At 44.2% G+C, this 71,919-nt stretch overlaps 4 protein-coding genes and 1 pseudogene across 4 annotated transcripts; 2 read left to right on the forward strand and 3 right to left on the reverse strand.

Moving 5' to 3' along the window:
* Positions 1–10,718: 10,718 nt before the first annotated feature.
* On the reverse strand, positions 10,719–11,598 carry LOC123087244 (putative pentatricopeptide repeat-containing protein At5g13230, mitochondrial). Its single transcript, XM_044509208.1, has 2 exons — positions 10,833–11,598; positions 10,719–10,755 (listed from the first exon to the last, which is right to left on the reverse strand). The coding sequence occupies exon 1, from the start codon at positions 11,546–11,548 to the stop codon at positions 10,868–10,870; it is 681 nt and encodes a 226-aa protein (XP_044365143.1). The 5' UTR covers positions 11,549–11,598; the 3' UTR covers positions 10,719–10,755; positions 10,833–10,867.
* Positions 11,599–16,098: 4,500 nt separating this feature from the next.
* On the forward strand, positions 16,099–19,869 carry LOC123083953 (uncharacterized). The gene is made up of 5 exons (XM_044505802.1): positions 16,099–16,184; positions 16,279–17,963; positions 18,063–18,277; positions 18,366–19,316; positions 19,417–19,869. Exons 1-5 carry the CDS (start codon positions 16,099–16,101, stop codon positions 19,867–19,869), a joined length of 3,390 nt encoding a protein of 1,129 aa, XP_044361737.1.
* A 1,552-nt stretch (positions 19,870–21,421) lies between these two features.
* Positions 21,422–22,993, reverse strand: LOC123083954 (uncharacterized). Its single transcript, XM_044505803.1, has 2 exons — positions 22,745–22,993; positions 21,422–22,039 (listed from the first exon to the last, which is right to left on the reverse strand). The coding sequence occupies exons 1-2, from the start codon at positions 22,838–22,840 to the stop codon at positions 21,422–21,424; spliced, it is 714 nt and encodes a 237-aa protein (XP_044361738.1). The 5' UTR covers positions 22,841–22,993.
* A 9,873-nt stretch (positions 22,994–32,866) lies between these two features.
* Positions 32,867–36,671, reverse strand: LOC123087245 (calcium-dependent protein kinase 9). Its single transcript, XM_044509209.1, has 4 exons — positions 35,600–36,671; positions 33,965–34,261; positions 33,367–33,881; positions 32,867–33,275 (listed from the first exon to the last, which is right to left on the reverse strand). Exons 1-4 carry the CDS (start codon positions 36,348–36,350, stop codon positions 33,129–33,131), a joined length of 1,710 nt encoding a protein of 569 aa, XP_044365144.1. The 5' UTR covers positions 36,351–36,671; the 3' UTR covers positions 32,867–33,128.
* A 24,275-nt stretch (positions 36,672–60,946) lies between these two features.
* LOC123083955 (chitinase 6-like) lies at positions 60,947–61,507 on the forward strand (annotated as a pseudogene).
* The last annotated feature ends 10,412 nt before the right edge of the window (positions 61,508–71,919 follow it).

Below are 71,919 nucleotides of genomic sequence, written 5' to 3' on the forward strand. Positions count from 1 at the left end.
ATATGGGCAATAAATGAGTCACCCTATAGACAAGCCGCTTTACCTTTACAACTTTTACCTCGAGTGCATATTTTTCTAAATCTTCATTTTTAATAGTACATTTTTAACAATTGTCAATATCCTAAACTTTTCATTATAATTTTTACTTTTGAATTGAACATTTTACGTTAAAACTCAGGCTTAGGTAACTAAGCAGAATCAATATCATGCATGTAATGCACACATATTATGTCATAATATTCGTTCAATGGTGTGTATGCTTATCTTTTGTTTTCAATTAATTAATAAGAAAAAAATACTACATATATTTTTCTTAAAATAAAGAACCCCAATCTCTACATTGATTGATATGCATTACAGTATTTTAACAAATAAAATAAAATCAATGCCGAACAAACCAGCTTAGAAAAATTAACATGCTATCACCAAATCCTTAATTGAAAGAATCAAGAGGACTTTTGAAATTTCGAGATAAAGATGGATCAAGAAAAGTATTTAATTTTTTACTCGAATGGTATATTGTGATGAATGAACATTTAATTAAATTATTGCTAAAGCAATCTTGCATTTTCCTTGTGCTTATTAAAAAGTCCTGCAATTTTTTTTTCATATTATACATATTCATGATCTGTAAAACTTTGTTCAAAAATATTATACATATTCATGATCTGTAAAATTTTGTTCAAAAAAATTATGACTTGCAACATGCACAAAATAAAATCCCAACCCAACAACAAAAAATAGCCCATTTTCATGTACATATTTGTTTTTTTTTGTCTAGCGACGTATGAAAGTATATTTTTATGAAAATTTCCATGAATGTGTTATATATGTATTTGTGTATGTACAATATTTTTTTGGTGATGTAGAACTATGTTTTTAAATCCTCTATGGCCCATTTTTTCGCATCTCTAACAGCTTATCTCAAATCAGACACATTAAACATCCGCTAACGACCTAACCTGGACATGTCCGTGAACATGAATACTATGAGAGCTGGTCGTCCAACTTGGTGCATCAAATAAAAGCAGAAGACGTTTTCAGGAATATAGGAAATTTTCTTTATATAGCAAAAGTTAACCTAGTCTAAATCTTCGCCGGTCGTGGGCACGTCAGGCGTCCCACACCCTGCTCTTCCTCGGACGTGGGCACATCTGGGTCCAACTTCCTACTCTTCGCTGGAGTCCACCGCCTGACTACGCAGACGGCCGAGGTGAGACTGATGATCAGCATGGAGTCGGCCTCATGGTCGTCGCCCTGACGTGAACGACGCGGAGCTCTCGACGTTGGCAGTATTCCCGTCTGCGGTCATTGCGCCATCTCCACCGTGATCTCCGCAAACAGGTGGCCGCGTTCCTCCGCATTGACATGGAGCCGCCATTGCTCATGGCGGATGGCCGGGCGTTGCGCATGGAGTCGTAAGACGCTCGCTGCTCATTTACCATGCCCGGATTCTTCGTGACCATGGTTGCGACAGACTCCTTGTTCACCTACTCACCCATGATCTGGCCCTCTGCGGGGCGGTGCTACTCGAGGAGCTGCATGTTGTACCATTGCCACCCCTCCAGCATCCAGGACAAAGAGACCAGTGGCGCCACCTACTCATGTTGCCGCTCCTTCAACATGACAGTGTTAAATTGCTCCTGCGAATGCGCCCGCCATGGTGAAGCCTGTGATCGGTGCGGGCTCGTTGTCGGACGCTTCCTCCATTGTCCGGTCATTGTCCTTCGAGCTCTCCTCCGGCAAGCTCGGAGGCAAGCCCGCCTCTATGCGTTCTGCGCGTCAGGCCTGCCAGTTGTTGACGATGTATGTGATCTCGTGTCGGCGCCCGATGAGAGGCGCTTCCACCTTGTTGTGCCGCCCCACAACCATTTAAATGGTGGTTGCGGTGGAAGGAGGACGAATGAAAGTGAAGGTGCACCGACAATCATGAACGGAGGGTAGGGGAAGCGGAGGTGGTGCGGTTTTGCCGTGTGCGGCTATACTTACTTGGCTGCAACGTCTGTTCAATGCCGGGCAGACGGACGGACGGACGACCGACCAACTTCAGTATAGTAGGAATCCACCCCGTGACTCCGTCTAGTCTTGTCCCTCTGAGTTGGCATTAACGTAGGGTATCGCTCTTAGCCGAGATTAACATGTATTGTGACATGAGTCCGAACGACCGCAAATCTCCCCTGATTTGATGCCAGCTTGCGGGATTTCGGACGCGCGGACACGTCCGTGAACATTCGACGGTGTGTGCCAAAAAAATAAAATCCAGACACCACGGTCAGGACGTGTGGAGACGATTTGCGGTACAACATTTGAGAATTGAGATGCCATGACATCAAGGATTGTGACCGAAATGTGATCTTTGGGGGCCCCTAGCAATTCAACCCAGACCATGAGAGATAGTAGTACATTATTGGACGGCAACGAGGGGGGCCACGTGAAGGTCAGGCAAGATTCAGGAATCCGACCCCAGTCTATGGCCATGTGGGCCCTGAGATTCTGTCCCACAGGCGGGCCCCACCGCCCAGAAGCAGCGGCACCGTCGCCTCCGACGTTCGCATCGCTCCACGCTCGTCCCTCCTTGCAAACTGTTCACCACCAGTAATCCACTACGGTTCACTCGTGCTTAAAGCTCGGAAAACACCATCATGTGCCTGCCTCCAGTCCATCCGGCAACACCGAGAAGCCGCTTGCGCGAGACAAACCCCGACGCCTGACTTATCCATCCATCCGATAGTGTGTTGTGTGTCGTAGTACATCTGCGCATGGCGACACCGATTGTGATGTGATGTGATGCTGCTGGCAGCGTGCGGCGAGGTGGGCTCCTGCGTTTGGCTCCTCCGGCGTGTCCGCGTCTGCAGCTCGGTCGGCAGAAAAGAACATGGAACGCATTAAAACAATTGGTCTGTCTAGAACACATCTAGATGTGATACAGTTATGTCACATCTAAACTGATTTTCATTTTGTTTGTGATCTATTTTTTTTGTCCTAGTTTTTTTTGTTTTTTATTGCTTCATTATATATTTGTGGGAGGTTAGATGTGACATTCTTAAAAAACATCTAGATGTGAATTAGACAAATTGTAAAACAATTGGCGACAAGGAACACATTGTTAACGAGACCACAGAAAAGACCCAAGCCATGACAACATATGGTATTGTTGAGAATCAGCGCACACTTATGATCTAAAACTGTAGCGAAAACAAAGTAATAATTCAAATATTGTTGCGTAGCACGGAAGGAAATATGCAGCGGCATATCCGGTGACACTACTTTAGTTACGGAAGCTGGAATCAACGGCAGGGGTGCCACCTCCTCGCCAGAGGAAGGGGGTGGCATCAACATTGAGATCACCGGTCGATGGATTCGGCGGCTAAATTTCGTGTTTTGACCCTTTTCTGAAACCTATTCAAGATTTGACCCTAGTTTGAAAAAAATTCAAGATCTGACCATTTTACTACCGTCAGGGACCATGGCGGTATAGGGTATAACAGCCTACCGCCAAGGTCCCTGGCGGTAGGGTCGCATGCCCTACCGCCAAAAACCTCCTAAGTATTGAACATAGTGAGTGCATCAGCGGCAGGGGGCTGCCTCCCCGACAGAGGAAGGGGGTGGCATCGACATTGAGATCACCGATCGATGGATTCGGCAGCAGCACGATGCACATGTTTCCCGGGGGGAGGAAGCCGGAAATCCGAAGTCTCGTCACATTCATCTAGTCGATGACACATTTTTTAGATCTCATCTAAGAAAACTTGATAATGACTTGCTAAAGCTAATCCTAGCTTTTGGCTTCACACGGTGTTGTTCGACTATTTCTAGCGTGGCTTCATAAGAGACTACTGGTATTATAATAAGTTTACAACTAAATTCCTAACTAAGCTTGTTTGTTTGGACACGACATACCGAAAAAGACTGACTTACTCGTCCTTAGCCAACCATCTGCTTTCTTTGAGTCCAAGGCCAGCCATCTGCTTACATTAAGCTAGGGATGTAATGCTTTAATTGACTGGATTAGTCTTATCAATCTTATCGATTACACACCATCCCCATCCGACCAAACCATAACCTAGCAAAGCAGCGATGCATCTGGATCACAGGAAAGAAAAAAAAATGAAAATAATTCCTTGCCAAAAATTTGAGGAACAGGTTCTAGAAATAAAACCAGAGAAAAAAATATGGTAATATATTCATTCTGTATCACCAAAGTTAGCGAGAATGGTTAACCTGTAAACATTTTTCCTTGCTTTCGAAAGCCTATATTATGAATTAAATATATTTCATGCGGCCATCCAGGACCAATTTTGATACAAAAGGAGCAACACACCCACAACAGTCACGCCATGACAAAGAGTAAACCCTTAAGCAAGGCGCATTGCCTTATTCCCCGCAAAAAAAGGTGTTTTGCTTTTACAAGTTTTACACTGGGTACATATTTTTTCTCCAGGCCTTCATTTTTAATAATTCATCTTGAATAAATACCAACACCCTAAACTTTTGTTACCATGGCACCAGTAAAAAAAATGAAATTAACCCCTCCGTCCGGAAATACTTGTCATAGAAATGTACACAAATGGATGTATCCAAAACTAAAATGCATCTAGATACATCCATTCCTCGGACAAGTATTTTCGGACGGAGGGAGTATTATTTATACACAAGCACCAGTCAGCTAGTATATCTCTATTTGTGATGAGGAGTCAACATTAAAAAAACATATTTAATCGTTCTCCCCGTAAAAGAAAAAAACATATCCCATCATACGTAAAGTATCATGACAAATCGAAGGTTCAAGATAGTTAAAGTTTAAGGGTTTTTTTTAAAACATATTCCATCAGACATAAAGTTTTGGAAAACAAAATTAAGGCTCAACGACACTGGGCGACTTTAACTCGGGTGAAAGTGTCATTCTTGCACTTTATACTAGCTTTGGATTGCACATTTATTATTTTGCAAAAAAACAACGGTTGATCCTGAAGAGCCAGTTAACATCAAGGCTGTCCCCCGCAAAAGTAAAAGAACATCAAGACTGTCACGGGCGTTGGGGCGCAAAGGGCAATCCGGAGCCGCCCGTCGTGATCTCCGGGGTCCCACAGCATAGCAGTTCATACGTGAGGCTGAGGGAGACGAGATGTTAGACTTCCTTTCGTTTAGAGGAATTTCATAGGAATTCTAGAGGATAGGATTCTTATAGGATTTTTTTCTTTAGAGCCCTTTGGTTCATAGAAATGGATTCCTATTCCTACGTAGGATTGGTTTTTATCCTCCACATTTCATAAGAAAATAAAAAAAAAACTTAGACTCAATGAAAAAATTCCTTTGGTGTCAACCAAATGACATCTTGTTTCCTATTCCTACTCATAGGATTCGAGATACATGTCATCTCATTTCTTACAAGATTCCTATTTCTATGATAATCCTATCCTATGAATCAAAAAAGGCCTTATTGGCCGGCAATGAAAGCGAGATTCAGGAATCCGACCCTGGTCTATGCCCGCCCATGTGGACCCCAGATTCTGGCCCACCGGCGGGGGCCACCACCCAGAAGCAGCGGCACCGTTCCATCCAGCTCCATCCCTCCGGCGTCCCGTCCTCTTTGCAAACCGATTTTTTATAACCACTAATAATCCACTATGGTTCACTCGTGATTAAAGATGAGAAAGCATCATCAGCCGTGATTTAACAAAATTGTCCCATCAATCTCTAACCTGCTTATAATAAGTAAATTAAACTAAAAGATGGATTTTTTTGTCTGCGCAAGACAAAACCGAAGCTGTGCTCCTGTTTCTTAAGAGGACCGGTTATCCGATAGTGTGTTGTGTCCTACGCTGGTGACACTCGTGTGACGTGGTGCTGGCAGCGTGCGCTGAGGTGGGCCCCGCCGTGTCTCCGTCTGCGTGCGTGAAGCTCGGTCGGCAGGAAGGGATACGGGATGTATCGATCTTTTTTTTTTTGGCAACAAGGAATGCACGTATATTATTAACGAAAAAAAATGTATACTGTACAGTATTATTTATTTACACGGGAATGGCCAAAGCTACGACCACGACACGCCCACATACGGCACGCATGGGCCAAGCACGGCGCTAACAGATTGGGTCGCGTCGCGTCGGCGCAAGCGAAGAAGGGATGATGACGGATGAGATGCACGCCGCGTGCCCCCTTGGTCACCACCGTCGCGCGCAAGAGGAGCAGCCGTGCCATGCGTCGCAACCCCGTGGCTGCTGAGTTTACCCACTTATTAATTTCCTTCTTAGCACTGACGCGGATGCTCCTACAAATGCACATACACCACATGCATAATATACATATCTTATCTGTACGAGCACCTTCGAAAGATTAGATGACACGTCATATTAGGAAGATTGACGAAATCGGCATAGACGTCTTCGCAGTCGATGGGAGAGTCTCCTCCCACTGAATGGACATCATCTAAAGGCTGGAATAAATTTAGAAAAATACAAGCACCAATGCCTAATATATGTGGGGTCGGGTAGGCCAATGTGGGTCAGGTCCGACGTGGCGACACGCCCGAACCTCTCTATATCCGCCACATATTTATGTTCGATATCAGAGGTGCTAGTCAGTCTAGGCGTTTGAGGCGCCTATCTAAATATGGTTTTTTTTTTGAGAATCATGGCTACACGAAACTAAGTCATGGTGTAGGTATACTCATTCCTCACTACATTCCTTAAGTCAGCCGGAACGTTTGAAATGATCAGGAAATCTCCCGTCGCTCTTGCCTTCGATGCCAGTTCATGTGCTAGCTTATTCTTCTCTCTTGTGACAGCATTGACTTCCGTTCGCGAAAAAACCTGGAGGAGCCCTTTGATATCAGAAATACTGGCACAACAAGCTGCTCTACACTTCTCCTTTCCATTCAGGTCCCGAGTTAGGACTGCGCAGTCCGTCTCTAAGATCAGGTTCCCGTTGAAATACTTCGCAAATTCCCTTAACCCCAACTCTGCCGCCGTGGCTTCTGCCTCTTCTCCAGAACTGTAGTAAGGTAACTTCCTTCCCAGCGATAGGAAAACGTGGCCCTTATGGTCTCTTGCAACTGCCCCGCCCAATGCTTCACCCAAGTCCGCAAGGAAAGCCGCGTCCGTGTTTAACTTGACGCCACCTGGTGTGGTGCCTCTCCATACCCTGGTTTCAGAAGTGGTCGGCATACAGGGTTTGGTTGGGAATAGACCCCTTCTGCATTTGTCTCCTTCGCTTCAGGGATTTTCTGCTGCCATCTGTATCTCATCATGTATCCGCAATAAGGCTTGCGCCGCACCTGACACCGCGTCTTTCCCGTCACCGTGAATCGCATTGCTTCTAAGGCTCCAAGCTTGCCACAGAATTAGCATTAGCTTGGTCCCAGTTTCTTCTCCCTGAGATAGTAGCAACAGCTGTAACCAGTCCTCTCCTGTGTATGTGAGGACAGATTCCTTTGGCAGCTGCCAGTAGGATCTCATTTCTTGCCGTAGGGATGAACTTCTGGTACATGCGATAACGGCGTGGTGCTCATCCTCATTCCCTCTCCCGCAGATCTCACACACACTATCCTCCGCCACCGTTCTCCTGAACGCATTATGTTTTGTCGCGAGCGAGTTTGTGGCAACTCTCCATCCGAAAATCTTGACCTTCTCGGGTATCTTCGCCTTCCAGATTGCGTCCCATATGCTACGATCCCCCGGAGCCCGTGATGAACTAGTTGCCCTGTCTGCGCCATTTGTTTTTAGGGAGTGAGCAAGCTTGTAGGCGCTCGTGACCGTAAATATACCTGTTTTCTCATAATGCCAGGCAACGCAATCCTCAACCTCAGTCCGTGGAATTTTCAGCTTGCATATCTCCTCTGCACCAAACGGTTGGAAGATTTGCCTCACTAGTGCAACGTTCCATTCCTTAACTTGTGCGTCAATCAGCTGGTTCACCCATCTTAGTCTGGATCTCCTTATGAACGATGCCACCTTCAGCCCCTCCTCTCTTGGAATCCACTGGTCTCTAGTGATCTGGATGCTTCTACTATTGCCAACTCGCCAAATGAGGCCCTTCTTTAGAAGTTCCAGCCCAAACTCAATACCTCTCCATGCCGGGGATGCATCCGAAGAGAAGACAGTGTTAAGGAGATTCCCGTTAGGGTAGTATTTCGACTTTAGTACCCTAGCACAAAGAGTATCAGGCTTAAGAAGCAATCTCCAGCCTTGCCTTGCAAGAAGAGCCTGATTAAACAGGCTAAATATGGTTTTTCTGAATCGTTTTTTTTGACCGGTCAATGACGAGGGCGTCCATCCAGACATATGAGGGGGTCCGAGTGCTCTAATTAAGCTAGCTATCTAGTGTGCCTTGTGTAGGGCACGGATCCGCATTATCGATGCACCCTGATTCCGTGGCCCGTGGAGATCATGGTGGCCGACGATCGGACAGCTCACACTTGCCGACAAGCTCAGTGGAATGGGCACGCCCATCTTTCGCCTCTCGTTCTGATCCACCGCCTCCTCGTGGATGACGGGTCGACACGGGAGAAGGAAGATGAACATAAAGAGCCCCAAGAAGAGGAAGCGTCATGTCGGTCAGCCCGGCCGAGCACACGATGGATCACACATGGCTGGCACGTGCTCTCTCTGCAACTGCGTATCGTATCGTACCGTCGTGCCAACCGATGGACCGGGTCTCATAATTCCACAACATTTTCCATTTCTTTCGGAAACGTTTGTGCAATGGAGCCTAGCTTGAAATAGTTGTGGTTATCATCGCTGTCACCTGCCCGAGGCTGCCAAATAAGTCGAGCTAAACGGCGGAATCTCTGCCTGTTACTTCACGATTTGGCGAAAGCAACCGGCGCTGGATTCCACAAGTATCAGCATCAGTGACTCTGCTGGATGATCATAACTGGGTCTGGATAAACATAATCATAATGGCTCCATATAATTAAAGTCGAAATGCCACGCACACGAACGCGATGGAATTGTTTGCTTCCATGCAGTGTGTCTGGCACGTACTGTGGGCGCGATTTTCTGAACATCTTTCACGAGGCTGTTACTCAGGAGTCTTCAACTGCTCAGTCCACTGGCAGAAACGCTCTCCTGATGCCACCGGCAACCATGGATTCAGACCTCGAGAACTGCATGGTCACAACTCATAAGCACGTACACCAAAACTGCCGCACGTATCCAAGGCCACAAGTCCACCGCACCGTCAAGGATCGAATGCGCCGCACCCCTGCTCCCGTCTCTGCAATTCGAATTTCAAACCATGGATGCCGATGATCGCCTTCTGTTGGTGCATGCATGCATGTTGGGCGCCGCGGAGGAGGAGGATGTAGAAAGACCGACGCCGGCGCTCCAGATGTCCGCCTCAGGGCCGTAGCTACCACGAGGCATCTCCGGCGCCGTGAGCTACGGGCTGCCCAGTCACCTGCAAATTTTGCCAGTTAACCGTTGATTAACATCGTATAATATCATTAGCTTGCAAAATTATTATTGCCTTCAAAATAATGAGGTCAACCTGGGATTGGGGATAACACCCCGTGATTAATGCAATGCACACATCAAGGTCAGGCGAATGAAGAAATAGTTCGTCATCTTCCCAGCAAAATGCACCAATTCTCCATATAGCTCAATAAGGTTGCCAGAATCTATGATCTGTAGGACAGGTATTGCCTGATACCTTAGAGAGAATGCAAACCAGATCCTCATACAAGTAATCACAAATGCTATGAGCCAGACTCATAAAATCATTGCAGAAAGCGTTCTGTATGACACCATGTTCTAGCCTGATAGCACAATACAGATATGCTAATGCACCCAAACGTACGAAAGCATGGTTCGAAACCTGAAGTTTCAATTTTAAGAGTATGCTTAACGCCAAATTATGTGAGCTCTAACAATTATTACAGGAAAATAATTCCCCTGCGCATAAGCTCCATTAAGAAGTGTGAATCAACCAGAGTGATATGAACCTACATCCCTGAACTTTAACTTCGGACAGTACATTCCCAATCTTAGCTAGGTGATAATATTTTTATCTAAAAGTAAGTATCTCTGAAACATCAAATATGCAGCTTTGATGTATGTTTCATCGATCCTAAATTTAGTGAGCTTCAATATTCACACCTGGTTAACTTTTCAAAACTTCAGCACTAACCAGGAAAACAAATTGAAGGTGTCATTCTACTGCCCGTTGAGATGTACAATGGTGTTCAGTTCGCTGATCCATTTCAGGATACCCAAGAAAATCATCGATAAAGGCAGTATCCGCACTTTGCCAACTAAATCCCTGTTCTCAGGAGAAAGATGAAATGTTCGAAGTCTATTGCTATCATAGCCAAAACAACCCTCTCTCTTTAATCTTCATTGACAATGACAAGGCAATTTCATTATCAGAGGGTTTCACAAGAAACCACGCAAAACATGATGTTTCCTGTATCCTTGAATGTAACATTCTGGAGAGGGCTGTCAGGTTTAATCAGGGATGAGGCAGGCCATTCGGCTCGTGCAGGTGCTCTGCAGTTGCGTGTTCTAATCCCAGTTGATTGGGATGCGCACTAATCTTTCTCCCTCCCTCTCTTTTTCTACCTTCTCAATACATCGAGACGGAAGCCTTTTGCGTTTTCTCTAAAGGAAAACAGCCTGGCGAAGGTGCATATACACATCACAATGAGATATGTTCATGAAAAAACCGTTGGAGCTATTGCATGTTTACCTTTGCTAAGTCCAATCAAGCAAGCATTTTTTTTGTTTTGTTTTGCAAATTACCGTGCTGATTGATGCCAACCTGGCACATTAAAGTAGAACTGATGAGCACAAATGTCACTGAGAGATCAATTCAGAATTTGAGTTCACAAAGTGTACCTGGTACATGATTCGGCCGAACGAAGAGTGCTCTTTTATGTCCAGCGAACGGCGTCCTTACCCACGATGCCATCAAACAGGCGCCTTGCGTCGCCGACAGCCCCGCACATGGAGTAGGCGTCGACCAGCGCGGATCCGACAAAGGCGTTCCGGTCGTGGCCCAGCCTGCACGCGTAGGCGTGCACGGCCCAGGAGAGCCCCAGAGCGTCGTCCATGGCGACGACCAGCTTGAGCACGGAGGTGAGCATGAACTGGTTCACCTCGTGCCCCTCCCGCCGCAGCCTCCGGAACAGCGCCGCCGCGGCCTCGGACTCCCCGCGCAGCGCGTGGGCCTGGAGAAGCGTGACGAAGGACACCGTGTTCCGCTCCGGCAAGGCGTCGAACACCCTGCGCGCGCCGGCCAAGGGCCCGAGCTTGGCGTACAGGTTGATGAGGACGTTGGCGCAGAAGATGTCGAGGTCGAGGACGCCGCTACGCACGACGTGGCCGTGCACGGCGCGGCCTCCGCGGGCGTCGCCGCGCGCCAAGCAGCCCTGCAGCAGCCTGGCGCACGCGTGCGCGTCGACCCCGGGCACGGGCCTGGGTTCGGGGAGGACGAGCGAGGTGAGCTCGTCGTCGAGCCACTGCAGCGCCGCGCTGGCCGCGAGGGCGCGGCGGGGCGGGGGCGTGTGGTGAGGGACGGCCGGGAGGAGGCGGCTGCTCGCTCGCCGGATCATCGGCCGTGGCCGTCGAAAGCTGCGAATTTGCCGCTTGCCCCCGAATACGTATGTACGTACAGTAGTAAAATAAAAGTATACCCAGTTTTGTCGCTGTTATTACAGGCCAAATGCCACTCCACCCCTGAACCACTGAACCAGTGCCCCCGAGCTCTGTTCCTTCCTCCCCTGTTTATTTTCCATTCGATCGAGCGCAGCCAATGGCGAACTAGGGTTTCGGCCCCTCCGCCAACCAACGGCTCCGGCGAGCGACGGACGGGCTTAGCCAGGTTAGCCTCTCAACCACCTCCTTCTCGATTCGTGGGCAAAGGGAGCAGGGTTTCTCTTACTACTATTGTACTGTAAATGGGGAGAAATCAGTGGGGAAATGGCTTCCTTTTCTTGATTTCTGTGGTCGCTGTCCACCAGGCCGGAGCGGCGGCGGTTGCAAGAGCAGAGGAGCTGTGCCATGTGGTGGCGGCATTACCCCCGCAACCACGTCGGCGATGACAAGACGCAGTTTGTCGCCGTGGCTACGGGTGGTTTCAGGCACAGCATGGTCAGTTAACTTACTAACCCCTTCCTCGCATCAATCCACTTCCTCGCGAGAGCTCTCTCCTTATGCACAACTTGAAATGCCACTAAAATTATTTGTTACTTGTGAAATCATCCCCTTCCTGAGTAAAGGGGTGTGCTTTTTATTTGTTAGTATTACAGCATTTCATTCTTAACTGTGCTGTGCAATACTTGGCCCTTCCTACAACATTCGGTTGCCATTGGAAGAAAAGAGGGAAATGCGGTAGATTAGATCGTCATTGCTCGTGACTGCATTTGCTTCCCAGGCAACATTTTTTTTAATCCCAGCCTTGCTGGGCTAGGCTTGACATTTGGAAATGCGGAGCTAATCTAGCTTTCAGTATATTTTCCTTGAAAGAGCTGTTTCAGAACATTTTTTACCTTCGGAAAATTTGTTTCAGAACATATAAACGGGGTAGTAGGAGAACAGTGTTGGTGGAAAGCTCTTACGGAGATAATTAGTATATTATTACACTGCTGGTCTACTATCATTAGTGCTATTTCTAATTTGATACTAATTTGGTACTTTACTACACTGCTCGTCTACTACCATCATTATGCTATTTCTAAATTATAATAAGGTAATTCATGTCACTTAAGCGCATATTTTGCCCATAATGCGTGTTCCAAATATATGAGTTTTTGTTTTGTTTGTTTGCCATGCCCTTTTGTATTTCCTGAAAATAGCACGAAACTTAAGTTGTCACAGACAGTGAGCCTTGTAACTCAGTTTATCTTCCTTGTTCTTCAATAGTGCATACCGCAGGAGGTTGGAAATCATTTGGGGAGCATGATCTCGGAGACCATCAAACTAGAAGCTCCTAATGGCATATTCCATATTGGAGTGTGTAGAAGAAAGACGGGTGAGCTAGTTCTTCGGGCTGGCTGGGATAAGTTTGTCGCAATGCATCACATAGAAGAAAATTATTCTTTTTGGTTTGTGTACCGTGGGAACTCTACCTTTAAGGTTCATATATTCAATTCTAACGGTCGTGAGAAGGCTACTTTCTGTTCTAAACCACCTTCTGAGAGCTTTGGTGGTGTTCCACCTGCCGCAACTTGCCATCATCATGTGCTGAATGGTAAGATTGATTATAGTATTCTAAAGTCTAATACTACTTGTACCGTGCTTTTGTGGTGATTGTAGTAATAATGTACTTGATGTGCAGAACAAGTACCGTCTGTTTCTGGAAATGTTCAGACCTCAACTGACTCTGGCTATAGCATGTTACCTGGCTGCCATCTAGCACAAGATGAGAAAGTACGTGAACTAGCTTGTACAATGAGATCTCAAGTTCCCCTTTATGTGGCAGTCATGAACAAAAGCAATGTCAACTTGAAGAATTGCTCTGTTGTAAGTTGGATCTTTTCCCTAACCATTTCTTGGTTATGTTATTAACCCCACTAATAGGACCCATTCCTACTGCAACTGGTCAAGATTCCATCGTTGCAATAATGTCTTTTTATTTTGGGTTACTGCAGAACCTACCGTTAAAGCTTGTGGAACATTTCAAGGAGGACACATCTAAAGCTACTATTCAACTAGAAGCCCCTAATGACATGATATATGGTGTTGAAGCTTGCAAGCATGGTGATGATCAAATAGTCCTCCAATATGGGTGGAATAATCTTGTACTCCCTCTGTAAACTAATATAAGAGCATTTAGAACACTACTTTAGTGATCTAAACGCTCTTATATTAGTTTACAGAGGGAGTAGATGCTAATCGCATACAAGAGAATGACCTCCTTGTTTTTATAACCAAGGGTAAAAAACGCCTTGAAGTTCGTATTCTTGGCACAAGTGTTCATCAGAGAACCTCTTCATGCTTGGACACGAGAAATATTTCTAGTTCTCAAGAAATTCGTGAAGATTCACTTGAAATAACTGATCCACCCCCTCATACAGAATACTATGTGAGTAGTTCTGATGATGATCACATTATGGAAGAAGGATACCATGTGAGTAGTTCTGATGATGATCACATTGCGGAAGAAGACTATGTGAGTAGTTCTGATGATGATCACATTGTGGAAGAAGGCACTAGAAAATCATGTGTTCTGGGATGGGTTGGAGTCTAGCCTGCCTCTAGTTAGTGGTACTGTGTGATGCTCAGATGCATATTGTTAGTGGTTTCTTTCGTCCCCGGTCCTAGTTTGATCAGGTGTTCATTTCTAATCCGAATTGGCACCGGTATGAAAGAAAGACGAATCATGTGTTGTTGATTAAGGTTGCACCCTGAATAACATCTATATCTATATCTATATCAATATAAAAAGACCCAAAGGGACAGATCCAACTGATCTCGGCCATCAAAGTAAGTCAATCCAAGGACCTAGACTGCTCCAATGGCGAGTGTTTAATGTGTTTAACGCGCAATTAATATGATACCAAATATTGCACTAATCACATAAATAATGCACAAATAATAGAATGCCTAATGTCCGCGTGCAATTAATATATTGTCTAAATAATAACGTGCGTTGCACGTGCGCATTTACTATTTTTTAAAAATGGTTAACATGTAAAATAACATAATATCCAGATTATACACATTTTTCTAATCACATTTCATATATAACATGTTAAATTCGTGGTTAATGTTTAGAAAATATGGATATTCTTTAAAGCAATTTGATCTGTACCGCGGGTCGATTAACCCAAATGTCATAGGGTTTTCTGCAAAAACTAAAATCCGACTTAAAACTGGCCTACGGGTTGATGGGGTTTTTCTGCAAAGGTGAAAATCCGACTAAAATCTGAAATGTGGGTCGATTACTAGAAACATCATAGGATTTTTTTTGAAAAATATCATGATAAACCAATAATATTTATACCCTTTATTTTTTTGCGCAAAATATTTATATCCTTTATTTGAAGGTAAAGATCGGTATCCACATCACATAAGGGTTCAAGTCATAAACTTGGCATGATCGCATTTTTTTAATATTATTAATTTTTTGATATTATTAAAGTTCAAAAAATGTGTGCTTAATTTTTTTGGGAAAACATCATCACAAAGTAATCACTTGCGGTTCGCTCACTGATCATCATCATCTTTGGACTCGATTTTTGTGATTGCTATATAAAACATGGCATGCCATGCGGGGGTTGAGTCCATCGTGATTGTTTTAGAAATGGCCGATGTATATCCGATTCCGCTGTGTACTGCCGATAAACTTGTTTCATCGGGTCCCGGTCGGTCGGTCGGCCGGCAGGAAAGAAGATGGAAACGGAGAGTCCGAAGAAGAGGAATCGTCGCATCAGTCCGCCCGAGCACAGCACACTCTGCAAACGGCGGGGGCGTGTGGCGAGGGACGGCCGGGAGGAGGCGGCGGATCATCGGCCGTGGCCGTCGAAAGCTGCGAATTTGGCGCTTGCCCAAATACGTACGTACGTAGTCTTTGGGCCGCATCATGCATGTCTTGTCCTCCGGTGTGCGTGCGTGGGCGCTGATGGCCATGGCGCTCGCTCCAACAATCCAACGGAGTTAATTACACGATAGTACCACAATTGGGGCCGTGATGGCGAATTGATACCAGTTTTGAAATTTTTTACGTGTCAGTACCACGTTTGGACCGAACCGTTGCAAATCGGGCTAAACTTCGTATTTGTACGTATTGACGCTGGAACTGACCGCCCGGGCCCGCGCATCAGATGCCACGCTGGCGAATCGACACGCGCCCGCTCGCTCAATAGGTGCGGTCCGGCTCGAACCGGACTGGCCCGTGCTCCACTCTGTTCCTCCTCGCCGTCTCTGTTCGTCGACGAACCCTAGCTCCCCTGCGCGTACGGCGATGGCGGCGGCGCCCCCGGGCGGTGGTGGCGGCAGCGGCGGTGGCGGCGGCGGCGATGGCGGCGGCGCAAACCTTCCCCTCTTCGGCATCGGCGCGGTAGGAGGAATCGAGGGGAGATCTCCAATCGAGGGCGGCGATGGCTACTCGAGCTCTGAGTACTCCAGCGGCGACGACGAGTTCATTGAGCCCGCACTGTCCATGGAGCAGCGGGTACGGCTGGCAAAGCAATGGGTGGCGAACCCTAGCAATAGCCATGAGCTGACCCACGGGCTCGGCGGCGTCCTGTAAGTTTCTGTTTCTGTCTCTTTTTTTTCTTCTCATTTATTTGCTAATTAGGGTTATAGTGTACTGATTAGGCAAATTGCATGTGAATTGTAGTTTATATGAAGACATATGGAATGTTAGGATCCATTTTGACAATAATGATCTGTTAGAGAGGAAATTAAGCTGTTCAGATGTGACATATCTAAATATGGTTGCATTGATGGAAACCCAAGGCTTTAGTATTGATGATTCACTGATGTTTTACATGGAGACCCCAGGAGAGCAGGGCTTGGAATTGGTTGATAGTAATGTTAAACTACAGTTGATCAAGAGGCAGAATGAGGAGAGTTTGGTGCTTAATTTGCTATTTAGGGCTTGTCCACCAGCTGTCAGTGTACCACAGAAGGGTTTTGTACAGAAGCAAAATTTAGATATAACTGAATATTCTGAGCCTGTTGTTTTTGATCTTGCCGATCCTCCTGTTTATGCTGTTGATCAGCAAGGTGTTGCTTATGAAGGTCAGAGTAGCAGTTATATTGCAGCTGTAGGCCCTGCTGTTTTAACACAAGAGAGCAGGAGTGTTCTAAATCCCAAGTTAAAAGAAGTTGTGGAAGAAGAACAAGTTGGCTATGATGGCAGTTATGCATGTTCATCTGAAGGATCTGAAGGGCAGTATGATAGTGACATGGGGGATTTAAGGCCTAACTATAATGAGGAAATGCATGATGCTGAAGACATGGAGATGGAAGAGGGAAATAGACAGAGAGAGGAAGAAGTACAAGAGCAACATGAGGAAGAAACAGAGGATGAAGAATCAGAAGAAGAATTAGAGGATGAAGAACAAGTGCATTATGAGGGTGACACAGAGGTAGAGGAATTATTTGAGTTGGAGGATGATGACCCTATTGTTCCAGAAGAGGAGGAAAAAATATATGTGCCAGCAAAGAAGAAGCAGAAGTTGCAAGTAAGGAGGGGACCAACAACAAGGTCACATTCCAGTGTTTTAGAAGAAGTGCAACCTGATTGGAAACCATCATCAGATGAAGAAGATGATAGTTTATTGAAGGACAGTGAAGATGATGGGTTTGAGCCACTAGCATTTGTGCTACCTCAAAAAAGGAAGAGTAGGGCAAAGAAGAGGCCAGCTAGAGTATGGTACAATGAGGATTTGGAACAACCACACCAACAACTAAAACTGCATATGTGCTTCAAAGATCAACATCAATTCAGAGATGCTCTGTTGAGCTTGCACATCACTCAGTGCAGAGACTTCAAGTATCACAGGAACTCAGATCAGAGGATCATTGTGCATTGCAAGAATGAACATTGTAAGTTCTGCATTGTGGCAGCTGTTATAAAAGGGGAAAACACTTTTGTAATTAAGAAGATGAGGATACAACACACCTGCCCTAGTTCTACTGAAACAAGCAGGGTAAGTGCAAAGTGGCTTGCAAAGCAATATGAGCCACTATTCAGATCTGATGTCAGTACTAGCATACATACACTTATTGATGCCTGCATGGAAAAGTATGGTGTGGATGTGCCCAAGGCTATGGCATATAGGGCAAAAAACTTAGCTGTTGAGGCTGTGTTGGGAGATCATAGGAAGCAATACCCAAGGCTGAGAGACTATGCTCAGACTGTGATGGATACAAACCCTGGGAGTAGAGTTATAGTCACCACTGTAACTCCAAAAGCCACTGAAAAAATCCCACATCCAGGACCAAGATTCCATGCCATGTTTTACTGCATCAATGGAGCAAGGGAGGGATTTCTACAGGGCTGTAGACCATTCATTGGTTAGTTCATTTTAGCTTGTACACTACTTTGATGTTGTTAGTTTCAATAGGTTGCACATATAAATGCATTTGACATGTTATGTTTACTTCCTGTTTTAGGTATTGATGGATGTTTTATCAAGCTGACCACTGGTGCACAAATCCTTGCTGCCACTGGTAGAGATGGCAATAACAACATATACCCACTGGCATTTGGCATTGTTGGACAAGAGGACAAAGCAAACTGGTGCTGGTTTCTACACCAACTGAAGATTTGTCTTGGAGGAGAAGTTGGACAGTATGGTCCATATACTATAATGTCAGACAGACAGAAGGTATGTTTATCCACCTTGCTTTGCCTGCTAAATATGTGTTTACATGTGTATTAGACAGTAGCTTAGCTGTTTAAATTGTGTGCACCAGGGGCTATTATATGCAGTGAATAGAGTTTTTCCTAACAGTCATCAAAGATTCTGCTTAAGACACATATATGCAAACTTCCAGAATGCTGGCTTTAGGGGGGAGGACCTTAAGAAGTGCATGGATAATGCCAGTTATGCATATAATGAACACAAATTTAATAAAGCAATGGATGATCTCAAAGCTGAGAGTGTGGAAGCTTGGCAGTGGCTTAGTGCAATACCCAAGAAAACATGGGCTAGGCATGCATTTGACACAAATAGCAAGACTGACTTGGTTGTCAACAATTTGTCAGAGGTGTTTAACAAGTACATCCTAGATCATAGGAAAAAACCAATAAGAACTATGTGTGATGGCATAAAGGATAAGCAGATGGTTAGGTGGCACAGGAATAGAGAGAGTGGAAGGGAAGCTAGATGGGAGATCACACCACATTACAGTGAGAAGTTGGAGATTGAAAAGGAAAGGGCCAGGTACTGCAAACCCATTCAAGCAGGTGTTAACTTGTGGCAAGTAACTAGTGGTGAGCAAACACATGCTGTCAATTTGGAAGTTGAAACCTGTGGTTGCAGAAAGTGGGACCTCAGTGGCATCCCATGTAACCATGCCATCTCAGCAATCAACAAGGCAAAAAGGTTTCCAGAGGACTTTGTAAGCAAATTCTTCAAGAAACCATATTATTTGGCAGCATATGAACCAATGATATATCCTGTCCCTGGTGAGCATGACTGGACAAAGACCCCAGGTCCAGACATAGAACCACCAGCATTTAAAGTGAAGAAAGGAAGAAGGAAAGAGAAGAGAATAAAGGGAAAATTTGAAGTTCCAAAGCCAAAGTCCACCTCAAGAATGGGGACAATAACTTGTAGCAATTGTGGATTACAAGGGCATAAATACACAACCTGCCTTAAACAGTTGAAACCTGAGTTGGCCTTAAGAAAGAACAAACATGTGGTAAGCCCCTTTGTACTAGTTCTTCATTTTGATGTTTCTGTAAATTACCTTTCTTATTTGTAGTATTATTAACTGTGTTTCCTTTGAATTGTTTTCCAAGCCTGCTGGAAGGAATTCACAAGCAAGAGGTGTTGCTCCTACAGCTCCTGCAACAACACCTAGAGCTGCTTCAGCAACAGCTAGATCTCCTGCACCAACAACTAGGGCTCCTACACCAACACCTAAAGCTCCTGCACCAACACCAAGAGCTGCTCCACCTGCAACAACTAGGGCTCCTGCTCCAACACCAGGAGGAAGAACTGGAAGTGCTGCTGGTAGAGGTGGTGGAAGTGGTGCTGGTAGAGGTGCAGGAAGAAGGGCTGGTGGTGGAAGAGGATCTGGAAGAGCATCTTCTAGTGCTCAATCTTCTGCTGGGAGAGGTGCAAATTCTTCAAGGCCTTTCTCTGCCCCAAGGCAGTATGGTGCCTCAACTTCTAGTGCTCCTCCACCAACTGATGGCACACACACTGGATGGATGGCCTGGTTCAATGCTAGTAGAGGTGGCAGAAGGTGATGCAAACTTCTGTTGATTCTACAATGTGCACCTGCTACAATGTGGCATGTTATCTTTTGGTTTGATGCCACTACAATGTCTTGTATTCCTGCTACAATGTGCTTTATTTTGGTTTGATGCCACTGCAGTAACTTGTGCTGCTGCTACAATGTGATTTATTTTGGTTTGATGCCACTGCAGCAACTGTTGCTGATGATACATTGTGCTTTGTTTTGCTTTGATGACACAGCACCAACTTGTGCTCATGCTACAATGATATACTATTTAGAGTTTGATGCCACTACAATGTGTTTTCTTTTGGGTTTGATGCCACTAAAGCAACTTCTGCTGATGCCAATGGATATCTTGATGGTTCTGTTGGGGATAACTTGATGGTTGATGGATTGATGCCACTTGGGTGGATAACTTGATGGTTTATGTCCACTTGGGTGGCTCGGGGTCGATGGAAGCACCTTAACCTAACCATGATGGTTTACGGTGGCTCGGGGTCGACGGAATCACCTTAATCTAACCATTAGGGTTTATGGTGGCTAGGGGTCGACGGAACCAACTTAACCTAACCATTAGTGTTTACGGTGGCTCGGGGTCGATGGAACCACCTTAACCTAACCATGATGGTTTACGGTGGCTCGGGGTCGACGGAACCACCTTAATCTAACCATTAGGGTTTATGGTGGCTAGGGGTCGACGGAACCAACTTAACCTAACCATGATGGTTTACGGTGGCTCGGGGTCGATGGAAGCACCTTAACCTAACCATGATGGTTTATGGTTGCTCGGGGTCGACGGAATCACCTTAATCTAACCATTAGGGTTTATGGTGGCTAGGGGTCGACGGAACCAACTTAACCTAACCATTAGTGTTTACGGTGGCTCGGGGGTCGACGGAACCACCTTAACCTAACCATGATGGTTTACGGTGGCTCGGGGTCGACGGAACCACCTTAATCTAACCATTAGGGTTTATGGTGGCTAGGGGTCGACGGAACCAACTTAACCTAACCATGATGGTTTACGGTGGCTCGGGGTCGACGGAACCACCTTAATCTAACCATTAGGGTTTACGGTGGCTAGGGGTCGACGGAACCAACTTAACCTAACCAACATGGGCTTCCAATGCATGATATAACATAACCATATAATATTCCAGCGCTAACATAACCATCAAATAGTCTTCCAATGCTAACATAATCATCTAATATAAAAATATAAAACCTATTGCAAGAGAAATCATAACTTTTAGTCTACATCTCATGGCACAGAATATCTGATCCATCTTCCAATGCATGATATATCATCATTTCAAGTCTAGCCAACATAACACACAATACTTACTGGAGTTCAACATATTATAGGGTACACAGCAGGTCCATCACAAATACATAGTGGAGTTTGAGTTTAAATGCATAGTTCATCCTTTTCTCACAAAAGGATGAAAAACATATCTACTACATACATACACAGACATAGTTCACAATTAGTAGAGCCATACACTACACAACCATCATGCCCAAAAGGTCAGCATTACCCACTAGTCTCATATTCATTTTCTTCACTTCTCTAAGATGGCCTGGATCCCCTTGATCTTCTCCTTCAGCTTCTCCTCTGCCTTCATCAGCTCAGCAATCTGAAGCTTCAACTCTAGCTTCTCTTGGGTGAGCTTCTCCTTAGACTTTGTGAGCTCTGCATTCTTCAACTCCAAGTTCATCTTATCTTCACTAAGCAATTGCTTGTCTTTAATATGCTTCAACTTCAAGTTCTGGATGACTGTTGCTTGTGCTCTTGTCAGGTTCAGTAGCACTTCATAATTCTGCTTAAGCTTCTCAAACTCTGCATCTTTCTTTGCCATCTGTGCCTTCATATCAGCCACCAGTTCACTTCTGCATTGCTGCTGATATGTAAGGTTATCCTGCAGATATCTGAAATCCACCACCCTGTCCTCCTGGAAGCTCATAAGTTCATGCACATCTTGGACTAACTTGTCATAGTTGGCCTCCAGCTTGTTCTTCTCTTCTGTCAGATGGTGGATAGTGAAAGAACTTTCAAGATTATCATTCACCCTAGCACTCTTGCTATCTTCAACCATGGCCCACAGCTTCAACAATGCATTTTGCATTGTTGGGGGCCACTGGTGATCAACCCATTCAACAAACCCACAATTCTGCCCTTCCTGCAAAAAGGCAAAAAGATAAAAAAAATAAACATGTTACTTCAGAAGCACAGGTAAATAACTAGTGCAAAGCAATAACACTGTACATTGGTAATAATAGCACCACTAAGCTACACTAGTAATTGAGATGTACCTACCCACTAAATAACAGCATGACAAATTACAGCACCACTCAGCTACAACTTTGAACTAGATTTTGCTAATCAGCTACAAAACAAGAGAGAGCAATCTCAAACTGCAAATTTGGTGAACTGCCAAAGCATATGCAGTACATACTATCCATTCAACTGGATATTTCAAGTAATTAGATACATAACAGCAGGTCCATCCCAACATAAAAGTTACAGTTCACTCAATATTTAGTTCCAAACAGGACCAAAAATAACAGGAACATAATTAACAGTAGCACTGTCATTCAACTGAGTACTCCATTCTACTACATAAAAATGCCACAACAGCAACAGTAAACCTGTAGAAACCTCAAACTGATTATTTCACATGATAGCAAGAACAATGCCACTGCAAAATAACAGTACCACTGTCATTAAACTACACAAACTACTATTGTTGCAAAAATGAATATGCCCTTAATAATCAGGCCTTGTACTCATGTTCACTCATGTTCAATATGGCACTGTCAAACCAACAATAATATGACACTATCAACCTATATATAATATCCCACTATCAGCATAGAATTCATACCGGCTCTGCACATGCTAGGAACCTTCTCCCTGTGTCTGTTCCTTCAAATGCGACAAGCCTCTCAGATGCCTTGCCGTGCTTCTCACATGGCGACATCGTTTCCAGCTCAAGCCCCTGGTAATCTGGATCTTCAACGCTGAAAGGGACCTGCCGAAGCTCGTACAATCAAAATGCCCAAATCAAAACCCAGCGAAATCAACCAAATCAAAAAGCCCCAAATCTGAAACCCTAACCCTAGACCTAGCTCAAGGAAAATCACCTGGTTAAGCCCGTCCGTGGATGAGGTCGAGTGCATGTACGGCAGGCTGGACGTGTCCTTACTGCTTTCGTCTTCGAAAACCATGGCGGGCGGCGGCGCTCCGCTCCGGCAAAGCTGCCGGCGGTGACGAGGGCGACGAGAGAGGAGCAAGGAGGGAGGCAGGAGCGAGGAGGAACAGAGTGGAGCACGGGCCGGTCCGGTTCGAGCCGGACCGCACCTATCGAGCGAGCGGGCGCGTGCCGATTCGCCAGCGTGGCATCTGACGCGCGGGCCCGGGCGGTCAGTTCCAGCGTCAATACGTACAAATACAAAGTTTAGCCCGATTTGCAACGGTTCGGTCCAAACATGGTACTGACACGTAAAATTTTTCAAAACTGGTACCAATTCGCCACCATGGCCCCAATTGTGGTACTATCGTGTAATTAACTCACTCCAAGGTCGCTCCTCCTCCTGGATGCATATGCATGCATGCATGCAGTCGTTCGCCGTCTTTTGTAGGGTTCCGGTTGGCGGCTGCCTCCCGCGGACAAAGGCTGGTACGACACAGCCCCAGCATCGTGCATGGCATCGGTACAGATGTCATGGGCGAGTTCTCTCCTTCCTCTGGTTCCTTAGTAAGTAGATAGTACGGTACTTGGTGGATCATTTGTTCCTTGTTATGAGCATCGGTAGCTATTTCTCTCGTGCATTACTTGAAGCTATGTGTGGCATCAGACCTATTGTAAGATTGACCTGATTGAAAATATGTTGTTGTGATGGTTGATTACAACTTCTATGACCAAATATGAAGAGTACCGAAGTCTATATATTTTTTAACACAAGATCAGTTTCTCATTGATTGTTTTTTGGGTTGTACATCTCACTGGAGTTAAGGAGCGTAATAGTTCTGTTCACCCAAGACACATGTGACACTGCAGCTATAAACAGTTTTTTCATTTTCTATTATTTTTCTAAAAGGTTCTGCAATTGGATCACTTCACCTCAAAATTGAACTTCTCATGTAACCTATGTTTTGTTCAGTTAAATATCTGAGAAATAAGCTACGAATCAAAGAATCACTTGTTCCTTTAGCTTAACATAATCTGGTACTGTATAAACAGGCTGATTTTAGTTCGAGAACCATCATTTTTAGTAGCGAGTCATGCTAGGATTAGGATTTACAGTCAAACAAGAGCACTAAAAAAAAGAGTTTCGGGTTCTACACGAGAACCCTGTAAAGCTTCAGTTTTGGGGATAGAATCCGTGCATGATTACGCACAACTTTCTTGGTAGTCTGCCAATGTTGCGATTGTTGTGCTGTATACAAATACTTTGTTTGGATGTTTGCCTAAATAAAGTGACAAATGCACATTTTTTAGTGTGCAGTTCCTTGGAGCTAAACTGAAGTTGCTACTTTAAGAGATCAACCATAAATATTCACAGTCATAATTATTAAGAGATGCATCTGCGCTTGTGTACCAAACATTCAGGTTAAGAAAATGAAGTAGAACCCAGGAACATTTGTTTTAGTAAGATACTTGCACTTAGGGCGATAAATAGGAATAGTAGTAGCTTATTAACTGGTTAATTTTTCCTTGATATAGCAGCAACTTTTAGTTGACTAGCTTAGCCATATGACACCTCAGAGCTTCTCACTTGTGAGATCAACATTGGTACTGATTCGTTCATGTGTAGAATACAGTCAGTCTGGATAGAATCTTTTTTGCAAATGGCCGGATGGTTTCAGTTTGGAGGCTTGCTGCTCCAAATTGAGTATAATTTGGTTCATTTGGCAGGAGAGGCCCATACATGCGCACTTTGCTTTTTTATTCTCTGCACATCATTGTGGTTTTGTTCTGTTGACAAAGAGTGTCAGATAAGGATGGTGTTACTGATTACAGCAAGTGCACTTCAAGATTCACACTAAATCTGGAGGCTTCGTTTACCCGGATTTTATCACTGTTCTTAGTAAATACTCCCTCCGTTCGGAAATACTTGTCTTAGAAATGGTTGTATCTAGAACTAAAACAAGTATTTCCGAACGGAGGGAGTACATGCATACGAGTAAGTCCCTTTGACACCTTTAGTAAATTTGTACTGTACGTAGCAAGTTGCTTGGGTACCATCTTGAGTCAAATATAATATGACTACACTGAATAGGCTAGAGCTAGTATGTCATTGACCAGGAAGGAAATCGAAAAAAGACTCGGCTTTTTTGTGGTTGCTTGTGAACTAGTATTTACAAATTTCTGTTGAAGTCTGAAAAGTTTGTGAGTTACTATAAATATCTGTGAGTATAATATAGCATTGTATCAGAATTTAGATCAATTAACAAATTTTGTGAAAAAAATACAAGGATTAAAGATTTACTAAAAGTAAAGGTTTCAATAGCTTACTAAAAGTAAATGTTTCCTTCACAAGATGTAAACCGGTCCGGCTGGAGTATATTTCTTTTGCTTGGACAAAAGGTTATATTTGTATGCTGAAAGACTAGTATCCTCTGTTTAAATCGGTTGCTACTCGTCTTTCTTTGTTATACGCATGGAAACGATAACCCTATCCCAGAATGACATTTTTTCTAGATTTTAAATTTGATGAGTTGCATCTCTCGATTGTAGGCCCTATGCCTCCAGGAATTTTGGTCGCCATATCCATCTCAGCGAGTTTGACCACAGTGCCGTCCATAGTAATGCAAATATTACACGCGTATACCTTGGCCTCCCCCGCAGTGCGGTGACAACGTTTTGGCCGCAAATATGGCAATGGTCGTGGCCTCCTTCTCAGTTCTGGTGAGTCCCTGATCGCATTGCTCTCTCCTGTGCCACGGGCCTTGCCTGATTGTTGTGTTGGCCATCGAGCCAATAACTTGTCCTTTAGTTTCGTGGTCATGCTATTTGTGGTGGTGGTCTTAGGGCCACTACATTCTTTTGATTGTGATGATCTTGCGCTTCAAATTTGTCCATGTGTTGGTTAGGCCCTTGTGCTACAATATGGTTGGTGTTGGCCATACTTGAGGCCTAGAGGCTGGTGTTTGACCATTCTTGGATGTTCTTTAAGCTTTTCTTGTTTCATACAACCACATCCAGTTAGCTCTTTAATTACAATGGAGGCAAATCTGTTGTGTAGTTCATGCCCAGATCCCTGTGCGCGCAAATCTGTTGTGTAGTTCATGCCCAGATGCCTCTTCTTGGTTCCGGTGAGCCCTTGATCTTCCTCCCTCTCTCTCTTACTGAGATGGTCTGTCAATTTTTGAATGTTGATTGAGTTAGCTGGATAGATTATTTCGAAATGTTAAGGATTTTGGGCGGCAAAGGGCTTAGCTGGATTCATAATGTGAAATCTTGGCCCTCTGGCTAATCAAATTTTGCCGGTCAACTACCGAGAAAAATTATTTGATTTGGTACTTATTTGTTATCTTGTCACCTTGCTGATCGAGATGGAACTGCCCCATCTACTAAATCGAACACATATTTCATTAGCTCCATTGAATAACTCCCACCAAGCTAAGGAGAGCAGGAGCTTGCTCTTATCTTGGTGCTATTTTTGGTACTGCTCTTTTGTCATGTTTATTTGGTTATGGTCACCATTGATCATCTGCAGTTTGAAACTAGTTCGGATCCAGAACACTTGTTTTTTTCTTTAGCATTTTTGGTTCAAAGAGTACCAGCTAGATTACTTGCAGTTCGCATTGCACTATATTAAAGATATAGTATTAAATTTCTTTCTAGGCAATCAACCATACATGTATTGACTATGGAGAATGATGAACATCTTCGTTCTTGTTGTTGTTGCCTGCTGCAGGTGCCACTTGGTGTGATGCAGGGCCGGCTGACGCTTGTGGTGTGGTTGCCCCGCAAAATAGGCCGCATCGACAAGAGGGTGCCAGAAGGAAGGGTCATATGTTCATTGTGCTGATTGCGGATTCTCACCAAGATCTCATCACACAAAGCATGAATTTTTGGATCTCACCGTCTATTCCTCGGTCCAGGCAAGTCTTTTGGTCTCTCTCTCTCTCTCTCTCTCACACACACACACACACACACACACACATTGGACATCGAGCCAATGATTTAGTGCTTATATCTGTGTTGGCGTGCTTGCGTGACTGTGACTGATCATCTATCTTGTCTATGAAATTGGTCTGTTGTAATTCTGTGTTAGGCCTTTTTTCCACTGCATGCTGGTAATGGTTCATATTTAGTTTTTATAGATAGGATCCATATATATCTGGATGGTGTAAAAGTAGCTAGATGGTTTCTTGGGTTTAGATGTGCCTCCCTTATGGTGCGTAGTGTATTACGACCTCTGCTGGGGGCGTAGGTCCATGCCGCCGCAACAATAGATGGCGGTGGTTGAGATGATAATTGATTTATAGTCCTAAGATGACCAGGGGTGTTCTCTTCCTGAGCATAGCTATTGTGTTTAATTCATCCTGTTCCCTTTTCTTTTCAGAAAATTTAGCTTATTCTTTGAGGTCTTCTAATCTTCTACAACCTCGGCTTGCGCAACCGTGGTAGTACTGGTTGTCGCCTCTTCTTGGTTTAATTGGGCACTTGATCTCTCTCCCCCCCCCCCCTCTGATTATTTCGAAATGTTATTTATTTTGGGCAGCAAAGGGCTTAGTTGGATTCAGAATGTGAAAACTAGGCCCTCTGACTAATCAAATTTTGCCTCTCAACTATGAAGAAATATTTATATTATTTGGTATCTGTTTTTGATCTTGTCACCTTGCTGGACGAAATAGGAACTGCCCATCTACTAAATCGGAGTAAATTGCAAAAAATCACCACATTTGTGAACCCTAAATCAAAAAGCCGCCACGTTTCATTTTTTTGCAAAAACCCATCACCATTGTACTGACAAATTGCAAAAAACGTTGATCAGTCAATAAGCAGCGATTGACGCCAAAACTGACCGATCGGTCCCACTTGGCAGGCTGACATGGCACCAAGTTTTCACACCGTTTGACTAGCCCATTAAAAGGTTCCCAGGGCCCACCCGTCAGCTTCTTGGCTTCTTTCTCTTCTCCGAGCCTCTTATCCACGGATGCTGGCCTCGCCGGCGCCGCTCCCCCGCGCCTCCCCTGCTGGCCAAGCCTCCCCTCCCTCCCCTTCCATTGCCGGCAGCCACGGCAGTTCCCGTTGTCCCCGGCGGAGGCAGGGCCGGACGAAGGCTCGGTGGTCACGGGCTCACGGCGGCTGGAGGTAGCGGCGGTGCTGTCGCTGGTCGGGTCGAGCTCCCCCACGCCGAGCTCGCCGGTGACCTGAGACCAGCACGAAGAGCTCCCCGACCTCCAGTGCTCCTTATTTCCCAACCCCGCGACCCGCCCCATACTCGATTATCCCCGTCGCTGTTGCAAACCTCGGCCCGCCATCGACGCCGTTCATGGTTGTCGCGGCCAACGACCACCGCAAATCACTGAAACTAGCCGAATAGACTCGTCGTCGTCTGAATACTCTCTTCCCCAGAGGAATCGGCGTGAGGAGCCAGGAACGGAGGAACCGTCGGCGTCGCTTTCATCTTCTCTGCCTCCGGTGGAGCTCCACGGCGCGCTGATCTCCTCTACAACTAACCCATGTGATCTGCCTGCACATGGTAGCTCACAGCCCCGACAGCAAACACACCGCGCGGCGAAGCTTCAGATTTGCTCTAGATCCAGCTCGTCGCCGCCCTTGCAGTTCATGTCGATGGCCACCTCCGGCGCTCGTTGCTCCTTCCCATCGCGTGCATGGCCACCGCCACGGCGTCGGGCGGCTCGACCAGGAGCAGGTGGTGGCGGCGCGTCCAAAAGAAGAAGGCTGCGGCAGCCCAACAGCGCGGGGCGGCGGCGCCGACGAGCGTGCGGGCGCGGGCGCGCTGTGGCCTGCGGGGCAGCGACTGGTTCGATTTTGACTGGTCAAACCTGACTAAGTTAGCGCCGTTAGTCCCTTCGTGACGGGCGCCGTCTCCCCCTCCGCCAGGTGGCATCTGACAGTGGGACCTAGCGGTCAGTTTTGCATCAAACGGCTCTAATCAACCAATCAGCGTTTTTTGCAAACTGTCAGTACAATGATGATGAGTTTTTGCAAAAAAAAACGAAACGTGGTGGTTTTCTGATTTAGGGTCCCCAAATGTGATGGGTTTTTGCAATTTACTCACTAAATCGACACATACTTTGTTAGCTCCATTGAATAAGTGCCTTACCGAGCTAAGTGGAGCAGGAGCTTTCTCTTGTCTTGGTGCTATTTTTGGTAATGCTCTTGTGTCATGTTTATTTGGTTATGGTCACCATGATCATCCGCAGTTTGAAACTAGTTCCGCTGATTTGCTCATGAGCATTGTAACTGCCTCCTAGGAGGCTAGGAGGATTGTAACCCAGACTATCTCTTTGCAATGCAATGAAAGCAAGCTCTCCTGTATTTTCTCAAAAAAAAAAAAACTAGTTCGGATCCAGAACACTGGTTTTTCCTTTAGCATTTTTTCGTTCAAAAAGTACCAGCTTGATTACTTGCAGTTTGTATTGTACTATATTGAAGACATAGCATTAAATTTCTTTCTAGGCAATCAACCATACATTTATTGACTATTGAGAATGATGAACGTCTTTGTTCCTGTTGTTGTTGCCTGCTGCAGGTGTCACTTGGTCTGGTGCCACTTGATCTTGTGGTGTGGCCGCCCCGGAAGATGGGCAACGTCAACAAGAGGGTGCCGGAAGGAAGGGCCATATCGTCATTGTGGTGACTGCGGATGCTTGCCAAAGCATTAATTTCTGGATCTCGGCATCTATTTCTCGGTCCAGGCAATCGACTATTTCGTCTACAAGGTAGCAGGGCCAGTTTCTGCCTCTCTCCATCTTCTCCGAAGGCCCTATCCGTCTTCTTTTTCGTGAAATTTGGTTGCTGTCTTACCTATTAGCGACAATAACAGTGAAGAAGACTTTGCTGCCGTTTTCCCTCGTGTCGAATATCTCATGCTCGGGTCTCGCAAACATTATATACGCTCCATGTCTACCGCTCCGACACGAACCCTTGGCACTCTCGGGCGGCTTACATAGCGGAGGAGGATAGTGAAACAAGGAATGCCAAGGATAAGCTATTGGTTCATAATGCCATGAGCGTGGCATATGCAGGAAAGGGCATCATAGGCTGGATCGATCTTTGGTGGGGAATTCTCTTGTGCAATGTTTTGGATAAAAAGCCTATCATCCATTTCGTTCCATTGCCAATACCGGAACTGTGTGATCCCTCTGAGTTCCACTTGACGTATGAGGATTTCACCCCAAGACCACACCGTCATGTGACAATATGCAATGGTGTGATCAAGTTTGTTGGGTTAAATTTCCATGCAGATAATGCCATTCGCAGCATGAAGCAAGCACAAGATCATGGTTGGACAGCTACTACATGGACCAGATCAATCTATTCAGATGATGTCTGGCGTGACGGCTTGATGGTTGATACATCTGAGATATATTTCACTGACCCGAGTTTGCCGAGTCTCTTGCCTGGGATGTTTGATGAGGAAAACAATTTGACATGGGGGAAGTTCACCACTGCAGGCCCTACATTAAGCTTGCTCGATGACGATATTATTTACATCATGGCGAAGGAGAGCATGTGCCATCCGACAACATATGTACTCGCCGTCAACACTAAAAGTTTGAAGCTCGAATCTGGTGCGCAATGTTCTGCTCAAAAGATGAGGTGGTTCGAACCCACCTATGAACCATGTCTTCTTTTTAGCTCTTTCGGCACGACTTCAGGTACTCGTCTCTAATAAATTTATGTAGCTAACAAAACATTGTAATAATAACCTGAAAAGCACTAGTTAATATGGTAGTCTGATAACACATGTAGTAGTTAGCTGCTTTTGTGTTGCTGAACAATTTTTATTACTGTCGACATACTTTATGATTTGCAATTGTTATTTTTTGTAGAGTTGGTTAAAGAATTTGAAACCAAGGCGACAATATTGGAAACCAAGGAGGGACCGATCCTCTCGGTGTTGCCGAAGCGTCTCTGCGCGCTGCGGAAGCAGCAGAATCGCATCGCGCGGATGGAAGAGTCCGGCAAGACGCTTAGCCAGGAGCAGAAGGAGGTGATGCGCTCCAAGCCTGTCCTCGCCGCCGTCATCGACGAGCTCGAGCGCCTCCGCGCGCCGCTCGCTGCCACCCTCGCCGAGGAGCTCTCCATCATCTCCGTCCCTGCTGCCGGTTCCTGTCCATCTTGGACCTCCTCGTTCTTCAGCTGCACTATTTCCATTCTGTCTTTCACTAGAATCCTTGTGAGTTTTTCTATGCGAGGTGTTGGGGGTCACTGTAGCAGATGACTTAGAGTTGCGGCTAGGTTGGCAGCTTAAAAACTAAGTCGCCTTCTCCTCAGCTTATCCCATAAGACATCTTTCTTATTGATTGGGGCTAGTTATCCCATAACTAATTTAGAGGTCTTAACAAATTTGTGAAACGGCTTATTTTTTAAGCTGAAGAGAGGCATCATATTTTTTTAAGCTGTCCAAAAGAACTGGCCCCTAATAAAATGTTTCTCCTTGCGCGTGATCTACTTGCCTGGTTTGTTTAGTGTTGGGAAGATTCTGCTGGTAGGATTTGGTCAGACGAAGACTTGTCCAGCTCGATCCTCCGCTCGTTTGATTGATTCAAAATGGTAGGAGAGCATACGTAGCAACTAGCAAGCCGTATGGGTGGCATCATATATTTCCGGTTGTTTTGTTAGCTCCGGTAGTTCCTTTCCGGACTCGTTGGATATATGGTCGCTTTACATTGTTCATGTTTCCATTTTTTGTTTAGTGTTAGGACAAGATTCTGGTAGGACTTTGTCAGACAGCTGACCTGAAGAAAAATTCTGGTTTTTTGTGTTCTGAGAACTCTCCAGCGCCGCGTTAATGCATTTGCTTCCTTGATGCTAGGGTGTGAGAATTTGATTAATAATAATAAACCTAGTAGCAATGGGCCGGGCTCTTGCTTTGGAATGGAAGAGAATCATGGATGGCTTGGATGCATCCTTTTGCCATGCTGCACGGCGCCTCATGTCTTAATCATGTTTGACCGCTGATTTTCCCGTTGTTTAATCGATCATTATTTTTCGAGCTTTGCTAGAGTTAGGGACAAATTTCACGGAATAAATCCTACACGCTGATGTGTCAATGCTTTGATTGGAAATTGGTTGGCCCCACAGCTGAATCACAGGTAGTCCTGGCCATGGGTAGCCCGGCCCGGCCCGATGCCGCACCGGGCTGGGCCTTGATTTTGAGCCCGAAGGCCGGGCCGGGCCCGGGCCCGAGCTCGTCGTTTTCATGATTTACTGAAGAGGCCTGACGTTCTTTTACATGTACGGGCTGGGCTTGGCCCTGAATTTCTAGGCCCGACACCCGGGCTGGGCTGGGCCCGGGCCTGGACTTTTATCGTCGGGCTTGGCTAGGCCCGGCACGAGGGATGGCCATGTATAATTAAACCCATTAAGAGGCGCTAGAATGGTGGCTAACCAGCTACACCATGTGGCGCATACTGGTTGGTCATGGTGAAAAAGTATTTTTTTAGAGTTTTTTAAATTGCAGGAAGACTTTTTTTGAGAAAAGTTCTTTTAAGTTTTTTTCTTTTTTCTTTTAAGATGGTTGTAATGTCCACGTGACGTGAGAATAATTTTTTAATTTTTTTTGTGGGTGATTTTTTTTAAAATTAATATGATGATGAGATATACATAGCTTTCTCTCAAGCGGCCCGCAATGGCGGGCCTCAACCACTAGTCATAGGGAAAGGGAGAGTAATCAGAGGACACGTCTGTCCATAGGCGGTTCCTGTAAGGCACAGTTCGTAGGTGTAGGATTTTTGTTATTTTTCTCTTAAGCACACACCCCCAAAGCGAAAACGGAAAAGAGTAAAAGCCCTCTGCTTTAGATGTCTGTCCCCATCCATTGTTGCTCACTCTATCATTTGGCTACTTTAGATGTCTCTTCCAGCACACATAAGTAAAAGCATAATCAAACGTCAGACAAAAAACATTTGCGCATCAATTCTACGGATGACTCAAACAGCCTACGACAAACATATGAACAAACAACGAGATCGGGAATAAATCGAATACTACAATTCAATTGATGTATGCATAAAAAACCAGGCATCACAACGATCAACTATGTATGTGTGATGGATGATCAGTGCGCCATGGAGATGGAGCCGTCCTTGATGAGGCTATTGCCGAGGGACTTGAAGCGCTGCTTGGAGTACTGGCGCGATGCTTTCCGCCAGTCCGTCCCGGCTTTCATCATCGCCACGAACTCCACGAAGCTGACCCGGCCATCCTGCATTCCATCGGCGACGACCATGGATTCAGAATGAACATGAAAATGCATGCATGGCCATAACAATTTGTGAGATTCGGAGCGAACGTACCTTGTCGGTGTCGACCTCCTGCAAGACGTGGTCGACGATGGCGTCATCGGCTCTACCGGAGTCGTCGGCGAGCGCATCGGCGAGCTCGGCGCGCTCGATGTAGCCACTGCTGTCGCGGTCGAAGAAGAGGAATGCCTTGCGGAGGTGTTGGTCGTTGGAGAGGCGCTGCAGGTGGATGGTGATGGCGACGAACTCGGCATAGTCGAGGTAGCCATCGCCGTCCACGTCGGCGGCCTCCATGAGCAGCTCCATCTCGGGCTCGGCGAGTTTGGAGCCCACCCGAGCGAGGCCGGCCTTGAGCTCCTCCAGCGTGACCCGACCGTTGTTGTCCGTGTCCATGAGCGCGAACATCTCCTTGATCACCTCCACCTCCTCCGCCGACAGGTGCTCCGCGATCACCCGCATCGCCTTCTTCTTGAAGCGGTTCATGACGGAGAACTGCTTGAGCCTCGCCCGCACCACGTCCCCCAGCGGCACGTTCGGCGCCTTCTTCGCGTCCTGCAGCCACGGGTGCGCTGCATGCATGCATACGTAGATAGATCATCAGCCGCCATTGACGATGCATGTTTGAGTGGAGATCGAACAGGTAGTCACCGACCGAGGACTTGGCGGGCGGTGAGGCGCTTGCGGGGGTCCATCTCGAGCATCTGGCGGACGAGGCTCTTGGCGCTGTCGGAGATCCGAGGCCAGGGCTCGCGGTCGAAGTCCAGCACGCCACGGAGGATGGAGCGCGCCACGCCCTGCTCTGTCTCGGCCCAGAAAGGCGGGACGCCACAGAGGAGGATGTAGAGGATGACGCCGGCACTCCAGATGTCCACCTCCGGGCCGTAGCTGCGGCGGAGCACCTCTGGGGCCATGTAGTACGGGCTGCCCACGATCTCCGAGAATCGCTCGCCTGCACCATAGCAGATTTTAATCAATCACTAGTATTCCGTACTCCCTCGTGCTTTCGGAGATATAATTTTGACCATAAATTTAACTAACGAGACCGACTATGATGGAAGAAAAAAAATTATATAATCGAAAACTTCTTTTGAATATGAATTCATTGGTATAACTTTTGCTCCCGCTGCATTCGGTCTCGCTGGTTAAATTTATGATCAAAGTTGAAGCACGGGAATAGATAAAACACTATATTTTGAAAGGGAGGGAGTACTAACTAGCACTAGCTATTGATTAAACATCATCAGCTTTTTCTCGCAAAAAAAAAAAGAAAACATCATAACTTTTTTTGAGACGTATGTAAACATCATCTCGCAAAAAAGAAAAGAAAACATCATTTCTTCTGTTGACTTTAGCGCGGTACGGTTTTGAGTTAACTCGCAAGTCGCAAGTCGCAACGCAAGAGGCGCGCGGCGTGTCTCGCGCGCATTTGCTGCATCCAACCAAGCAGCTGGAGGTGGAGACATGCATGGACCTAGCTCCTCCGTCCGTTCAGGGAGCAGCTTCGCCACGTTTCACTGTCGTGACTCATCGAAAGCAGTATCAACTGCTACAATTTCACATGGAGTTTTGGCTCCCGGATGCCCCGGATAAACAGTAATAAACTATTCAAACACAATATCTTTTCTTGAATTGTTTGGATTGCTTACCATATGTGCAATCATGCAAATCTTAACCCTCTTCTTTTTCTTCTGAAATTTCGTTTCTTACTTCTCTGAGCTGCTGAATTCTTGTTTCTACACATCATTGTTGTACTTTAACTTTCTTGAAATGTACCGCTTACTAAAAATGTAATATATATGTCTTTCTATTTATGTTTTCGCCGAAATTTTTGAATTTTCTTTCGTGCAAAGATTGCAAAGGAGTAGTATGCACATGTTTCTCCAAATAAAAAAAACACGCCCGCTAATCAGTTTGTAAAAATGGCATAAACACACGCCCACTAATCATAACACGAAAAATCAAAATGATATCTGGCATTGCCTTTGTTAAAAAAAATAGTCTGGCATTGCCTTTGTTCATAATTCTCAGTTTTATTCTACTTTTTTTTGAAAAGGAGATATACCCCGGCTTCTGCATCTCTTGATGCACACAGCCATTTATTAAAAAGTATCATAAAGGTTTCAAACGAAGGTCTCAAAAATAAACAAAGGTAGTACTAAGCCAAGAAAAGCCAGGCCAAAAATGAAAATCACAACCGGCGCCAGTTTTATTCTACCTGCACGTGATTTTCTGTAAACTGCTTAACGAATTGAAAAACGTAGTGCATAGGAATGAGCAGTTTGCGGACCTGGTCGGAAGAAGACGGAGAGGCCGAAGTCGATGGCCTTGAGCTGCGCGTCCTCCTCCTTGCCGGCGTAGAGGAAGTTCTCGGGCTTGAGGTCCCGGTGCATCACCCCGTGCGCGTGGCAGGCCCGCACCACCTCCGCCACCGTCCTGGCCGCGGCCGCCGCGGCGCGCTCCGTGTACCGCCCGCGCGCCACTATCCGGTCGAACAGCTCGCCGCCGTCGCAGAGCTCCATGACCAGGTGCACGGCCTCGTCGTCCTCGTAGGCGGCGCGCAGCCGCACCAGCGCCGGGTGGTCCGGCAGCGACGCCATGATGGCCACCTCGCGGCGCACGTCGGCCACGTCCACGGCCGTGCGCAGCCGCGCTTTGGGGATGGACTTGCACGCCAGCCGCTCCCGCGCCGCGCCGCGGTCCGTGGCCAGCCGCGTGACGCCGAACTCGCCGCGCCCCAGCTCGCGCCCCAGGTGGTACTTGTCCGTCACCCGCAGCCGCGGGTGGTGCGGCACCACGCCGTCCAGCACGCGCGCCGCCGAGCCGCCGCCGCGGTGCGCGTACGGGTTGGGCTTGGCCTTGGCCCGGGGGCGGGGCCGGGGCTTGGGGCTCGCCCTGGCGGTGGTGGGGCTCGGCTCGCTGCTTCCGCTCGGTCTCGGGGGCGTCACCGGCCCCTTCCGGTGCTGCGGCCGTTGAGGTCCCGCCGCGTCGTGCTCTGGCTGGGACGAGGCGGTGCAGCAGGACAAGCAGGCGTTGCCCATCGTATCGCCCTCCTCGCCTTCTAGAAGCTTGGGCACCGCTGTCTTCCTTGTCTAGCTAGCTGTGTCTCTCGAGGCCTCCGACGACCGATGGCGCAGACGACATGCGGCAGAGTAGACGCAGCCTGCTAGCTAGCTGTGTCTCTCGAGGCCTCCGACGACCGAGCCGGCCTCTATTCTCTCTAGTCTCTATCTACAGACTAGAGCCGGCCTCTATTCTCTCTACCTTTGGCTGTGAAACAGCAGCATTATTTACCGCAGCTTGCTTGCTGGGTCGACGCAATGAGTTGGTCTCCTTGCCTCGCTGGATACCCTCGATGGAAACCGGGGCCGTTGAGCTGCAGGATCTCTTCTCAGCTGCTGCAGTTATGTGTGAAAGCTGGCTGGCATGGGAAGAGAGTGACCCGGCGGCATGAAGGCGTGAGGGTGAAGGCAAGACGCCGACGGGGAGGAAAATAATGGCGCAGGTGGTGCGTACGGTCGCCATCGCTGGCGAGGCGTTGAGCTACCGGGCGGCGGGCGGCCAAGAGGAGAATGCATGACTGCCCGCGCTGGCTACATGTCGTCTGTGGTGACATCCATGCATGCCTTACCCTTGGAACGTAGCGCTTTTCCATGGGACGTACGCGACGAGGCCACGGGGACAAGACTATAGATATGTTACAGTCCTATGCACAGCCAATTCAGATGACTAGGTAGTAGTACTAGTGCTAGAATTCCAACAACCATACCAGATTGTTGTAACAAAACGGAACAAAACTCCAACCATCTGTATCTGACGCCGCCAGAATCTGTATCTTCAGGGACAAGGACATCTCTGGGGCTGATAATAACAGCATTACTTTTGAACAAGATATAATGATAGAATGAGCAACAAAGGGCGGGGACAGGCGTCTAAAAGGAGGGGGCTTTTGCTCTTTCCCGTTTCCGCTTTGGGGGTGCTCAAGCTTAAGATAATCGATTAAACAACGGGGAAAGCAGTGGTCAAACAGCCTAAACACACATGATTAAGGCATGAGGCGCCGTGCACCAGGGCAATATGATGCATCCAGCCATCCATCCATGATTCCCCTTCCATTCCATTCAAAAGCTTGCTACTAGCTTTATTAGTATTATTTCACAAATTCCCACACCCTAGCATCAAAGAAACAAATGTGTTAACACGGCGCCGGAGAGTTTTAGGAACACAAGAAACCAGAATTGTTCTCTAGGTCAGTTGTCTGACAAAGTCATACCAGAATCTTCTTCCTAACACTAAACAAACAGAAAGATAGGAGTACAGTTACGCTCATGGGCATAGAAAACTTAGCCGCATCTCTTCATTATCGGCTACAGTGACACCCAACACGTCGCATAGAACAATTCACCAGGATCGTAAAAGACAAAGCCAGCATTCGCTGAAACAAAGAGAAAAATAGGAGTAATTTTTTTTTTGAAAGCGACCATGACAACCAAAACAAACAAACAAACAAAGGGAAGTAGAAACTATGGAAAGCGACAACCCAGAGCACTACTCAAGCCAGCAATATATCCAACGAGTCAGGAACTTCCAAAGCTAACAAACCAATTGGAAATATATAACGAGAAAAAAAATACTTAGGCCTCCGAAAAAAGGAAGCAACACAAGGGAACGAACAAACATGACCTTTCAATCAAGATTCCACATTTAGGGGCGGCGACGGCGAAGAGATAGGACTCGAGCAACGCCTCTTGCTCGGGCATGTCCACGTCTGGCGTGATGGCTGTGCCAGCGGCGAGTTGCTGCGCCGGTGCTTGTCGAGGAGTGGACGTTATAACCCTGGTCGGCCTGTGCCTGCCAGAACGCGGCCTACCGCTCTTGCAACACCATCTCGGTATAGTGAGCATGGGTCTCGCTGATGGTGATGCCGGCATTGCCAGCTCGTCGTCGGCCGTCTCTTCCATAAGGTTGGTCGTAACGCTGGTATCCGTCTGCTGCCCAATTTGCCAGCCGGCCGCAATGGCGCGATTTCCTGTTTCTACTCAGACGAGAGGCTGTCCCAGACGACCTTGGAGCTCGAGGAGGCCATGGGGTGTGGTGCAGAGAGGAGAAAGCGAGCGGAGGATGTTGAATGCGGCTATGGCCGGGCTTGCAGTTTGTATAGCGGGTAGATTGCAGGGCAATCGACGAGGTGATTATAGGCGGCAGACGGATGGACGGATGGCGCCTGCTCGATATTTCTAGACAACCACACACATGTATAATGTAGCTAGGCAAACGGATGAAGAGGTCCATGTCTCCACTTCTAGCTGCTTGAATGCAGCAAATGCGCGCGAGACAAGCTGTGCGCCTCTTGCGTTGCGAGTATACGTTCTAGCATGTGGATACTTTCGTTCGTCAACCATCTTAAGTGAATAGTTCCCCTCCGCACTGCATTGGTTCACCGTCTGTGCATCAACAAACCGTAGTCATAATCATTGCTATTCTTGTTAATTGCACAACTGTAGTTTGTCACCTTGTCGGTTGCCCAACTCTAGTGAATCTATCGCCCCCGGGTCTATTCTTCCATCAATACAAACTCCTACAAAATTGCTCCTTATTCTTTTTCTTTACTTTTGCCATACTACTATCTATCTATTTGCTTTTAACCTTATAACTGGCAAGACAAGGGCTTGACAACCCCTTTGCTAAGTTGGGAGCAAGTAAGAAATTGTTGTTCAACATTAAAGATTACAATCTCCAATTCTGATGCCTTGGATTTTTGTTTTACTTGCGTGTGCTTTGTGCTTTTGCAGACCAGCACCCTCAGTTGTCCTTTCGGCGGCGTGATGTTTGTCCCTCTGCAACTGGACTTGTTACTGTAGTGGGTGTTGAGTGCGACCAAGTTCCGAGGTGGGATATGATTGTTGTTCAGTATTAAAGATTGCAACCTCCAGTTCTGATGCCTTGGCCTGCACGTGTCTTCTCTTCGAAGATAAGAGGGTGAAGAAAACCGTCTTATCAATTGTGGATGTCATCAAGACCTACATGCCATGTACAGGCCTCCATCCCGATCTACCACCAACAGACTGCAATCACGGTGGGTATAACCTATGCATCTCTTTTTTCCTACTATAGCACCATTTCTTTTACTGAAAATCAAATTCCATACAGTGCTAACCAACAAATTATTAGGCTGACCACTCACCATCAGACCACCGACTGCTTGATAGTTCATTGCGTCCAGAAAAAAAGGTAACATCACCATACCAATTAACTTGATATTTTATATATTTTGTTTTTACTAATTATTTTCACTAGTATTTGCTGGTCCAAACCATTTTTTAGCCCGAGGCAATGTAAAACAATTATTTTTTGTACCAAACATTTATACTTATTTTAAACTAAGTGTACCATGTAACAGTTTTAATTAATATAATTTTCAATTACTTAGCCACATAATAATGTTTCCAAATAATAGTTATGTTATTCGTTGTTATACAGTTGTAATGTACATCATTCAAAATACTTGTTTCTGCAAAATTTAAGTTGTACGGTTTACCAAAAAATAACATCCTTTTTATAAAAATCATTCAAATTAATTTTCTTATATTGTATAAATGGTATAGTATATATATACATATATTTGCATATCTATGCATGTGTCCTTATATCTTTTAAAATTATTGAATGCTGTGGTAGAGATTTCTAACATAATTATTTTTAATAGTGGGTTTTACTGTACATGAACATGAGGCAACCATATTCGTAGAAACTTCTAGAGCATATCAAATGTGACATTCAAGTTGGGTTCAGTAAAGGACTTGAAAACGTTCTGCTACACGGCTTTCTTTCTTCCAGGAGAAGAAAGAAAGGCGATCTCGCCTCCTGCCGCTGCCAGCGCGTCTTCCTCCGCCGCCGTCCTTCGGCGGCTCCCCTCCGCTGACGACCTCGATCATTGGTGGTGAGGGGGGTTGCCGGATCCACGCGTGCGGATTGTTTTAGGCATTGGTTTCTTAGGGGTTTGGGTTGTTCATCGTCATGGCTTCGGCGGTGGCGATGGCGGTGCCGACTAATAAATCTTCAGATCCTTCCCCAACGAGGCAATCCGCTTTTGGGGTGGATTTGGAAACCAGACTGTTCAAGCAAGGATGGTGCGGCGGCGGCAGCATCCTCGTGGTGGACCTGTGTCCTCGGGCTCCGTCGTTGTGCCAGCGTTTGCTCCAGCGCTGACGTGGAGCTTGGGAGGTAGTCTAGGAGCGGATGCAGATTGTGGTCCGCATCGACGCCATCTGGAAGATGGTGGATCTGGGTTCGTGGTTCGTGGCAGGCAGGTATGGTTTCCTCCTCCAACGTCTTAGTTGCGTGGGGGTGATGGATCTGGAGTTCGATGGCGTGTCCATGGTGTTGCCCCGGTCTGATTCGTTCAACGGCAATGGCTTCGCCTTTATTGGCGAGCCACCTTGGAGGTCCGCAAAGCTGCATATCAGCGATGGAGCTGCGTCGAGCTCGGGTGTGGAGGTGATCCGTCATTTTCTCCTTTGGTGGCTGCTATGGTGGTGCCAGAGGTAGGTGACGGCCTTTGGTGTCAAGCTCAGAAGATTCTTTGGTCTTGTTTGTAGTTTTACTTCTTGGCTGGTGTTCCTGTGTGCAAAGACTAGCGTTCTGCTGTCTTTTTGGTTTTGTCAGGTCGGTATGTACATGGCTTGTACTATGATCCTTATGATATAAATGAGACACGTATTATCATGCAAAAAAAGTTGGGTTCAGTAATAAAGTAATAGAAAACCAAATATTATTGACTGTACTTTTGCGTATGATTCGATTATCTGACATGCTCATATAGATTTGGCGCAAATGAGATCTCCTACCTGTTTCTCAAATGAAAAATTGTGGATTGGTTTAAACAATGAAATCTAATTATCATAATTCCATTATGATACTAAGACATCTATCGTAAAGATAGACTAGCGTATCTAAATTCAACTTTGCTAGTCAGGTTGGTTTGCCTCCGCGAGGTATAAACTATTAGTATGTGGTGTGAACTTGCACTCCTACAAATTGAGGCCCTATTTTATGCATTGGAAACATTTGTCGTATGGTTCTCATGATCGGTACAATTGCTGAGGTATTTTGAACTCTGAAAGTGCGTTATATCGACTAGAGGGGGTGTGAATAGGCAATTTTTATGAAATTCTTCACCGAGGAATTTGCTAGTGAGGAAATTCCTTGGCGAAGAACTACTTGCAGCGGAATAAGTACTCAGAAGTAAACATAACAGAATACATACATGGTCATCATGATGAAATGAAGACAAACATAGAGTACAGAAAGCGTAAGCACATGATAGCACAAGATGAAGACAAACAGACTGAAGAAATTGAACTAAGGAAATTGAGAAAGTCTTCAGTCAAAGTCTTCAAACACAGATATGAACAAACACACAACACAGTAATGAGGAAATGAAAGTGTTGAGGGAATAGAACCAGTTGGCTTGGTGAAGACAATGATTTGGTAGACCAGTTCCAACTGCTGTCTCAGTTGTACATCTGGTTGGAGCGGCTAGGTATTTAAACCTGAGAACACACAGTCCCGGACACACAGTTCTCACCGTATTCTCCTTGAGCTAAGGACACACAGTCCTCGCCCAATCACTCGTGGTAAGTCTTCACGTGACTTCCGAACCTTCACAAACTCGGACACTCAGCGATCCACAATTCCTCTTGGATGCTCTAGACCATGACGCCTAACCGTCTGGAAGAAGCACAGTCTTCAAAGGTAACAAGCGTCGGATCCACGCAGGATCAATCTCTTCAGTGATGCTCAATCACTTTGGGTTTGTAGGTGTTTGGGTTTGGGTTTGGATTTTCCTCACTTGATGATTTTCGCTCAAAGTCCTCGGAGGATGGGATGCTCTCAATTGACAAGTGTCAGTTTCTAGCGGAGCAGCCAACCAGCTAGTGGTTGTAGGGGGCGGCTATTTATAGCCTAGGGAGCAGCCCGACATGATAAGACATAAATGCCCTTCAATGATATGACCGCTTGATGGATAAGATATTTTAGGACAGCTGGCGGGTAGCACAATAACGGTCGAAAATTTGAGGTACAAATTCCTCAGGGCTATCATGTTCCTCACAGTGTAGGCAAATCGCACTGGCGAATTCCTAACTCCTTAGTCAGAACAAAGTCCTCAGTGAACAGAAGAACTGCGTCTCTGTCACTGAAGAATATGACTGAATTGTATGAGATTTCCAATGGCTTCACTCGAAGGGATTGGTAGGTGTAGGATTTTGAGTTGAGCATCACATGGAAATTTTTCCTTAGTATTTCCTTGACCCCCTTTAACAGTACGGTGTTTCCTATAACTCAAGAAAGAGAAAATGAAACTACGAAAACAAAAGTCTTCATGCTTCATGTTCCTCGAATGAATACCAAGTCTTCAAGGTCAACCAATTTCTTCACTTTCAAAGTCTTCAGAAAGTCTTCAGAATATCAAAGTCTTCAGTCGAAGAACTTAATTTTTAAGGGTCGACTTTCTCTGTAAATATCAAACTCCTCATAGACTTATAGACCTGTGTACACTCATAAACACATTAGATTCTTAACCTATAAGTCTTCAATACACCAAAATCACTAAGGGGCACTAGATGCACTTACAATCTCCCCCTTTTTGGTGATTGATGACAATATAGGTTAAGTTTTCAACGGGGATAAACATATGAAGTGTAGATACTGATATTGAGGAATTTGATTGCAAGATATAGAAGAACTCCCCATGAAGATGTGCATAGTGAGGAATTTGCTTTTGAAGCAATGCACACTTGAAGAGTTGAATCATGGAGATCTCCCCCTATATCTTGTAATCCATACACGCATTTGATATATAATATGAAGAATTTGAAATGCATGATGAAAAATGGTGACTGACGAATTTCAGCATGCGTGCGATAATATTAACGAGGAATAAGCATGCAGAATAACGTAGCAGAAGTATCAGACCACCATCGGGTTTAAGTTTACAACTCGATCCAATAAAAGTTTCAGAAGAATGAGAGTTGTAACTTAGCAAAAAAACGCCCATATAATAGACCCGCTTGAAGACTAACTCAGATTTCTCCCTCTTTGTCATCGAATGACCAAAAGGATCGAAACTGAGGACTAACGCCCCTGAAGATAATCAAGTTGATGAAGGAGCGCCATCGTTGTCGGGGTCGGTTGTTGTAGAAGGGTCTGCCGCTGTGTCATCCAAGTCTTCATTTTCATCAGTGTCACGCGATGAAGAAGAGGAGCTGGCCACCAAAGAAGGAACCTTGACCTTCTTGTATTTCTTCGGAGGAGGTGCAGACCAGTCAAACTCTTCTTTGAGACCCATTTTCTTCAGATCTTCAGCGCTGTAGACATGAGACAGAACAGCCCATGTGCGGTTGAGGGTTTCATGGAGGTAGTAGTGGTTTTTCTTCACTGCATTGTGTGTTGAAGTCATGTGGTGAAGAATTGAACCAAACTAACACTTGACCCATTTGTGATTGCGATCAACCTTCTGATGAAGATTGAGGAGTAACTCACGATCAGTCATCACCTTGGGTGCTGTGGCTTGAGGATTTTGCTTGGCATTGTTGGCGGCAGAGTCATGTGTGGCAGAGTCATCATTGGTGGAGTAGGATGCAGCCTTGCGAAACTGACCATCCAATGGACGAATGCCTTCATCTATCACAGCAGCTGCCTTGCCTTTGTCATCAGCTGAGGAAAATGTCCTTTTGAGGACTTCAATTGGAGGCAAGTAGCTGAAGTGGTTCAGAGTGTCATTTTTGTAGTTGAGTGAAGACCTTGTCCTGATGAATCTCATAATCCATGGCGCATAAGGCTTCAGCTCAAATGGTGACATAGCAATGTTGGCCAGAGTCCTCATGAAGAAATCATGAAAGTTGACGGGAACGCCATGACGGATGTTGAAAAGCATATTCTTCATGATGCCAACGACTTCTTCATCATTTGAGTCGTGGCCTTTGATAGGACTCATTGTCTTTGACAGAATGCGATAGATAGTCCGAGGCACATACAGTAATTCCTTGACGAGGAAATTGGTTCGAGGGGCCTACCCTGGCTTCAAAGGCTTCATCAAAACTTGCATGTAGTGATTTGAAAGCTCAGGTTTACTATAGACACAACGTGCATCTTCAAGGGGAGGACTGAGTGGCAGGGCATGAAGCAATTCAGACGTCGGTGCCTTGTAATGAGTGTTTTCTGTCATCCAGTCCAACACCCATGAATTCACATGTTTAGAGTCGCCTGTGATGTGCAGCGTTGCATAGAACTGAAGAATGAGTTCTTCATTCCAATCACAGATGTCAGTGCAGAAGTTTAACAGCCCAGCGTCGTGAGGAACACTAAGGACTGGCTCGAAGCACGGCAGAGACTCCATGTCCACGTGAGGAATATGTGCATGATCGAAGACTTTGTCTTTGTTGAACAACACTAGGAATAGAAATTGGCTTGACTAGCAGTCCAGAAACACCTCTTCCTTATGCGAGCAGAGTCATATGGATTATAATCAGTGAAGAATACGTGCTTGCCAAAGAAGTCTTCAGCCTTGAACTTTTGCTTCCTTGAGAACGGATCCTTTGGCTTTGGCAGAGGAGTATCAGTGAGTTGCATCACAACCTCAGGAATCGCGAGCTCAGGTTCTTCAGGCTGAGAAATTTCTGGTTCCTCCTCAGGTGCAGTCTGAGTTGTCACATTATCAGCAGCAGCAGTTTCTTCAGCACTAGTGGCTGGAATGTCTTCACGGACAGATGAGGCGGGATGAGTTTCTTCAGAGCCCATTTGAACTATTGGTGCAGGGGAGTGAGGAATTTGATGTAGTGGGGTGAAGAGTGGAGAATTGGGATGCTGACTTTCCCAAAAGTCATCATTCATTACTGGCGTTGTGCTTACAATATTCACGTCTTCATCTTCCAATTCTTCAACACCAGCCTCTTCAGCTGTGAACTGAGGCATTGGTGAGGATACAACAGGTGTTGAAGGGATCACATCCACTTCAATTTCCTCATCAATCTGCTCTGACGAAGCAGCAGATTGAGTTTCTTCATCAGATCAGCTTGGGATCTCATATTCTTCACCAAAAGGAACAAGGTCCTTTGATGGCATGGTGGAAATCGGAACAGTACCCAACAGCCTTACGACCATCAAGTAGTTCTTTCAAAGTCTACACTTTGTTTTCATATATGGATCCTCTCTCGGATTTTATGGCCTCGAGCCATTTTCGGAATCCGGGCCCACCATCGCTTCTCCATAGCTCATAGGTTCATTGTTGTCTAGCAACATGACTTCCAAGACAGGATTATGTACCACTCTGAAGTAGTACGCATCCTTTTCGTCCTACGAGGTTTGGTAGTGACTTGATCCAAAGTTTCATGATCACTATCATAAGCTTCCACTTCAATTGGTGTAGGTGCCACAGGAGCAACTCCCTGTGCCCTGCTACACACTAGTTGAAGTGATGGTTCAATAACCTCATCAAGTCTCCACCATCCTCCCACTCAATTCTTTCGAGAGAAACTTTTCCTCGAGAAAGGACCCAATTCTAGAAACAATCCCTATTGCTTTCGGATCTGAGACAGGAGGTATACCCAACTGTTTTGGGTGTCCTATGAAGATGCATTTATCCGCTTTGGGTTCGAGCTTATCAGCCTGAAACTTTTTCTCATAAGCATCGCAGCCCCAAACCTTTAAGAAACGACAGCTTGGGTTTCTCTGAACCATAGTTCATACGGTGTCGACTTAAACGGAATTGCGTGGTGCCCTATTTAAAGTGAATGTGGTTGTCTCTAATGCCTAACCCATAAACTATAGTGGTAATTCGATAAGAGACATCATGGTATGCACCATATCCAATAGGGTGCAATTATGATGTTCGGACACACCATCACACTATGGTGTTCCAGGCGGTATTAGTTGTGAAACAATTTCCACAATGTCTTAACTGTGTGCTAAACTCGTAATTCAGATATTCATCTCTATGATCATATCATAGATATTTTATCCTCTTGTCACGATGATCTTCAACTTCACTCTAAAATTACTTGAACCTTTCAATAATTCAGACTTGTGTTTCATCAAGTAAATATACTCAGCATCTACTCAAATCATCTGTGAAGTAAGAACATAACGATATCCACTGCGTGCCTCAGCACTCATTGGACTGCACACATCAAAATGTATTACTTCCAACAAGTTGCTTTCTTGTTCCATCTTACTGAAAACGAGGCCTTTCAGTCATCTTGCCCATGCGGTATAATTTGCATGTCTCAAGTGATTCAAAATCAAGTGAGCCCAAACGATCCATCTGTATGGAGTTTCTTCATGCACATATACCAATAGGCATGGTTCGCATGTCTCAAGTGATTCAAAATCAAGTGAGTCCAAAGATCCATCAACATGGAGCTTTTTCATGCGTTTTATACCAATATGACTCAAATTGCAGTGTCACAAGTATGTGGTAATATCATTACTATCTTATATCTTTTGGCATGAACATGTGTATCACTACGATCGGGATTCAATGAACCATTCATTTTAGGTGCAAGACCATTGAAGGTATTATTCAAATAAACAGAGTAACTCTTATTCTCCTTAAATGAATAACCGTATTGTGATAAACATAATCCAATCATGTCTATGCTCAACGCAAACACCAAATAATAATTATTTAGGTTTAACACCAATCCCGATGGTAGACGGAGCGTGCGATGTTTGATCACATCAACCTTGGAAACACTTCCAACACATATCATCGTCTCACCTTTGGCTAGTCTCCGTTTATTCCGTAGCCTTTTATTTCGAGTTACTAACACTTAGCAACCGAACCAGTATCGAATACCCTGGTGCTACTAGGAGTACTAGTAAAGTACACATATAATGTATGTCCAATACATACTTCTGTCAACCTTGTCAGCCTTCTCATCTACCAAGTATCTAGGGTGGTTCCGCTTCAGTGACCGTTCCCCTTATTACAGAAGCACTTAGTCTCGGGCTTGGATTCAACTTTGGGTTTCTTCACTAGAGCAGCAACTGATTTGCCGTTTCATGAAGTATCCCTTTCTTGCCCTTGCCTTTCTTGAAACTAGTGGTTTTACTAACCATCAACAATTGATGCTCCCTTTTGATTTCTACTTTCGCGGTGTCGCGAATAGCTCAAGGATCATATCTATCCCTGATATGTTATAGTTCATCACGAAGCTCTAGTAGCTTGGTGGCAGTGACTTTGGAGAACCATCACTATCTCATCTGGAAGATTAACTCCCACTCGATTCAAGCGATTGTAGTACTCATACAATCTGAGCACATGCTCAACGATTGAGCTTTTCCTTAGTTTGCAGGCTTAGGAAACTTGTCAGAGGTCTCATACCTCTTGACGTGGGCACTAGCCTGAAATCCCAATTTCAGTCCTTGGAACATCTCATATGTTCTGCGATGTTTCAAAAACGTCTTTGGTGCCTCAATTCTATACCATTTAGCATTACGCACTAAACTATCATGTAGTCATCAGAACGTGTATGTCAGATGTTCGCAACATCCATAACTGACGCTCGAGGTTCAGCTCACTGAGCGGTGCATTAAGGACATAATCCTTCTGCGCAGCAATGAGGACAATCCTCAGTATACGGACCCAGTCCGCATGATTGCTACTATCAACTTTCAACTAAATTTTCTCTAGGAACATATCTAAAATAGTAGAACTAAAGCGTAAGCTATGGCATAATTTGCAAAGCCATTTTGACTATGTTCATGATAATTAAGTTCATCTGATTATTTAATGAACTCCCACTCAGATAAACATCCCTCTAGTCATCTAAGTGATACATGATCCGAATCAACTAGGCCGTGTCCGATCATCACGTGAGACGGACTAGTCATCATCGGTGAACATCTCATGTTGATCGCATCTTCTATACGACTCATGTTCGACCTTTCGGTCCTCCGTGTTCTGAGGCCATGTATGTACATGCTAGGCTCGTCAAGTCAACCTAAGTGTTTCGATGTGTTCTGAGGCCATGTCTGTACATGCTAGGCTCGTCAACACCCGTTGTATTCGAACGTTAGAATCTATCACACCCGATCATCACGTGGTGCTTCGAAACAACAAACCTTCGCAACGGTGCACAGTTAGGGAGAAAACTTTTCTTGAAATTTTAGTGAGGGATCATCTTATTTAAGCTACCGTCGTTCTAAGAAAATAAGATGTAAAACATGATAAACATCACATGCAATCAAATAGTGACATGATATGGACATCATCACTTTGCTCCTTTTGATCCCCATCTTCGGGGCTCCATGATCATCACCGTCACCGGCATGACACCATGATCTCCATCATCATGATCTCCATCATCGTGTCTTCGTGAAGTTGTCTCGCCAACTAGTACTTCTACTACTATGGCTAATGGTTAGCAATAAAGTAAAGTAATTACATGACGTTTATGTTGACACGCAGGTCATAAATAAATTAAGACAACTCCTATGGCTCCTGCCGGTTGTCATACTCATCGACATGCAAGTCGTGATTCCTATTACAAGAACATGATCAATCTCATACATCACATATATCATTCATCAGATCCTTTTTGGCCATATCACATCACACGGTATATGCTGCAAAAACAAGTTAGACGTCCTCTAATTGTTGTTGCAAATTTTTACGTGGCTGGTATAGGTTTCTTAGCAAGAACGTTTCTTACCTACGCCAAAACCACAACGTGATATGCCAATTTCTATTTACCCTTCATAAGGACCCTTTTCATCGAATCCGATCCGACTAAAGTGGGAGAGACAGACACCCGCTAGCCACCTTATGCAACTAGTGCATGTCAGTCGGTGGAACCTGTCTCACGTAAGAGTACGTGTAAGGTCGGTCCGGGCCGCTTCATTCCACGATGCCGCCGAATCAAGATAAGACTAGTAACGGCAAGTAAATTGACAAAATCAACGCCCACAACTACTTCGTGTTCTACTCGTGCATAGAAACTACGCATAGACCTAGCTCATGATGCCACTGTTGGGGAATGTAGCAGAATTTAAAATTTTCTACGCATCACCAAGATCAATATATGGAGTCATCTAGCAACGAGGGAAGGAGAGTGCATCTACATACCCTTGTAGATCGCTAAGCGGAAGCGTTCAAGTGAACGGGGTTGATGGAGTCGTACTCGTCGTGATCCAAATCACCGATGATCCTAGCGCCGAACGGACGGCACCTCCGCGTTCAACACACGTACGGTTGGGAGAGATGTCTCCTCCTTCTTGATCCAGCAAGGGGGGAGGAGAAGTTGATGGAGATCCAGCAGCACGACGGCGTGGTGGTGGAAGTAGCGGGATCTCGGCAGGGCTTCGCCAAGCTCAGCGAGAGGGAGAGGTGTCACGGGAGGGAGAGGGTGGCGCCTGGGGTAGGGTGCGGCTGCCCTCCCTCCCCCCACTATATATAGGGCCCCTAGGGGGGGCGCCGGCCCTAGGAGATCCAATCTCCAAGGGGGACGGCGGCCAAGGGGGGAAACTTGCCCCCCAAGCCAAGTGGGGCGCCCCCCACCCCTAGGGTTTCCAACCCTAGGCGCAGGGGGAGGCCCAAGGGGGGCGCACCAGCCCACCAGGGGCTGGTTCCCACGCAACTTCAGCCCATGGGGCCCTCCGGGATAGGTGGCCCCACCCGGTGGACCCCCGGGACCCTTCCGGTGGTCCCGGTATAATACCGATTACCCCCGAAACCTTCCCGATGGCCGAAACTAGACTTCATATACATAAATCTTTACCTCCGGACCATTCCGGAACTCCTCTCGACGTTCGGGATCTCATCCGAGACTCCGAAGAACTTTCGGATTACCGCATACTAATATCTCTACAACCCTAGTGTCACCGAACCTTAAGTGTGTAGACCCTACGGGTTCGAGAACCATGCAGACATATGAACCTTAAGTGTCCAGCGGTATTGTACTTGCCCGAGATTCAATCGTCGGTATCCGATACTTTGTTCAATTACGTTACCGGCAAGTCTCTTTACTCGTCCCGTAACACATCATCCCGTGATCAACTCCTTGGTCACATTGCACATATGATGATGTCCTACCGAGTGGGCCCAGAGATACCTCTCCGTCACACGGAGTGACAAATCCCAGTCTCGATTCATGCCAACCCAACAGACACTTTCGGAGATACCCATAGTGTACCTTTATAGCCACCCAGTTACGTTGTGACGTTTGGTACACCCAAAGCATTCCTACGGTATCCAGGAGTTGCACAATCTCATGGTCTAAGGAAATGATACTTGACATTAGAAAAACTTTAGCATACAAACTACACGATCTTTGTGCTAGGCTTAGGATTGGGTCTTGTCCATCACATCATTCTCCTAATGATGTGATCCCGTTATCAACGACATCCAATGTCCATGGTCAGGAAACCGTAACCATCTATTGATCAACGAGCTAGTCAACTAGAGGCTTACTAGGGACATGGTGTTGTCTATGTATCCACACATGTATCTGAGTTTCCTATCAATACAATTATAGCATGGATAATAAACGATTATCATAAACAAGGAAATATAATAATAACTAATTGTTATTGCCTCTAGGGCATATTTCCAACAAGAAGTAGGTCGGTGAAGCTACGAGGGGCCCACGAGGGTGGGGTGTGTGCCTACCCCCCTGGGCGCGCCCTCCTACCTCGTGGCCACCTCGTTGCTTCCTTGACGTCCACTCCAAGTCTCCTGGATTGCGCTTGTTCCAAAAAAGGTCCTCGCGAAGGTTTCGTTCCGTTTGGATTCCGTTTGATATTCCTTTTCTGCGAAACACCGAAATAGGCAAAAAACAACAACTGGTACTGGGCCTCCGGTTAATAGGTTAGTCCCAACAATAATATAAAAGAGCATATTAAATCCCATTAAACATCCAAAACAGATAATATAATAGCATGGAACAATCAAAAATTATAGATACGTTGGAGACGTATCAGCATCCCCAAGCTTAATTCCTGCTCGTCCTCGAGTAGGTAAATGAAAAAAAAACAGAATTTTTGATGTGGAATGATACCTAACATAATTTTCAATGTAATTCTGTTTAGTGTGGCATGAATGCTTAGATCCAAAAGATTCTAGACAAAAGTTTAATATTGACATAAAAATAATAATACTTCAAGCATGCTAACCAAGCAATTATGTCTTATCAAAATAACATAGCCAAAGAAAGCTTATCCCTACAAAATCATATAGTTTGGCCATGCTTCATTTTCATCACACAAAATGCTCCCATCATGCACAACCCCGATGACAAGCCAAGCAATTGTTTCATACTTAGCCTTTTCAAACTCATTCAACTTTTACGCAATATATGAGCGCGAGCCATGGACATGGCACTATGGGTGGAATAGAATATGATGATGGAGGTTGCGTGAGAAGACAAAAAAGGGAGAAAGTCTCACATTGACGCGACTAATCAACGAGCTATGGAGATTCCCACCAATCGATGTCAATGCAAGGAGTAGGGATTGCCATGCAACGTATGCACTAGAGCTATAAATATATGAAAGCTCAACAAAAGAAACTAAGTGGATGTGCATCCAACTCGCTTGCTCACGAAGACCTAGGGCATTTTGAGGAAGCCCATCATTGGAATATACAAGCCAAGTTCTATAATAAAAAATTCCCACTAGTATATGAAAGTGACAAAATAAGAGACTCTCTATCATGAAGATCATGGTGCTACTTTGAAGCACAAGTGTGGAAAAAGGATAGTAATATTGCCCCTTCTCTCTTTTTCTATCATTTTTTGTTTGGGCCTTCTCTTTTTTTCATGGCCTCTTTTTTTTCTGTTCACCCGGAGTCTCATCCCGACTTGTGGGGGAATCACAGTCTCCATAATCCTTTCCTCACATGGGACAATGCTCTAATAATGAAAATCACCACACTTTTATTTACTTACAACTCAAGGATTACAACTCGATACTTAGAACAAAATATGACTCTATGTGAATGCCTCCGGCGGTGTACCGGGATGTGCAATGAATCAAGAGTGACATGTATAAAAGAATTATGAATGTGGCTTTGCCACAAATACGATGTCAACTACATGATCATGCAAAGCAATATGACAATGATGAAGCGTGTCATAATAAACAGAACAGTGGGAAGTTGCATGGCAATATATCTCAGAATGGCTATGGAAATGCCATAATAGGTAGGTATGGTGGCTGTTTTGAGGAAGATATAAGGAGGCTTATGTGTGATAGAGCGTATCATATCACAGGGTTTGGATGCACTGGCGAAGTTTGCACCAACTCTCGAGGTGAGAAAGGGCAATGCACGGTACCGAAGAGGCTAGCAATGATGGAAGGGTGAGAGTGCGCATAATCCATGGACTCACTATTAGTCATAAAGAACTCGAATAATTATTGCAAAAGTCTACAAGTCATCAAAACCAAGCACTACACACATGCTCCTAGGGGGATAGATCGGTAGGAAAAGACCATCGCTTGTCCCCGACCGCCACTCATAAGGAAAGCAATCAAAGAACACCTCATGCTTCAAATTTGTCACACAACGTTTACCATACGTGCATGCTATGGGACTTGCAAACTTCAACACAAGTATTTCTCAATTCCACAATTACTCAGCTAGCACGACTCTAATATTAATATTTAATGCACTCTATATGAAAGTTTTTATTATACCCATCTTGGATGCCTATCATATTAGGACTAATTTTATAGCCAAAGAAAATTACCATGCTATTCTAAAAGACTCTCAAAATAATATAAGTGAAACATGAGAGATCAATAATTTTTATAAAATAAAACCACCACCGTGCTCTAAAAAGCTATAAGTGAAGCACTAGAGCAAAATTATCTAGCTCAAAAGATATAAGTGAAGCACAAAGAGTATTCTAATAAATTCTGATTCATGTGTGTCTCTCCAAAATGTGTTTACAGAAAGGATTATTGTGGTAAACTAAAAAGCAAAGACTCAAATCATACAAGATGCTCCAAGCAAAACACATATCATGTGGTGAATAAAAATATAGCCTCAAGTAAAGTTACCGATAGACGAAGACGAAAGAGGGATGCCTTCCGGGGCACCCCCAAGCTTAGGCTTTTGGTTGTCCTTGAATTTTACCTTGGGGTGCCTTGGGAATCCCCAAGCTTAGGCTCTTGCCACTCCTTATTCCAAAATCCATCAAATCTTTACCCAAAGACTTGAAAACTTCACAACACAACACTTAAACAGAAAATCTCATGAGCTTCGTTAGTATAAGAAAACAAACCACCACTTTAAGGTACTGTAGTGAACTCATTCTTTATTTATATTGGTGTTAAACCTACTGTATTCCAACTTCTCTATGGATCATACCCCCCGATACTAGCCATAGATTCATCAAAATAAGCAAACAAAACACGAAAAACAGAATCTGTCAAAAATAGAACAGTCTGTAGCAATCTGGATCAAATAAATACTTCTCGAACTGAAACAATTCTTAAATAAATTAGTGGACATGAGTAATTTATCTATTATTCATATGCAAAAACAATCGACCTAAAAGCACTCTCCAGTAAAAAATGAAAGCTAATCTCGTGAGCGCTAAAGTTTCTAGTTTTTACAGCAAGATCATAAAGACTTCACCCAAGTCTTCCCAAAGGTTCTACTTGGCACAAACACTAATTAAAACATAAAACCACATCTAAATAGAGGCTAGATGAATTGTTTATAACTAAACAGGAACAAAAACCAAAAAACAAAAATAAAATTGGGTTGCCTCCCAACAAGCGCTATCGTTTAACGCCCATAGCTAGGCACTGATAAATTTAATGATGCTCACATGAAAGATAAGAACTGAAGCACAAAGAGAGCATCATATAGCATATGAAAAACACATCTAAGTCTAACATACTTCCTATGCATAGGCATCTTATAGGGAAATAAATTATCAAGACAAGCAAAAACTAGGATATGCAAGAAAGAAGCGAGAAACAATAACAATCTCAACATGACGAGAGGTAATTTAGTAACATGAAAATTTCTACAACCATATTTTCCTCTCTCATAATAATTACATGTGAGATCATATTCAAATTCAACAATATAGCTCTCACATAATTTTTTCTTAACATGATCCACATGTATGCAAAGTGGACACTCTTCCAAAATAGTGGGATTATCATTAACTAAAGTCATGACCTCTCCAAACCAACTTTTATAAAAAATACCATGAGATTGAACATTCTACAAATATGTGGGATCTAAAGTTGACACTCTTCCAAACCCACTTTCAATATTATTGCAAACACTATTATCAATCTCATATTCATCATGGGGCTTAAATAAATTTTCAAGATCATAAGAAGAATCACCCCAATCATGATCATTGCAACAAGTAGTAGACATAGCAAAACTAGCATCCCCAAGCTTAGGGTTTTGCATATTATTAGCACAATTGACATCAAGAGAATCTATAGTAAAATCATTGCAATCATGCTTTTTATTGAATGAGCTATCGTGAATCACTTCATAAGTTTCTTCTTTCAACACTTTATCACACTTTTCAGATTCACGAATTTCAAGCAAAACCTCATAAAGATAATCTAGTGCACAAAACTTACTAGCAATTGGTTCATCATAATTGGATCTTTTAAAAAGATTAGCAAGAGGATGAGGATCCATAAACTTTTAGCAAGCGAAGATGCAAGCAAAAAGAAGGCACATGGTAACACAAGATCGAACAGAAGAAGGGCGAAGAAAAGGCAAAGGTTTTCGGAAATAGTTTTAGAAGTGAGGGAGAGGAAAACGAGAGGCGGATGGAAAATAATGTAATGCGAGGGAGAAGAGTTTGTGATGGGTACTTGGTACGTCTTGACTTGAGCGTAGATCTCTCCGGCAACGGCGCCAAAAATCCTTCTTGCTACATCTTGAGCATGTGTTGGTTTTCCCTTGAAGAGGAAAGGGTGATGCAGCAAAGTAGCGTAAGTATTTCCCTCCATTTTTGAGAACCAGGTATCAATCCAGTAGGAGACTACACGCAAGTCACCTAGTACCTGCACAAACAATTAAAATCCTTGCAACCGACAAGATAAAGGGGTTGTCAATCCCTTCATGGCCACTTGCAAAAGTGAGATCTGATAAAGATAATAAGATAATATTTTTTGTATTTTTGTTGTATAGATCGGAAAGTAAAGATTGCAAAATAAAATAGATAGTAATAGCTAGTTGAAGGGAGACTAATATGATGTAAAGTAGACCCGGGGCCATAGGTTTCACTAGTGGCTTCTCTCATGATAACATAAATTACGGTGGGTGAACAAATTATTGTCGAGCAATTGATAGAAAAGCGCATAGTTATGAGAATATCTAGGCATGATCATAAACATAGGCATCACGTCTGTGTCAAGTAGACCGAAAACGATTTTGCATCTACTACTATTACTCCACACATCAACCGCTATCCAGCATGCATCTAGAGTATTAAGTTCATAAGAACAGAGTAACGCATTAGGCAAGATGACATGATGTAGAGAGATAAACTCAAGCAATATGATAAAAACCCCATATTTTTATCCTCGATGGCAACAATACAATACGTGCCTTGCTAGCCCTACTGTCACTGGGAAAGGACACCGCAAGATTGAACCCAAAGCTAAGCACTTCTCCCATTGCAAGAAAGATCAATCTAGTAGGCCAAACTAAACCGATAATTCGAAGAGACTTGCAAAGATATCAAATCATGCATATGAGAATTCAGAGAAGAATCAAATATTGTTCATAGATAATCTTGATCATAAACCCACAATTCATTATGATCTCGGCTAACACACCGCAAAAGAATATTACATCCAATAGATCTCCAAGAAAATGAAGGAGAACTTTGTATTGAGATCCAAAGAGAGAGAAGAAGCCATCTAGCTAATAACTATGGACCCGAAGGTCCGAGGTAAACTACTCACACATCATCGGAGAGGCTATGATGTTGATGTAGAAGCCCTCCATGATCAAATCCCCCTCCGGCAGATCGCTGGAAAAGGCCCCAGATGGGATCTCACGGGTACAAAAGGTTGCGGCGGTGGAAAAGTGGTTTCGTGGCTCCCCTAGATGTTTTCAGGGTATAAGCGTATATATAGGTGAAAGAAGTAGGTCAGTGGAGCTATGAGGGGCCCACGAGGGTGGGGGGCGCGCCCTCCTATCTCGTGGCCGCCTCGTTGCTTCCTTGACGTCCACTCCAAGTCTCGTGGATTGCGTTTTTTCCAAAAAATATCCTTGCGAAGGTTTCGTTCCATTTGATATTCCTTTTCTGCGAAACACTGAAATAGGCAAAAAAAACAGCAACTAGCACTAGGCCTCCGGTTAATAGGTTAGTCCCAAAAATAATATGAAAGAGCATATTAAAGCCCATTAAACATCCAAAACAGATAATATAATAGCATGGAACAATAAAAAAATATAGATATGTTGGAGACGTATCAATGTACTAAGCCCATGTATTTCTTCAATAGGAGGTAAATTTTTAACATCCTCAGCTTTAATACCTTTTTCATCATAGATTTCTTTGCCTCTTGCATATCTTCAGGACCGAGATATAATATACCCCTCTTCTTTGGACTGGGTTTAGGCGGTGGTTCAGGGATAGTCCAATCATCATAATTTTTCAATGTATTATTCAATAATTCTTCAGCTTGTCCAACAGTTCTTTCCCTGAAAACACAACCAGCACAACTATCTAGGAAGTCCCTAGAATCATCGGTTAGTCCATTATAAAAGATATCAAGTATTTCATTTTTCTTAAGAGGATGATCAGGCAAAGCATTAAGTAATTGGCAAAGCCTCCCCCAAGCTTGTGGGAATCTCTCTTCTTTAGTTTGCACAAAGTTAAATATTTCCTGTAAGGAAGCTTGTTTCTTATGAGCAGGAAAATATTTTTCAGAGAAGTAATAAATCATATCCCGGGGACTATGCACACAACCAGGAGCAAGAGTATTGTACCAAGCTTTAGCATCACCCTTTAATGAGAAAGGAAATAACTTGAGAATAAAGTAGTAGCGAGTTTTCTCATCATGAGTAAAAAGGGTGGCTATATCATTCAACTTAGTAAGATGTGCCACAACAGTTTCAGTTTCATAACCATGGAAAGGATCAGATTCAACCAAAGTAATTAACTCTGGGTCGACAAAGAATCCATAATCCTTATCATCAATAAAGATAGGTGAAGTAGCAAACTTAGGATCACATTTCATTCTAGCATTCAGAGATTTTTCTTTATACTTTTGTAGTAATTTCTCTAGATCATCTCTATCATTCCAGGCAAGAATATCTCTAGTTGTTTCTTCACTCATAACATAAACTTCTGGTACCTTAGGCAATTCATATCTAGGAAGGCTAGTTTTAGCAGGTGTTTCAGGAGTTTCAATTTCAAGCTCATCATCAGATTCAACAACATCATGTCGTATTACTCTAGCAATTTGTTCATCAGGAAATTCACCAAGTGGCACATCATCATTATCAAGAAAAGTACTAGCATCATCATAAGCATCATTCATAGTAGAAGTAGCATCATCAATAACTTGTGGCATATCAAAATTAATAGCATGTGGTGGTGTTGCATGTTTACTCAAAACAGAAGGTGAATCTAAAGCAGAATTGGATGGCAGTTCCTTACGTCCCCTCGTCTTTGAGGGAAATATCTTAGTCTTTGGATCCTTCAGTTTCTTCATAGTGATAATATGATAATAATCCCAAGTGACTCAACAAATATAGCTATGCTCCCCGACAACGGCGCCAGAAAAAGGTCTTGATAACCCACAAGTATAAGGGATCACAATAGTTTTTGAGGGTAAATTATTTAACCCAAATTTATAGATTCGACACAAGGGGGCCAAATAATATTTGAAGGTATTAGCAACTGAGTTATCAATTCACCACACCTGTATATTAATTATCTGCAGCAAGGTTATCAGTAGCAAAGTAGTTTGATAGTTTTGATAGTAGTGACAGCAACAATAGTAACAGTAACAATGATAGCATTAATTTTGTAGCAAGTGTAACAGTGATGATAGCAGTAGTAACTTAGTAAGAACAATATAAGATAAATTCGTAGGCATTGGATCGATATCTTGTTGGATGATATTCATCATGTGACAATTATAACCTAGGGCGATACGGCACTAGCTCCAGTTCATCGATATAATGTAGGCATGTATTCCGTAAAAAGCCATATGTGCTTTATTAAAAGAACTTGTATGGCACCTTTTGTCCTACCCTCCCGTCGCAGCGGGGTCCATATTGGAAACTAAGGGATATTAAGGCCTCCTTTTAATAGAGAACCGGAACAAAGCATTAACACATAGTGAATACATGAACTCCTCAAACTACGATCATCACCGAGAGTGGGCCCGGTTGTTGTCACTCCGGGGTTGTCGGATCATAACATGTAGTAGGTGACTATAACTTGCAAGATCAGATCTAACACATGGATATAATGATGAATTCATAAACGGTTCAGATCTAAGTTCATGGCACACGGGCCCAAAGTGACAAGCATTAAGCATAGCAAAGTCATAGCAACATCAATCTAAGACCAAAGTGGATACTAGGGATCAAGCCCTAACAAAACTAACTCAATTACATGATGAATCTCATCCAACTCCTCACCGACCAGCGAGCCTACGAAGGAATTACTCACTCCCAGTGGGGAGCATCATGGAATTGGCGATGGAGAAGGGTTGGTGATGACGAAGAATGAAGATCCCTCTCTCCGGAGCCCCAAACAGACTCCAGATCTGCCCTCCCGAGGAAGAAAAGGGCTTGGCAGCAGCTCCGTCTCGTTGATCACGATAATGCTTTCTCCCCGATTTTTTCTCCGAACATAGGAATTTATAGTGTCAGGGTTGAGGTCTGCGGGGCCACCAGGTGGGTACAACCCACTTGGGCGCGCCAGGAGAGGTGGGCGCGTCCTGGTGGGTTGTGCCCACCCAGGGCCCCCTCTCTGGTGGGTCTTGGCTCAAGAAATTCTCATTATTGCTATAAAAAATCCTCGCAAAGTTTTGTTCCATTCCGAGAACTTTTATTTCCGCACAAAAACAACACCATGGTAGTTCTGCAGAAAACAGCGCCAGTCCGGGGTTAGTTTCATTCAAATCATGCAAATTAGAGTCCAAAACAAGAGGAAAAGCGTGAGAAAAAGTAGATACGTTGGAGACGCATCACTCCCCCAAGCTTAAACCTTTGCTTGTCCTCAAGCAATTCAGTTGATAACCTGAAAGTGAAAAAGAAAAACTTTTACGAACTCTTTTGCTCTTGTTTGCATAAATAAGCTTAAACAACACCCACGTTTTCAGCAAACATTATAACTAACCATGCCGACAATAACTCTTAAAGATTATATTAACTCATATCAATGACATAAGCAGCTGGCGAGCAATAATAAGATATCTCAAACGGCAACACGTTGTCAAAACAACCATGATATAACATGACAATAGTGGTATCTCGCTAGCCGTTTCTAAGACCGCAAAACATAAATGCAGAGCACCTCCAAAGTTCAAGCAACGACTAAACATTGTAATTCATGGTAGAAAAGATCCAGTCATGATGCACCTGACATTAGCTACACACAATGCATAAGTCATGACAGATGTGCTCTACTCAGTTTCTGGCACTTGTTTTTAGAAGGTGGTGACACAACATAAAAGTTAAATAGATAGTCCCTTCGTAGAGGGAAGCAGTGGTTTGTAGAGGCGCCAGAGCTCAATTTTTAGAACAGAGGTAAATGATTATTTTGGGACATGCACCCTTCTTATTCACTTCATGACCATCAGTTATCAACATCTTCCATGCTAAGCACGATAGTGGCGGTTCCCAAGCGATAAAAGTAAAGGAGAAGAGCAATTCCCTTGACCGTGTCCTCCTCTGTTGCTTCGGCCACGGCCTCCCCTGCCACGAGACTGCCCGTGCCCTCTGTAGATGGCGTTGGCAGAGGAGCGGAACCCTGCTGGACCGTCCCCCAGCATCTCCATCTGCTGATCAAACGCAACAATCTGCGTGAAGAGGTCGTCGACGGTGATGGAGTTCTTGATGGCACCGACCTCTGTCATGATGGGGTCATAGTCCCGATCAAGGCCAACAAGGATGTAGTCCACCATCTCCGGATCGGTTACCGGACGCCCAGCCGCAGCTAGCTCGTCCCTGAGGTTTTTCATCTTGGCGATGAAGGCGTTGCTTGACATGTTACCTTTCTTGGTGTTGGAGATGGCCATCCGCAGATTGGTTATGCGGGATTGTGACTGCGCAACGAATAGAGTGGTAAGAGCAGTCCATAGATCAAAGGTACTGTCCTTACCGATGACCTGCGCAAGAACTTCCTGAGTGAGAGAATTCAGCAGGTAGCTCAGAACCTGCTGATCCTTTGACAACCACGGGCCGTACAGAGGATTGGGCTCTATGGCCGTGGTTTTATCCGCCTTGGTGACTTCTGTTGTCTTCGGTGGTGCGGCGTCGTTGCCATCGAGGAGACCGGTCACTTGCGTGCCTCGCAGTGCCGACATGACCTGCGCCTTCCATAGGAGGTAGTTCCACCTTGCGAGCTTCTCTGTTGGTGGAGCACCTAGGTTGAGGCCGACGGCGCTCGAGCTCGTAGCCATGGCGATGGAAGGGTGTTAGGGTTTTGGTTTCGCTAGATGATAGGAAGAGACTTGGCTCTGTATACCATGTAAGATTGATTTGGTGGAAGCGTTCCTACTCCTCCATAGAGGAGCCGCGGGTATATATTGATCGAGGGCCGGAATAACCCCTGCCGTGGTTTACAAGATACCTACCGGTCGCTAGGATACGGCAGGATAAGAGATAGGAAGTTACAAGGGAGAGGAAGAGATAAGTAGTTAAGATTACAATCAAATATCTCTAAGTCTAACAAGTACAACTACGGTGCGGCAGGGCAGAGCCTCGGCTTCGACAGGCTCAACGACCCAGACGCGGTGGCGCGGAGCTTCGTCTTGGCATTCCAAGCGGCGCTCTGGTACTGGATGAACTGCGTGCACGACGCCATCATAGGGGTTCGGCTCCACCATAAGGGCCATCAACAGCGTGCTCGAGTGCAACGGCAAGAACCCCAGCACCGTCAACGACCGCGTCGCCTACTACAAGCAGTTCTGCCAGCAGTTCTGCGTCCACCCGGAGTCTGACGGCTGCGTGATGAACTAGTTTCTTGTGACGTCAAGAACTCTACTTTAAGGTGTGTCATATGTAGGTATTATCTCTTAATCATGTTGCTTGTATGCAACCAAAAACCGGGCACTTGCATCTGCCAAGCCAATGCACGCAACCAAACAACGGGCAAAAAAAAGCCCCCTAATGCAAGAAGCCTATATGCAGGTGATACGTCTCCGTCGCATCTACTTTTCCAAACACTTTTTCCCTTGCTTTGGACTCTAACTTGCATGATTTGAATGGAACTAACCCGGACTGACGCTGTTTTCAGCAGAATTGCCATGGTGTTATTTATGTGAAGAAAGAAAAGTTCTCGGAATGACCTGAAACTCCACGGAGATTATTTTTGGAAATAATAAAAAATATTGGCGAAAGAATCAGGGCCAGGGGGCCCACACCCTGTCCACGAGGGTGGGGGCGCGCCTGCCCCCCTGGGCTCGCCCCCTGCCTCGTGGGCCCCCTGGAGCTCCACCGACCTCAACTCCAACTCCATATATTCGTGTTCGGGGAGAAAAAAATCAGAGAGAAAGATTCATCGTGTTTTACGATATGGAGCCGCCGCCAAGCCCTAAACTCTCTTGGGAGGGCTGATCTGGAGTCTGTTTGGGGCTCCGGAGAGGGGAATCCGTCGCCATCGTCATCATCAACCATCCTTCATCACCAATTTCATGATGCTCACCGCCGTGCGTGAGTAATTCCATCGTAGGCTTGCTGGACGGTGATGGGTTGGATGAGATTTATCATGTAATCGAGTTAGTTTTGTTAGGGTTTGATCCCTAGTATCCACTATGTTCTGAGATTGATGTTGCTATGACTTTGCTATGCTTAATGCTTGTCACTAGGGCCCGAGTGCCATGATTTCATATCTGAACCTATTATGTTTTCATGAATATATGTGAGTTCTTGATCCTATCTTGCAAGTCTATAGTCACCTACTATGTGTTACGATCCGGCAACCCCAAAGTGACAATAATCGGGACCACTCCCGTTGATGACCGTAGTTTGAGGAGTTCATGTATTCACTATGTGTTAATGCTTTGGTCCGGTACTCTATTAAAAGGATGCCTTAATATCCCTTAGTTTCCATTAGGACCCCGCTGCCACGGGAGGGTAGGACAAAAGATGTCATGCAAGTTCTTTTCCACAAGCACGTATGACTATATTTGGAATACATGCCTACATTACATTGATGAATTGGAGCTAGTTCTGTGTCACCATATGTTATGACTGTTACATGATGAACCGCATCCAGCATAATTCTCCATCACTGATCCAATTCCTACGAGATTTTCACATATTGTTCTTTGCTTATTTACTTTCCCGTTGCTACTGTTACAATTACTTCAAAACCCAAAAATATTACTTTTGCTACCGTTACCGTTACTTCCATATTATTTTGCTACTAAGTACTTTGCTGCAGATATTAAGTTGTCCAGGTGTGGTTGAATTGACAACTCAACTGCTAATACTTGAGAATATTCTTTGGCTCTCCTTGTGTCAAATCAATAAATTTGGGTTGAATACTCTACCCTCGAAAACTGTTGCGATCCCCTATACTTGTGGGTTATCAAGACTATTTTCTGGCGCCGTTGCCGAGGAGCATAGCTCTATTCTTTGAGTCACTTGGGATTTATATCTGCTGGTCACTATGAGGAACTTGAAAGACGAGAAGACAAAAATTTATCCCTCAACTACGAGGGAAGGTAAGGAACTGCCATCTAGATCTACACTTGATTCACCTTCTGTTTTGAGTAAGCTTGCGACACCTAAACCTGCTTCTGCTATTAATTCTGATATGTCGCATGTTATTGATGATGCCACTTCTGCTATGCATGATACTTATGATGAAACTACTTCTATGCTTGATACTACTGTGCCACTTGGTGAATTTCTTGATGAACAACTTGCTAGGGCTAGAGAGAATGAAATTATTGAAACTGATAATATTGATGAAAGTGATGATGAAGGCTCTCCCAATAAATATGAATTGCCTGTTGTGCTTGAGGGCTATGTTATGGATGAAGAAACCACTAGAGACTTTCTTGCTTGCAATGATAGAAGTGATCTTAAGAAATTATTAGCTAAGCTTAAACAAAAAACTCTAAATGCTAGAATGAAATATGATCCTGCTTATGCTACTTCACCTATCTTTGTTACTGATAAGGATTATGAATTCTCGATTGATTCTGATATAATTACTTTGGTTGAATCTGATCCTTTCTATGGATATGAATCTGAAACTATTGTGGCACATCTTACAAAATTAAATGATATAGCCACCCTGTTCAATAATGATGAGAGAACCCGTTACTTTTATATCCTTAAAATATTTCCGTTCTCATTAAAGGGTGATGCTAAGATATGGTTTAATTCTCTTGATCCTGGTTGTGTGCGTAGTCCCCAGGATATGATTTATTACTTCTCTGCTAAATATTTCCCTCCTCATAAGAAACAAGCTTCTTTAAGGGAAATATATAATTTTGTGCAAATTGAAGAAGAGAGTCTCCCACAAGCTAGGGGGAGGCTTATCCAATTACTTAATGCTTTGCCTGATCATCCTCTCAAGAAAAATGAAATACTTGATATCTTTTATAATGGACTAACCGATGCTTCTAGAGATCACCTGGATAGTTGTGTTGGTTCTGTTTTCAGGGAAAGAACACCAGATGAAGCTGAAATTCTATAGAATAATATGTTGACAATTGAAAATAATTGGACACTTCCTGAGCCAGCTCCTGAGCCAACCCCTGAGCCTATTCCTAAGGCAACTCCGAAGAAAAGAGGTGTTCTATTTCTCCGTCATGAAGATATGCAAGAGGCAAAGAAATCTATGAAAGAAAAAGGTATAAAAGCTGAAAATGTTAAGAATTTACCTCCTATTGAAGAAATACATGGTCTTAATTTACCGCCTGTTGAAGAAATATATGATCTTAATGCATCACCTATTGAAGAAACTCATGGTCTTGATAACCCGACACAGGTAGTAAAGGTAAATTCTCTCTATAGATTTGATGAAGTGATATTCCTCACTATAAGTCTGCTAGACAATGCTTAGATGAGTTTGACAATTTTATTGTTAAACAAGAAAACTTCAATGCTTATATTGGTAGACAATTGAAATACAACTCCGATATGCTTGAACACTTGGGTTATTACATGTCTAGAGTTAAAGGTGAACTTAAACTCATTAGTAAACATGCTTCTATGGTTACCACTCAAGTAGAACAAGTACTTAAAGCTCAGAATGATTTGCTCAATGAATTGAATAGTAAGGATAATGATTATGCTATTAGAGTGGCTACTAGAACTGGTAAAATGACTCAGGAACCTTTGTATCCTAAAGGCCATCCTAAGAGAATTGAGCAAGATTCTCAGAGAAATAATATAGATGCACCTAATCCTTCTAAAAAGAAGAAAAAGAAAAATGATAGGACTTTGCATGCTTCTAGTGAACCTATTGCTGAAACACCTGAGAATCCCAATGATATTTCTATTTTTGATGCTGAAACACAATCTGGTAATGAACATGAACCTAGTGATAAGGTTAATGAAGATGTTCATGATGATGCTCAACCTAGTAATGATAATGATATAGAAATTGAACCTGCGGTTGATCTTGATAACCCACAATCAAAGAATCAATGTTATGATAAGAGAGACTTTGTTGCTACGAAGCACGGTAAAGAAAGGGAACCATGGGTTCAGAAACCCATGCCTTTTCCTCCCAAACCATCCAAGAAAAAGGATGATGAGGATTTTGAGCGCTTTGCTAAAATGATTAGACCTATCTTCTTGCGTATGCGTTTAACTGATATTCTCAAGATGAATCCTTATGCTAAGTATATGAAGGAAATTGTTACTAATAAAAGAAAGATACCAGAAGCTGATATTTCCACCATGCTTGCTAATTATACTTTTAAGGGTGGAATACCAAAGAAACTTGGAGATCCAGGAGTACCAACTATACCATGCTCCATTAAAAGAAACTATGTTAAAACTGCTTTATATGATCTTGGAGCCGGTGTTAGTGTCATGCTTCTCTCTTTATATCATAGACTTGATTTGAATAAGTTGACACCTACTGAAATATCTTTGCAAATGACTGATAAATCAACTGCTATACCTGTCGGTATTTGTGAGGATGTGCCTGTTGTGGTTGCAAATGTTACTATTTTAACGGACTTTGTTATTCTTGATATTCCCGAGGACGATAGTATGTCTATTATTCTTGGAAGACCTTTTTTGAATAATGCAGGGGCTGTTATTGATTGCAACAAAGGCAATGCCACTTTTCATGTTAATGGTAATGAGCATACGGTACACTTTCCGAGGAAACAACCTCAAGTCCACATTATCAATTCTATTGGAAAAATTCCATCAATTATTTTTGGAGGTTTTGAATTTTCTCTTCCTACTGTCAAAAAGAGATATGATATTCTTATTATTGGGGATGTGCATATCCCCGTTGAGGTAACATAGTGTTATTCGAAATTTCTTCGGTTCCATGTTATTTGGAATGAGTTTGTTAACAAGACTTGATCAACCTTGTTAGTGGATTCCTTTTGATGAGCATGAGATGGATGAAGTTAGAAAGCACAACCTTCTGTACCCTCCTTCTACTTTCTGTTATTTAGTTGAAATAAAATAAAAATAGTATTTTCTGTCAGTTTTCTGAATTATCCGTGCAATATAAAAATACCCCGAAAATAAAAGTTCTCCAAATGCCCTGTCAATTTAATATGATTTTTGCTGGAATATTTGAGAATATTTGGCACTGAGAACACATCAGGGGAGCTGGCACCTGGCCACAAGGGTCCAGGGCGCGCCCACCCCCCTGGGCGCGCCCCCTGCCTCGTGGGCCCATGGTGGCTCCCCTCCACTTATTCCTGCACCCACACACTTCTTCTTCCTCCCAATAAAATCACCATCCAGCTCAAGCACGAGTTCTAGCTCATTTTGCTATGATTTTCGATCTCCTTGCTGAAAGCACCTCTCACAAAACTGCTTTGGGGGATTGTTTCTTGGTATGTGACTCCTCCATTGGTCCAATTAGTTTTTGTTCTAGTGCTTTATTCATTGCAAATTTGTGCTGTCTAGGTGACCATGTTCTTGAGCTTGCATGTCAAATTTATATGGTTCCAAGTAGTTATAATGCATGATATAGGTTCTAGGCACTTGTATGAGTAGTGGCTATCAATTTGATTGAGCTTGGTTCACTTTTATTTGAAGTTACTAAAAATTTCAAAAATTTCGCAAAGGAAAAAATATGTTTAGGAAAATGTACCAAGGTGGTCCTTCAAGGAAGCAAGGACCCAGCCTTGCAATGCGTGATGCTGATGATGAACCACCAAGGGACGCCCAGTGCGGCCTTGTGAATGGCCTTCAGAAGACTTCATGGATCGAGCAGGAATTAAGGAAGAATTTAATGCATATTTGCGTAACGATGATCTTGTGAGCTTCGAGGCAAAAAAGTGTCGTCAATGCCACTATCTCACTAGTTCCTTTGTGAGGAGGTTTGAATTTTCATTTTCACACAATTCTCAAACTGTCCTGTTTGATCTTTATGAAAATTCTTATACTATGGACTTGGAGGATTTTACCACTGCTTGCAAACTTCCATAATGGGGTACTACTAGTGAACCTTGCAAATCTGAATTTAGAGATTTTCTTGCTAGTATAACTGTGGGGGAATCTAGAGACATAACACAAGCTACCATAGGGAGCATTCATTTTCCTGCTATACATTATTTTGCTCTCTTCATAGGTAGGTGCATAAATGGTAAGGATGAAGCATGTCACATGTGTGTCCCTGACCTCAGTATTCTTAGGAGTGCTGTGTTAGGAGATAAATCTTATAATTTGGGAGCTATTGTTGCACGTAGGTTGCATCATAATAGATTTAATGGAGATTTCTTTGGTGGAATTTATGCAACCCGTATAGCTAATTTTCTTGGTGTAACCATACGTGAGGATGATATTGAGTTGCCTCCTGCTTATTTGGATTATGAAGCTATGGTTCGTCATCATTTTGTTGAGAGGAACGATCAGTTCCTCCAGTACCGACTAATCTTTGACAGACGACGCACCTATCACATCGCTCTCCCTGCTTCTACTTTCTTTGACTTTCAGGCAAAAGAGAGATATTTTATAACCAGAGAGGAGGAGGAAGAATATAAGAGGAGGGCTGAGATAGCTCGCCTCCAAGCTGCAGCCCACGATGCAATGACTGCTGCATCTCAGTACGACCCCAACTACAACTTTGGATATCCGCCATGCCATCCGTGGCAATAAAACAACTTAGGCCAAAAGCCTAAGCTTGGGGGAGTACGCATTTCTCACCGACATTACATTCATGTTGACACACTCATTGCTAGTTGTCGGTTCTCATACTCTTTCATTGTACGATCCATTCTAGTTTATTTTCCTTTTTCTTGCTTTCTCCTTGTGTGTTTGAAAAATCTTAAGAAAACAAAAAAAATAGTTGTAGCATTTAGCTAGTTTACCTTTCTTGCTTTAGCAGTAATAATTAAAAGAAAACCGAAAAATATTTCTCGTTCTTCTTTTGCTTGTTGGGAGCTTTCCCGTGTAACTAGTTTTTTTTCTTTTTTTTCTTTGGGGGTCGATTGGAGAAGACCATATTAAAATTGTTGAAGTGGCTCTTATATGCATTATTGTTGATTTAACCAAGAGCCCATATTGCCTTGTCTTCTCCTGTTTATTGAATGCTCGCAGATTCCAGCTTAGTCCAATGCACATGCACTACTATTATTATTCACATCATTCGGTCATGCAAGTGAAAGGCAATTATGACAATATATGATGAATTGATTGAGATGAGAAAAGCTGGTATGAACTCGGCCTCTCTTGTTTTTGTAAATATGATTAGTTCATCGTTCCTGATTCAGCCTATTATGAATAAACATGTTTGCAATGACAATTAGAGATTATAGTTGCTTATGCCATGCTTAATTAGCCAGGAGCTTATAATGGTTTACCTTGCATGCCAACATGCTATTAAAATGGTTGTGATGTGGTATGATGGGGTGGTATCCTCCTTTGAATGATTCAAGTGACTTGACTTGGCACATGTTCAGACATGTAGTTGAAACAAATCAACATAGCCTTCACGATATTTATGTTCATGGTGGATTATATCCTACTCATGCTTGCACTCAATGTTCATTAATTTTAATGCATGTTCATGACTGTTGTTGCTCTCTAGTTGGTCGCTTCCCAGTCTTTTGCTAGCCTTCACTTGTACTAAGCGGGAATACTGCTTGTGCATCCAATCCCTTAAACCCCAAAGTTATTCCATATGGGTCCACCATACCTTCCTATATGCGGTATCTACCTGCCGTTCCAAGTAAATTTGTATGTGCCAAACTCTAAAACTTCAAATGAAATTCTGTTTTGTATGCTCGAATATCTCATGTATCAACTAGGGTTGTCCGTATCTTCCATGCCAGGCGGGTTATTCGCAAGAGGAGTGGACTCCGCTCCTCACTCACGAGAAAATGGCTGGTCACCGGGACGCCCAGTCCCATGCTTTATGCAAATCAAATCAAAATAATTGCAAACAAAACTCCCCCGGGACTATTGTTAGTTTGAGGCACTCGTTGTTTCGAGCAAGCCATGGATTGATGCTTGTTGGTGGAGGGGGAGTATAAACTTTACCATTCTGTTTGGGAACCGCCTATAATGTGTGTAGCATGGAAGATATCGCCATCTCTCGGTTGTTATGTTGACAATGAAAGTATGCCGCTCAAAATATTATTTATCTCTATTTCAAAATCGAGCTCTGGCACCTCTACAAATCCCTGCTTCCCTCTGCGAAGGGCCTATCTATTTACTTTTATATTGAGTCATCACCCTCTTATTAAAAAGCACTGCTGTCATTTGCATTCATAATTATTAATTTATATGGGTATGACTGGATCTCTTTTACCATGAATTACAATGTTTAGTCAGTCCTTGATCTTTAAAGGTGCTCTGCATTTATGTTTTGCGGTCTCAGAAAGGGCTAGCGAGATACCATCTTGTTATATCATATCATGATTGTTTTGAGGAAGTGTTGTCAGTCGAGATTTGTTATTGTTGCTCGCTAGTTGATTATGCCATTGACATGAGTAAACATGAGACCTAAGTGTTATTGTGAATGTGGTTAGTTCATAATCTTTGCAGAAAACTTGAATGTTGGCTTTGCATATTTATAACAACAAGAGCGAATAGAGTTTGTAAAAGTTTTTCTTTATCACTTTCAGTTTGTCAACTGAATTTCTTCAGGACAAGCAAAGGTTTAAGCTTGGGGGAGTTGATACATCTCCGTCGTATGTTTTGGACTCTAACTTGCATGATTTGAATGGAACTACCCGGACTGACGCCGTTTTCAGCAGAATTGCCATGGTGTTATTTATGTGCAGAAACAAAAGTTCTCGGAATGACATGAAACTCCACGGAGATTATTTTTGGAAATAATAAAAAATATTGGCGAAAGAATCAAGGCCAGGGGGCCCACACCCTGTCCATGAGGGTGGGGGCGCGCCTGCCCCCTGGGCGCGCCCCCTGCCTCGTGGGCCCCCTGGAGCTCCAGCAACCTCAACTCCAACTCCATATATTCGTGTTCGGGGAGAGAAAAATCGGAGAGAAAGATTCATCGCGTATTACGATACGAAGCCGCCGCCAAGCCCTAAACTCTCTCGGGAGGGCTGATCTGGAGTCCGTTCGGGGCTCCGGAGAGGGGAATCCGTCGCCATCGTCATCATCAACCATCCTCCATCACCAATTTCATGATGCTCACCGCCGTGCGTGAGTAATTCCATCATAGGCTTGCTGGACGGTGATGGGTTGGATGAGATTTATCATGTAATCGAGTTAGTTTTGTTAGTGTTTGATCCCTAGTATCCACTATGTTCTGAGATTGATGTTGCTATGACTTTGCTATGCTTAATGCTTGTCACTAGGGCCCAAGTGCCATGATTTTAGATCTGAACCTATTATGTTTTCATGAATATATGTGAGTTCTTGATCCTATCTTGCAAGTCTATAGTCACCTATTATGTGTTATGATCCGGCAACCCCGAAGTGACAATAATCGGGACCACTCCCGGTGATGACCGTAGTTTGAGAAGTTCATGTATTCACTATGTGTTAATGCTTTGGTCCGGTACTCTATTAAAAGGAGGCCTTAATATCCCTTAGTTTCCAGTAGGACCCCGCTGCCACGGGAGGGTAGGACAAAAGATGTCATGCAAGTTCTTTTCCATAAGCACGTATGACTATATTCGAAATACATGCCTACATTACATTGATGAATTGGAGCTAGTTCTGTGTCACCCTATGTTATGACTGTTACATGATGAACCGCATCCGGCATAGTTCTCCATCACCGATTCAACGCGTACGGGCTTTTCACATATTGTTCTTTGCTTATTTACTTTCCCGTTGCTACTGTTACAATTACTACAAAACCCAAAAATATTACTTTTGCTACCATTACCGTTACTTCCATATTACTTTGCTACTAAATACTTTGCTGCAGATATTAAGTTATCCAGGTTGGTTGAATTGACAACTCAACTGCTAATACTTGAGAATATTCTTCGGTTCCCCTTGTGTCGAATCAATAAATTTAGGTTGAATATTCTATCCTCGAAAACTGTTGCGACCCCCTATACTTGTGGGTTATCAGCAGGCAACCAAACTACGTGGAGATGATAGTTTTTGGGAGTGTCTATTTAGCGTTTGACTGTTTTACAATTGAAAAACATTCAAAAATTCTGACTAATAAGGGCATGCCACTTGTATGTCCAAGACCAACCCCCATCCGAAATGTATGTAGCTGTATTTCAAAAGTAAACGGGTCAGGAAATAAACCCGAATAAACACAACCTGGACCACAACCCGGCACTTGAACACAAAACAGAACACACAGCTGTCCTTGAACTTGTGTCTCACGCAAGGGCCAAACTCCTGAAAAAATCCCATCCCTACACATACATTTCTCCCTGGACAGATCTCACCTAGCACACCCTAAAACAGAGACGCCGCCATGGGAGAAGCGGGAGAGGAAGATGAAAGAACAGTACCACGGCAGATGCAGAATCTTATAGCCATGGGAGAAGGTGTGGGGAGGTACCTGGACAGGAGCAAGGGGGATCACAGGATTCACAGGCCAGGAACACTCTTAACACATTCCTACTGCAAATAATCTTGATCCCCATCATCAGGTTCACCAATTTTTCATCCCTTGACCCTGCTTCACCTATTACATTAGAGAAACTACTTACAAAAGGAAACCCAGAGACAACAGGAGACTATGCTGATCACTAGAAAAATGTAAAACTCTGAAATTATAGAAAGTTTGCTGTCTACTCTGAAATGTGTTGTATTTACACTGTAGGTACCTA

Source organism: Triticum aestivum, chromosome 4A (genome assembly GCF_018294505.1).
Source record: "Triticum aestivum cultivar Chinese Spring chromosome 4A, IWGSC CS RefSeq v2.1, whole genome shotgun sequence".
Taxonomy (NCBI): domain Eukaryota; kingdom Viridiplantae; phylum Streptophyta; class Magnoliopsida; order Poales; family Poaceae; genus Triticum; species Triticum aestivum.

Bases quoted from the DNA above. Each gene is read 5' to 3' on its own strand.
- LOC123087245 (XM_044509209.1), bottom strand. From the start codon at position 36,350: ATGGGCAACGCCTGCTTGTCCTGCTGCACCGCCTCGTCCCAGCCAGAG. The intron at 34,262-35,599 runs GTCCGCAAACTG...GCTATGGTGCAG, and splicing joins CTCCGTCTTCTTCCGACCAG to GCGAGCGATTCTCGGAGATC. The intron at 33,276-33,366 runs GTACGTTCGCTC...GATGGAATGCAG, and splicing joins AGGAGGTCGACACCGACAAG to GATGGCCGGGTCAGCTTCGT.
- LOC123083954 (XM_044505803.1), bottom strand. From the start codon at position 22,840: ATGTCGCCATGTGAGAAGCACGGCAAGGCATCTGAGAGGCTTGTCGCA. The intron at 22,040-22,744 runs GTATGAATTCTA...GCCTTTTTGCAG, and splicing joins TCCTAGCATGTGCAGAGCCG to GAAGGGCAGAATTGTGGGTT.
- LOC123087244 (XM_044509208.1), bottom strand. From the start codon at position 11,548: ATGATCCGGCGAGCGAGCAGCCGCCTCCTCCCGGCCGTCCCTCACCAC.
- LOC123083953 (XM_044505802.1), top strand. From the start codon at position 16,099: ATGGAGCAGCGGGTACGGCTGGCAAAGCAATGGGTGGCGAACCCTAGC. The intron at 17,964-18,062 runs GTTAGTTCATTT...TTCCTGTTTTAG, and splicing joins GGGCTGTAGACCATTCATTG to GTATTGATGGATGTTTTATC. The intron at 19,317-19,416 runs GTAAGCCCCTTT...TTGTTTTCCAAG, and splicing joins TAAGAAAGAACAAACATGTG to CCTGCTGGAAGGAATTCACA.